Source organism: Pseudomyrmex gracilis, unplaced genomic scaffold (genome assembly GCF_002006095.1).
Source record: "Pseudomyrmex gracilis isolate BER0280 unplaced genomic scaffold, ASM200609v1 scaffold_155, whole genome shotgun sequence".
In the NCBI taxonomy this organism is placed as follows: domain Eukaryota; kingdom Metazoa; phylum Arthropoda; class Insecta; order Hymenoptera; family Formicidae; genus Pseudomyrmex; species Pseudomyrmex gracilis.
Window position 1 is genome coordinate 1 of NW_018020739.1, and position 54,753 is coordinate 54,753.

The following is a 54,753-nucleotide window of genomic DNA, read 5'->3' on the forward strand; positions in this document are numbered from 1 at the left end:
GTTGTTAAGAAATGACTGATTACAAATTTCCCCTCCACTGAATTGCCTGAATCTCGCGTATAAGAGGCACGGTGTGCTCGCGCAGTTCGAGCGCCACTTCGTTGCGCGTGAACTTGGCGCGAGGCACTACCGTGCCTCTTGATAGTCCACTAGCCAAACCAACTGCTACTACGTCGCGGCAATCATGGTTATATTTCGAAGCGTACAAATCAATGAATATCTTCGCAATAATTACAAACCGTTTAATCTGTTGTACGCGTTCCGTCAGACACCCTTTGGGAAATGTCTCATCGCTATAACCGACGTCGACGAGGATGTGGCATATCTAGCATTCGTCGACGAGAACGAAGAAGCTACGAAGAAGCAGAAAGCCTTGGAAATTCTGCGAACGAAATGGCGAATGACTGAGACAGTAGAAGATATCGAGAATAAAACGTTAAGAATTATTGAGAAAATCTTTTATTCCGACATGTCTCAGCTTGAGTCCGTTTCCGTCCTTGCGTTGGGCACGGAGTTTCAAATCAAGGTATGGAAATCTCTTCTAGATGTATCTCCTGGAACATTCGCCACGTATGAAGATATCGCGCGAATGATAGATCATCCGAAAGCTGTGCGTGCGGTAGGAAATGCAGTTGCTGGAAACAATATCGGGTATCTGGTGCCGTGCCATCGTGTGAGACATAAATGTGGCATCGACAAGTATGGTTGGGGTGAGCAACGAAAGAAAGCCATCCAACAATACGAAATCGACATGCTTGATGCAAAAGACTATAAAAATTAAATTGCTCTCTGTATATATGTTTCTACGATATATGTTTTGTTTCTGTTTAGCTAAAATATTTACGTGTGTATGTGTGATTAATCAGCATTATTTATTTTTAATTATTTTTTTTTTTAACAACTTGAGAATAAGTTGTAAAAGATAAGTTCTTATTATTTAGGTTTATTTTCACATATACACTTAGTCATGTAAAAGTACAAAATCGTTTTTTTTTTTAAATCAGTAAGATAAAATACAGAGAGATTTTCTACATCTTAAAATTTACTACGTTCCAAAAGTACAAAATCGTTTTTTTGTTTTTTCAATGAGTAAGATAAAATACAGAGAGATTTACTACATCTTAAAACTTACTACATTCCAAATGCTTATTCGAGAGAAGATAAATGATTGTTGTCACATATGTACAATTTTTACAACATATTTTTATACGCTAATCAACTATGTAATCTTAGTAAGTTACGTTACCTTAAGATAATCAGATTAAAAAATAAATTTATAAAATAAGAGTAAAATCTAAGTAAGTATTGATTTTCTCCTTAGAGAGTTACACAATTCTCACAATATCCTTGCGCAAAGTTGCATTCTCTATATTTTGCTAACGTTACTTCATACTGGTACCCAATTGCTTCCCATAAATAAGAATAGTATAAATATAACTAATAATAACGAGAGAGAAACTAAGCTTTTTTGTTGTTAAACATGTAAGTTTACATACTTTTTTAAATGAAAACTAGGTAATAACTATTTCCATTAAAAATGAAATAGTTTTGCATATGGCTTTTGAAAGTTGTGCCTCAAAATCGTAATTTTGAAACAATTTGTATCGGCACAAATACGTTGTAACTTTGTTACAACTTTTGTTTCAACTTTGTTTTTAATTTTTAACTGTATTTCAAATAATTTGTAATACATATATATACTACATATTTTATTATTGCTTATTAGTTTTTATACAATTATTCGTCTTTACTTGTAGGACTGAATACGACTTATATAAATATAAAAAAAATTATATATAGATGTAAAATCATGTGCTTTTAATGCAAGTGTATATATAGGTAATTATAAAGTTTTTCTGTACAAGTTTTTCACACATAGTTAAGAAAACGTAGTAAATATGTTATTCCATTATTAATATTAAATAATCAACAAGTTTACATGTACATTTCCATTGTTTGTAAATGGCTTTATATTACATTTCTCACTCTCTCTCTCTTTCTCTCTCCATTTTGCACATTAATCTATTAAACACAGTAAAAATCACACGTACACAACACGTTACAATTCTAAAATGACAAAAAATGAGACTGTTTTTACATATTTGTTACAAATGTGTTTTCTTAGCTCGCTTGTATACATCAAAACTTTTATTTCCTTATTGATGAAGTTCATCACTAATTTTTTTATATTGATATGTACGTATTTTTCGCAAAGAAATACGTTTTTTTTATATTAAAAAAGACCTTTTGTTCTTAATGAAAAATAAAAGAAATTAGAAATCAGATCATACAGAAATCATATTACAAAAATTAATGTTATGTCAGTCTTACATATGTAAATATGTAATTTATAATATTCGTCTAATCAGATTGTATGTACTCACAGCTGTTTTTCGGTTCTACAAGTATTAAAAAAAAAAAAGAATATCTTGCTGCTGTTGTGTACTATCATAAGAAATATTATCATCTTATAAACAGAGAGGCACTTGAGTCCTATTTTGAATTAAAAAAAAAACGCATGTACGTACACATACGTATTAGTGATTAAAAATTAAAATCTTTGTGGAGATAAAGAGTCCGTTTAGAATAAGATCAAAACAATTTATCAAAAATTTTATTTTATTAAATAAAATGTATTAAACAAACTTTATTTTATTTTTTATTAAATAAAATAAAACTTTGTACACAATTTTATTTATAAAATAACATTGCGGTCAGTTTCTTCGAGATTTTTTATCAGCAAATAACTCGTTGCTGAGCAATAAGAAAAAGTATACAGACACACTTATTTAACGCGACAGTTAAATAAGTTTACATAACTGTCGTTATATAATAAGCGTTCTATATATCTTTATGTCGTGTCTCTCTGTGTGATGTGTTCGTTGTGTATAAAAGTCACTAGAAGAATCGGTATGTAAAAGTAGCGGTTCTTTGGATTTCCGTAGTAATGTATATAAACAGTCTTGTGTGTCAATATCTGTATCCCACAAGGCAGTGTGTAAACATGACTGTGTGAGTTTTATACAACGCGTTTATAAAAACTAAATATCTCTCTATTTTATCATACGAAGCAATCACAACTTTATCTCGTCAGCCAAGTGTTTATAATATACAGCTCCATAGTAGTTTTTGTAAATACGTATTTGTTTGCTTGTTTTCCTTTTTCTTCTGGAAGATTCGTTTTGTACAACGCGGCGTGGGCGGAGTAGCATACGAGTTGAAAAAATACAGTATAGTTTTCTATAAATTTCTACAATATTTTTCTAAAACGCGCGATTTCGCAATAAATATTCGTACGTCTTCGTCATCTGTCGGATGTAAATAACAAAAATACAGCAAACTATACGCACCAAAAAGTGGCAGTATTGTTCATTAACTATATAGTTACTAGACTATAATCGAGCGCAATTGACGGTATCATTATTCGAGCGCGTACGATAAAAATGTTACGCGCAACGTGACGAACGCAATGACGGAAAGCACAAGATCGATCGATCTGCAACGTGTTGACGAGGAAACCGCACTTCCTGACCCTCGAGTGTTATCTGTCGAGAGATTATAAAATTGTTAAACAACTAATTACATTATATACGTATCTTTAATGTAAAAAAAAAATATATATATATAAAGTCTCTCTTTACCTGTCTTTGGTCGCGGAGTGGTCGAGATCCTCATTATTGGATTGTGAGGAATCGGTTTCATTGGAATTGGCGCGGGACTTGCCGAGCAGCCGTAACATTGTCCTGAAATCAGACAATATGTATCGCAATATAAAAATCGTGCGCTATTTGTTGCTGTCGCGATAATTGGAAAAATCTACCTACTTCCTATGTTGGCAACGCGTATTTTCACAAATATAGAGAAATAAAAACATATATCAAGTAAAAGTTTATAAAAAAATCAACCTACTTACCTTTTTTGTAGAGACGCATGCCCTGCGTTTTAGGATCTATGTTACGTATGCAATGATCGCCAGCTTCTTTGATGTATATCTCCTCGTCGTTAACGATCAAACCTACGAAGCACTCGTTCGTACCGGTGTCGTTTCTCATGGTGTACGTATACATCACGCCTTTTTCTTCCCACTGTCCCAGGCAAAGATACGTGCGTTCTGAAAAAACAACGAACAAACGCTCAAAAAAGTTATGTGTACAAAGACAGAAATGCTCTCTTTTATCTGTAAATTGTCAATCACAAATGTTACGTTTGTATTTTATAATTTTATTACGCGTGTGTATATTACCTTCATAGAGCTCGCCGGACTCGCAATCGCTGACTTTGAAATACATTATTTCGCGAGTGTTGCAGTTGCTGCTCAATTCCGCGCACATTCCCGACAGATCTGTTATCATTCCCATGTACTGACCCGTGATTGGACAGGGCGACTCCACCAGGCGTTCGATACCTGATTAAAAAAAAAAAGATTTTTTGCTCTGTGTAAACACATTAAATAGAAACATGTGCATCTTACAAATAATTGTAAGTGTTAGTATATATATATATATATTATTTTAGAATTATGATAATGAAGTGACTGTATTAAATATGTACGTGTCTGTTTTAACTCACGTGATTGGGTCATCCACACCGGTTCGTCCAGATTGCGATCGTCGCACAACAAGGGTTGATATATTGGACTCAAGACCATTCCTATCGAGCGAAATTATTTTTTGCGTAATAACAATGATGACATCTGATGTAAGTAAATTAATAAGTAGACAAAAAAAAAAAAAAAAAATTCACCTATCGCCTAATAAGTTTACCTATTGTAAATTCCAATACATTTTCGCTACGTTGCCTCATCAGTAAGCACACAAAAGCGGACTGCTCGCTGTAATTCAAAAATTAAACGTTCTTTTTACTTATTTCAATTTTGCAACCCAGAAAAATAGGAATAATTTTTAAAACTCAGAAGAATGTTGTGACAATGTTTAATAGATTTTCAGTTTTTTCGTATTTTAATTTTTCACTTTCTTTTCTCTCTCGATATAGAATGTATTTAATAAAAATCACAAATTGCACCTACTTACCATTGATCTCTGGAGTACACTATGTATCGGCCAGTCTCGAAGTTTGATTCCACCGTGATGAAGGTGTAACTATTGTAACCGTTGAGATCGGTAAAAGTCATGGTTCCATTAACTATAAGAGATTCCTCCCACAATCCTTGGGCCCATTTCGGGAATCTGTTATTTCATTTATTTAATGGAGATTTGATTATTACAAGTGTTTTACAGTTTTTAAAAAAAAACGCGCTTTTAATATTGATAAAAAATTGTGTCTGACTTATAATTCAGTTATATCGTATAAAAACTAATGTACTCACGTCGCGACGTGAGTCTGCACGTAATCTGGCACGCTCTTCTGATTTGGGGTTTTGCTCAGAATAAAAGTCTCGTATCCGCTGGACGAATTATCTAAATTCTGCGTACAACTCGAGTCACTGCTGAGCGCCATGTAAGTTTTTCCCGTTTTATTATCAACGTGGAATAGCTGGAAAATTTATCACTCATTCGTTTAATGCTCGTTATTAGGATATATTTTGTATAGAAAAAAAATACGTTAAACTTTTTTTAATATCGAATGACATATATATAGATTTCATTGCACACATATTAAAAAAATGGATTGAAAAATTAATTTTTATATTGTTCGTTTTTGTGTATGCATTAGACGCGAGCTGACACGTCTTTATCTCATCTTATTAATTTAAGTCAAAAACTTATGAATTATTGTGTAACGTACTCCGCATCTGTATTGAGGTCTGCTATCGTCAGCGTCTTTGTCCCAAAGAACAATATAATTAGAACCGTTCGGACCCGGCCAGCTGCCCAAACAATTGTATGTGAGATCTGCACGAGAAAAAAATTGGAAGTACATACATTTCAACAATTTTGACGATAATTCAAATTAACAAGCACATATTCCAACGAAACTAATTTTTCCAACTCCTTTCTCACACACACACACGCGCGCATTTACTTTTACGTAAATTTAAATCTTCAAAAATATAAAAATACATATGTTTTTCAATATATGAACTTACTGCTCGCTTCGAAGTTGCATCGTTTAAAATTGAAATTTAAAATTGAACCATCTGGACAATTGTGGTACTCGGAGGAGAACGTGTTGCATTCGACTGACGTGTCGGTTCCATTTTTAATGTCGTATTTGAAATGATACAGACCGGCGATAGGACAGTACTCGTTCCGGATCGCCGTACCGCCAATTTCTTTCGTTCCTGTTAAAGAAACAATAGAATGCAAGTTAATTCTTTTCGGTTACAAGGTTTACCATCAGCACTTTGTGTAAAGCTTTGTGCGACGTTTGATTTTTACGGCAACACAAAGTGAAACGAGGAGCTTTCGAAAGCTGTCACTTTTACGCTTCCGAAGAATAGCTGACGATAAATTGCGTGGACCATAAACTAGGAAAACAAAGAAAACGGGAATGGAAACACGGCAAGAAAGAACGAATGGGAATGTGGTAGGTCGCGCGCGTTCTGACGAAACTCGGTCTTTTTTTTCTTTTGAGAAACACACTTCTCTTTTTAAACCGGTCCCTTGTTTACCGAACAAAAAACAGAAAAGAAAGAAAAATGTCAAACAATAAATAGCATCAATTATCATTTCTCTCTATCTTTCTCTTAAATATCTTCTTTTCTTCAGATAGTAATGAGAGAAAACTTTTTATTAGTAAAAATTTAAACAAAACAATTCGAACAAATTATTTACAAAATAATTGTTGCAGTCTTTTTTTTCTGTATAATATGTTCGCTCGATCAATCTCAACTGCTCTTTTTCGGAACTCAAAAAGAGATCGAAACTGCCGTATTTGCAACAAATTTCGCCGGATGCGAGCTGTTCACACGTCGACGTTGATCGCTCGCCGTCAATTTGGCCTTTTTTTTTTTTTTTTTGCACGCGACGAATTGTCTCTGATTTCTCTCCCTTTCTTTCTCAGAACCCCGAGATGATTCGCTGAAACAGTTTACGCACGGACGTTCTATTACGTTCTTCCGCCGGACCACCGATCCGCGTTTTCGGTTCCCGTGAAGATCATCGCGTGCAGCGACACGGATCAAAGCGTGAAACCGGGATTACCCGAGTGGAATTGAGACTGAGAATCGGCGCGCCGTCGCGCCGGTCGTCTCGATTGTGGGGTGCGACGACAGGTGCAGATTCCTCTGGGAGCTGCCACAGGTGAATCCGCGTGATAATACACCGGAAGCATACGAAGGAATCGATGCTCATCAGCGTGTGATCTTCATTAAGGAAACTAATAAATACGACACAGGCGCGAATGTATGAGCGCTACAATGCCAATTAATACACAGTTGTTTATTTGACATAGAAGTAATGGTTTTAGATTATTTTTTTTAACAGAATTCATATTTTTAACTTTCTCCGTTTGCAATGTGGTTTTTTTTTTTTTTACTAACGTCGTCTGCATAACCGGGTCTGAGAAACTCTATTTTCTTACTGTTGCAGGCTTTAAAAAAAATCTTAGAAAATTCTGAAATACTTTATAAGGTCTCCACTTTACTGTGGAAGCGACACTTGAACGAAATATTCAAATTCTTTTGCAACAAAAAAAAATAAATAAATAAAAAATAAAAATCGAAAGAAAGAACTCGAACAAAGAAATTGTTCTCGGGGAACTGAAATCCCCAGACGGAGAGTTAAATATTGTCAATATAAACGATTTCTCAAGCACCTTTTTATCTGCTCGCTCCGCATTGATTTTACGTCTTCGGCGAGATAAATATCAATCGCTCTGAAACCGCAGTTTGCTCAATAGATGCAAAAAAAAAAAAAAAAAAAAAAAATGCGCTCGCGCGCGTTAGTTCGCATGAAGAATGATTTAAGTAGTTTAGAACCGTGAGAAAACGCGATTATCGAGAGAGATCAAACCTGCGCGCACATTTTCCGTGTAAGGTCGGTGTTCATTATCATAAGTATGTCTCGCATTAAAGCTCCGCGCGTCACAGGTTGCGGTCTCCGCGATTATCGAGAGAAATCCGGCTTTTCTACTTACGGTACAGCATCGAGGTGGAGTTCAGTGTGTCGCAGGAGGCCAAGGCAGCCGACTCGAATAGGTAACACTTGTTGAGAGCTTCCGAGAACACCTCGATAACGTTCCGCGTCCTTCGCATCAGCCGGAAACACCTGATGCAGTCTTTGTCGCCGTTTCTGAAACAAGCGCGCATTTAAATTACGTTTTTTTTTAAAAAAAAAAAAAAAAATCACGTAAAGCAAATCAATCGCATATGTTAAAATTTTTTTACTATGTGTGTTTTTGCGCTCATTCTCTCTGAGCTCTGTTTGTAGTTCTCTCGCGAGCGCTGGCTGTATCGCACAATAGCGGTGGGATAGAACGCGTTTTTTTTTTTTTTTTTTTTTTTTTTTTTTTAACGTCCTCGTGTGACGAGCATCTCGCGAATTAACACGCTGCTTGCCCAGGCGCAGGAAGTGCAGCAATGACAATTGCAAGAGAAGAAGCAAGAAGAAGCATCGTGAATTCTTGTTCTCTTTCCTCGAGCGACGTCAACGACTCGCCGTGTAGCAACACACACACGCGATGTATTTCTCGAGTCAGAAGAAATTTCGCCGCGGTATACGAAGTGATATGTTTAAAATATATTATAGAGTTAAGACTCGCCCGGCCGTGTATAGTTGGTCGAAGTTGTTTGAGAGATATAAATCACTCTGAAATCACATCGTCAACGTTTTATCTTTGACCGCGGATATTGGCTCTAAAGAGATAATGTTTAAACCTAGATTTATAAGACAAAGAAAAGAAAAGCCGGAATAAAGCCGGAGAAAACGACTGAGTGAGTAATGCGTTATGGCTCGCGCCGCGAGCATCTGGGAAAATTTCGTGTTGCGTGAAAACAACTTTTGTGCAAGATCATGGGAATACCGTGCACACGCGCTTTGTGCGCTATCACGGCCGTTATCTATATTCGGTTTTCACACACAATTACGAAAATGGCAGTGAATGATTGCGAGAGAAGTTTTCATTTGTGTCTAACAGTACATCCGCCGTGTGTGTGTGTGTGTGTGTGTGCCGTACATATTCGCTCAACAAAATCACCGTCGTGGTAAATGCGTTATTTAAATAATTGCGAGCCATTAGGCCATTAGGTTAACTACATAGATGTTGCGTTCGAGGATATACGCGTTCTAAAGGGTTTAAGCGTCGGAATGTTGCACGCGCCTCAATATTACATAAAAAAAAAAATAAAAATTAATAATTAAAAAGAATTATCAATAAAAAAAGACCAATTAGAGCCAACGCTCTTCAGTTGTTGCGTCAAGTTGATTGAAAGTAGTTGAGGAAAAAAATGTTTATATATAAAAATACAAATGTTTATATGTTTGTTATAACAAATATCAATTTGTGATGAGAAATTTCCTCCACTTTTATGTAGAACACATTTCTTCTTGCACCGCTTACTTGTTGCTGATAATTTTATCGATTTTTTGAAACAGCACGCAAGAGCGCAGCGATGTGATATTGGAATGTGAATCAACTCGACGATATCTCTCAACGACACGAGGTGGTTTATATACGCGTCATATATATACCAGCGCAGATAATTTCTAACTGCAATATCCATCGGTATTGCCTCTATAATCAAATTTCTGAAGAACGCCCTTTGTATCATAAAAAGTATGCACACATGTCGCGCCGATATTATGCAACTCGCGCGGACAAGCGACGTGTGTGGGTTCCTCCTCCATTTACCGTAGTCGCGTGTGGTCACCGGTCACCTGCCATATATAGGATCCCAGTACTCGGCCGTGTAAACGGCTTTAACAGAGCAACTCGGTTTGAAAACCGTCTGCGCAGGTATATACGTGGTTCGCCTCGGCGCCAAATGTTACACGATTGGTTTTTGTTCCACGCGCGCAATTAATTTGGATTCGGGATAATAAGTTACGCTTTGAATAGTTCGCTCGAAACGAGCTCGAGTTACGTGGCAACGCTCGATGGGGGGATTCGCGCGGGTCGTTCGTTATTTACTTCGTTAGACGTTTGTACACTTTACAACTTTGCTCGTTCCGCAATTTTTTTTCTTCGTCCGATCTCCATACCACGCCACCTATCAAATTACGGATCGGAATTCCATTCGCTCTCTGCCGAAGCTCTGTCATCATCATCCGATATCCCACTGATCCGAAATGTAAATTGCAAACTGAAATCATGAATTTGCATAACGACATTGCGCGCAATTGTCTAAAGCTTGTCTCGCACGAGAGCGACAAAAATCGCGTCGAGGTGAACGAACGAATGAGAATATAAGCGATATATGCGATCGCGAAAATCGCAATCGTGATGTGTGAGATTCAACGTGCGAAGAAGAACTCGCTTACTTACTTAACATCCTCTCGTCGACAACTGCCGACAAAGTGTGCGGAAAAAAATTTTTACTAACGACCGATTCAATTGCCAACGGTTGTCGGAATTCGGACCGACTTGTCTCTCGCAATTAGAGTGACAAATGATGAATGCGGAGTGTGTGTGTGAAACCGGCTTAAGAGGAATTACGCGCGTTGCGTTCTCGTCGCGATGATCGCGCGACGAGGAGAGGAGTGGCGTCGACTCTCAACGTGCGCGTCGTCGACGGGACTCGCGAAGGTGGTGTGGTACATGGAAACTGGAGGAGAGAAGACCCCGCAACCACCTTCGGCTAGTCACTCCTCCGTCTTCACGGAGATTAATGGCGAAAGATGCGGTATGCACAACGCGCGCGCAGAAGAGAACGCAGAAAAGACCCTCTTGTTCTATCCGATCGTCTCTCGAAGAGGTGGGGCCCCGCGTGGCAAAGAGCGCGCGCGAGAGAGCTTTTGCAGCTCGGCGACGATATATATCCTCTTCCGATGTCGTTTTTTCAACGGGAGGGTTTAAACGACTGTTACGCGGCTGCCACGCCAAACGTTTTATACCGGACGCTTCACGAGCGAACGTTCGGCAAAAAGTCGTCGCTTAATCGCGACGGGCTATTATCAGCGCGAGATGTGCGCAAGAAAACGCAATTATTTTCTTCAAAACGACGAAGGAAATGAGAGCGCAACTTTTTTTTTTTTCAATTGTTCGAAATAACCAAATGAATTTAAAATAAATATTTTTACGATCTCCGCTCGAAAAAGGAATGTTTTTCTTCGTAACGAAGAAGAGAGGGAAACTCTCTTCTCGCAATTTGAATTATTTTTTTAATCAAACATTTATCTCTTTTCACATAGAATTTTTAACGTACACGCAAAATATATATTCCCTCTTGTATTCGCACCGCGACGGACTTGGTTCGTACAGATGTTCGCAACGATAAAATAACATTTTACACACAGTCTCCTCTATTTTAAATATCTCACTGGTAGTTCTGCGTATATATTTTATTTCAGATGTTGGGGGGGGGAGGGAGGAGGGAGGAAGGTGCATGACAGTGTAAATTATAGACGTGCGGTCGCGCGTACCATTACCCTTGCAAATGCGGATTAACCAACAACCGCGGCGATATTGCGTCGGCTATATGCTTCTCTGTCTTTCTCTCTCTCTCTCTCTCTCTCTCTCTCTCTCTCTCTTTCTCCTGAGAGAGGAAGTTCCCGTAACAAACGGCGGCGGGAACATAGCGATTCTACTCTACGTAATGCGAAATCTCGTAGCAAGCGTGCGAGAACGGGACAGCCATTTAAACGCGAATTCTACACACGTGGCTTTTACGAGTATTGCTTGTCGTCCTTTTTCCCTCTCTCTTTCTCTCGAGAGTAAATTATTAGTACGCACTTCGAATATCGTTAATAGCCGTGGGGCGATTCTCGCGCGCTGGATGCAAAATGTCCTGTCGTTGGAAGGGAATAGCGCGTAACTGCGGCGATTTGACGTAAAAAAAAAAAAAAAAAACTCGAGAGAGGGATAGTCATCGATCGATTTAAACGCGCGCGCGACGTTTTATACGAGGACGGAAAAATAGCCGGCAATTAAGCTGCGCGCGATCAAATCTCGAGCAATCAACCGACGGAATCGCTCCGGGTGAGATGCGCATGTTACACGCTATAATCGCGCCCATTTACATATCATTCGAAGCAAGAGAGAGAGAGTTGATTGGGATTTATCTTTCGTAATAAATCTTTACGGAAAAATTGCACGTCGCCGTGTTAATGAATTAGTTGTTTGATCGGTTGTTTAAGAATATAAACGAGAATAAAAAACGCAACGCAAAACGCAACAATAATACGCGTCTCTCGAAAACTAAATAAAAAAACGAGAGAAGAGGAATTTCTTGTAATATTCATACAGCGCGCGCGCGCGCGCACGCACGCGCACGCGGTAGCTCGTTAACGATTCAACGCGAATCGCGAAGTATATGTGTGCCACATCGTGTTTCTTAGAGAAGAAAAACAAGAAGACGAGAGAATGAAGAAAAAGGGACGGGCTCTCTAACGTGTATGCCAATTTATGCATACTTGGCCGGACAACACCCACGTGACTTCGTGAACGTCGTCCAGATGCGTCTCGGGGAGAGACTATCGATGTATCGGCGCGACGCGAGGGATCTCGAAAACTTTGGATCGTCTGTAGAGACGCGAAAAAACCTGATGAAATCGATTCTCTCGAACAGCGAGACGATTTTTTATTCGTTTTTATTTGTGAATAATTTGTTTAAAAAATTTAAGAAAAAAAATTGCTTTTATGTACACAATTGTTTGAGCAAAACTTGAGTTTTTTCCAAGTCGTCGTGTCCCGCAGCTATCTAGAGAGATCCTTTCTTCGAAAGGATGACGCTGAAGCTACATAACGATTTGGGACGCGAGAAGGATCTTGGCGTTTCGCCATTTCCGTTTTACGGCTCTTCTCGTCCTCTTTCCGGAATTAGCCGGGGTACGCGACACGGCGCGAATATCTGTGTGTCCGCCTGTTTACAAGGATTTCTCTCTTTCTTTCTCTCTCTCTCTCTCTCTCTCTCTCTCTCTCTCTCTCTCTCTCTCTCTCGGTTTATTTTCGTGCCAGACGAGTCGCAGACGTGTCGCGGTACCCCCCCGAAAGAGGAGTCGCATCGGCAGACTAATTTAACCTTAACCCCTTCACACCCTTTTCATTTTCCGCGGCGACAATGTCCCCCCTTTCCTCCGTCGTCGCTGTCGTCGTCTTCGTCGTCGTCGTCGTCGTCGTCGTCGTCAGCGAATTCTGCTCTCTTCGGCGGAAAGAACCCTCTTTCTACTCGTTGAACGATCCGCCGACATTCTCCCGTGTCTAGACTCACGTAAAAAGCAGCAAAAGTCGCGCGCGCGCGCAATTTAGATACCATGCGGGACGAGCGTCGCGGATACGTGATATCTCAGTTTGCAAGTGTGCGATGTGTGTTGTACCGTTATTTCTAAGTATTCTGAAAGTTTTTTTGCTTATCGTCCTTCGCGGACGGTAGTTCCGGCCGTCTCCGGTTCTTCCCGCGGTATAAATCAGAAACTTCGATATTTATAGCGTCGCGAGAGAGAGAGAGAGAGAAAGAGAGAGACACTTTTACGCGTCCGTAAACTCTTTCGCAACACGACCGTTTCGACTTTTTGCGCGAGGACTTTTCTTAAACTTAAACGCGCCTCGCGTCTTGAAGATCTCAAAGTTGATGAAACAGAGCGACTCAACGCGACGTCTCTCTTTTTCTCTCTCAGTCTCTCAATTATTATTAAAAATAGAAGAGGAGTGTAGCAAGCTTCAAAAAATTCTCATAAAAACAAGAAATGTATAATGGCCATTTGAAGCAAAAAACACTGGTGATAATGTGTGTATGAAAGAGACATTACTTTATTCAAGCAGGCAACACATAGAACGTTTTTGGCCTTAGATTAGGCCTTTATCAATATATATATATAAATATGATGTTCTTGAATAAATAGAAATATCAAAGATATTTAAAAATATCTTTGATATTTAGAAATATCAAAGTAATTCAGTTACTTTGATATTTCTAAATTGTAATCATGTGACTCGATAAAGTATTTATTCAAGAACATCATATTTATATATATATTGATAAAGGCCTAATCTAAGACCGAAAACGTTCTATGTTGCCTGCTTGAATAAAGTAATGTCTCTTTCATACAGACATTATCACCAGTGTTTTTTGCTTCAAATGGCCATTATACATTTCTTGTTTTTATGATTATTAAAAATATTACTTAAATACAATATAAAGCAGAATCAGCGATTATATTTCTTCGATGTGTAAGGAAATGTTAACGTCGAGTTAACTGACCTGTCTATCAGCAGCACGTTATCGCCGACCCTCTTGTGGCAGTAGCCCCACACCGGTATCGCGTTGAAGGTGATGTTGATGGTGGAATACTGAATGGGCTCGTTCGCCATGTCGCCGACGCCCTTTCCGCTCACCTGCGTCACGAATTCGCCCTGGAATTCCGCGGAGAAGTAACAACCCACCATGAACCGCGGGTCGTAACCTTGAAGAACCTCGCTTGTGGAATCAGCTGGAAAAGAAAGAAGAGTCTCCATTATGGCTGCAATTGGCTGCCGTTTGCGAACGCTGCATTTTGCGAGAGAAACAAAAAAAAAACGCTTGTCTCGATTCGCAATGAGAGCAAATAAATTTCTCTATCACGTTCATTTGGCGTTCCTCTTTCCGCTAAAATATTATTTTGTCGGTAAAGATTGACGTGGAACTTAATTGTTTAATTATTCTCACGAATTAAGTTGACGATGTCTGCATTTAATTCAGAAAATAATTAAAAAAACGTATAGCGAGTGTCTGCCCCATGTTGTGGGTCTCGACTACGGCGGCGAGAGTGTGTTTGGCATGCAAAACGGTAACTATACTCTTGTTCCGCCACCCACATGTCACGCAATCAACAGCCCGTGTAAGGTCATTAACGTTGGCACTAATTATAAGTGTTCCCGAAAGACAGGTGACGGTCGCGGGATCACCAGTCGTGGCAAAGAAGAATCGCATCGCTTCTATTTCCATGTACACACATATGTAAAATACTATATATATATCATAACATATAAATAACTACATCACGTAAAATATAAAATACTATATCGTAAAATAATTTCGCTCGACTGAAAATACGAACAAAGTGACAGTTTTTTCTGACAGTTTGCTTTGAAACCATCACAAACTGTCAGAAAAGCTCTCATTTTTTTTTTTCTAAATAAAAAAAGTTGTTTTACCGATCAAACAAATGTCTCGTGTTTTACGGCGAGAAAGCTCCGGAGAGAAATGTCCGACGTACATAAACGCATAAGTTTCTCAAACGTGTTCGAGAGCGTGTCTGGAGAACATTTCAGAACGCGGAGAGCGCGCTGATGATTGAAAAACGCAGACGCTACAGGGAGGTGGAGAAGTCGAGCAAACTGTATTGCGGTCTGTCTGCGGCGATCTCTTTTTTTCTCCGTCTTTTCTCAGTCTCTCTGTCTCATTCTCTCGTTATAATCAATGTTCGCGGCAAAAAGCACCGTCGTAAATTACTTCACGCACGATTCGCGGCATAATGGAAATCGAGAACCGCGCGCGAGTTCTCAAAGTCCTCGCGCGGTCTCTCTTCGCGCGAGTTGGTGATCCTTACTTAACGAGGAGCATTTTGTACACACATATACGTGTTGTGTATATTCTTTGTGCCGAACCGCGAACATATCCGATAGACCTTGAGCAACATTGTATGTGCCGGGTAGCGGCAATAAAAACCTGGTCAAAAGATTTTCTGGCAGGCGTATATACGACGAATAAAACGCATCCTGCCTGGTTTTTATATTGTCCTGCGGATTATAATTAACTCTCTCTCTCTCTTGCGCGCGCGCGAGCTGAAGACGAGACGGCGAGAGATATTGCGCGCCTGAGGAAATGCATCGCGTAATCACGCGCGCAAAAGAAGGATTGCTGCTTAAAAAAAAAAAACAAAACACAAACCGATCGTGAATAAGATTTAATTTGAAGCGTGTCACACAAACACGTAATCATATAGCGAGTCACGACGTTGATAGAACATAAGAAAACGGAAAGAATCGTTGATTACACGATCGCAATGATGTGAGAGATGTGAGTTGCAGAAATAAATAAAAAAACTTTGCGACGCAAATTGATTTGCGATGCAAATTGATTATATATATATATATATATATATATCAAAACAAATCTCTTTATATATATATATTTCTTAAATATATAAATATATATACACATATATGTGATAATTTTAAAATATTATTATTCAAAGTATTATTATTCAAAGTATTATTATTCAAAGTATTATTATTCAAAGTATTATTATTCAATTTGTGTTATTCGAAATTGTCACAACTTGACGAAAAAAACTAATTCGTCGACGAAGGCGACGTGTTTTTGTTTCCTTCGACGAACACGTGTATTTTCCGGAGATACGCCGTTAATTGACCGATAGATAATCAAAGATGACGTGACGGCGCGAAAGGCCATCACGACGCAGGATACATCGCGCGCGTAACAAAAAGAAATAAATGACAGAACGAATAAGAAGTGACGGGGCTTGAGCGCCTCTACATACGTTCATTTTATTAAAGGGCCATGAACGACGGAAGTGGGATCAAGTTTTTCCCACAGCGCGCTTCTTCGCGGCATGCCTTTGTAAATAACGCGCGTTTTTTTTTATCCTTCGATCTGCGCGATTGTAACGCGCTAGGCCGCGATCGCAAGTAAATCCGATCGTTGTTTTATTATATCGTTGGTTCTCGTGATATTAAATCTCTTGAGAAAATAAACAAACGAAACGTTTTTATGAGCTTTACGGTTCTAATGAAAAATTTGACAAATGTCCTCGGCTACACATTCTTGAGAATATATTGCATATTTTTGCAAAAATGCATTTTTGTTACATCACACATATTTTTGTATTTATATTAACTTATTATCCAAAACATGATAAAAATTGTTATTTAATTACTAAAAACTATCAGCGCGTTAAAATTAAAAGTTGATGCGAGTCGAGCATATTTTTTTTTCGTGCCTGAAAAAATTGTCGCGTTCCGAAAAATGTCCGAGAAGTATATACCAGACACATCCAACGATTGATACGCGCCGGCGGCGGCGGCGGCGCGCGTATGTAACGTTAATTCATTTCGAAGCGTAATTCCGCTTTAATGGGCGTCATCAATATGACAGAAAGGCGCGAGAGAATCGGTGCGCGCAATCTCGATCGTATTCGCTTGTCTTCGCATGTTCCAAGATACGTGCATTACACACGTATATATTTGTATGTATTCGTCGGACGACGAGAGTTCCACGGAGTTGCATTCCTCGCGCGCAACCGCCGATGGGCGCAACGACGTAAGTACGTACGTACGTATGTACCATGTGACGGCGCAATTACTCCGGAGAACTTTTTGGTTCCGGTAGGAGGAGCGCGTTTCTCTCATTCTTTCTCGTACGCGCGCGTTCGCGTATATCCTTATATATTATCTTATCGTTCTCCTTCATCTACATAAAAGGACGATCAACTGCTCCTCTTTACGTAACCTTCACGTTCTACCTTCCACTTCGTCTCTCGCGAACGCGTCGTTTGTTTTCTTCCCTCGTATCTTACCCAAGTTTCTTCGATCCATCGGAATTATCGACAGATAGTGGTGATTCACGACATCCTATATATACTATTTTCTTTACGGAGATACACTTAATCTTACCGTCAAATCCGCGCGCACATCGTAATTAGCGTGCGTCACGCATTGGTCGTTCTCTAACTATAACGACGCTTGATAAACGTGTGTGCTTTAATAAAATATATAGTTAAAAGGAAACCAACGCTACTATATATGTGCGCACATCTCCATATAATTACGGATAATGAAAATCCACTTTCCCGCGCGATCGTTGATCAGCGAGGGTCGGTAACAAATTATATATTGAATTTAATTGCAATTTTCTTAAGAGAAATTGAAATCGCGAAGATAAGATAAGATCGAAGTGCAAATGCGATTTCACGGGGATTTTCTTTTCGACTCGGATGTTCGTCGATCGACGTTTGGCGTGTTTAACGCGCGGACACGAGTTTTTAATAGTTTTCTACTATTCGCAATTACTCACCGAGTACGTTTCGTTTTTTTTTTTTTTTTTTTTTTTCAATCTGCAAAAGCGAGCGAGTCAAACAAATGTTCATCATCGCGGTGTGGCCAGAAACTTTTTTTTTGTTTTGTTTTCAATTACAAGTGAGATCGTTTCGATCGCGAAGAAAACGAAACGAATCCCCCTCCACCCCACCCCCCGCATTGCTCCCTTCAATTCCATTCCCTTTTTCTTGCGCCCTTCATCACTACACTCCGTGATTACTCGAGATTTCCTCCGATCATTCCCCGCGCCTGTTTCTTCTCTTCGCCGGACGATTTGAATTCCATCTTGCGAGGAGATACCAGGTGTTCGCGCGTCCAGGAGGGTCCGTACCTCCTGGTGAATCCTTAATGAATGCAAGAGGCTCGATACGTACGCCGAATGATCGCTCTGGAAATTAGAGGCTTGTGTCTAGAGAGAGAGAGAGAGGGGAGGGGGGAGAAGACGCAACCATGCATTTTATTTCAAGAACGGTCTCTCGCGTCTTCGTCCTTTTCACCCTTCAAGACGATTCTCTCGATTCTTCTAAAAAGAAGAAAAAGTGGATTTTCTGCGTAATTTGAGTTTTTAAAAATATGCGCACAAACAATTATATTTATACTTTTCAAAAAAGAGAGACTTTATAAAAAAGAAGTCACTCGTGAAACTGCCAATTTTCACGGCTTTTTCTATGGTGAGGATTTTAAGGAGAGAGCCAATATTCTATTTATTCTCGTTACATCTTTGCAGAGATATTATGTAATGCACATTCGAGAGTTAAAGATCGACAGAATTGAAGAATAATTATCAGCCCCCCCAGGGAAATTATCGTAACGTAAGATTCTTCCCGGTGTTTCGAAATCGGTCGCGATCAAGATCGATTCCGCGCGAAGATTGACGCGGAGTCGATCGTTCGTCATGAATCAAACGATAATATCGACGACCTTAAACCTCTCGCGTAATGGAAATCTATACGGGGCCGCGAGCGGCGGTATCGGTTGTGAAACATCGTCGGCGATCGTTGAATCTCACCTTTGCGCGCGAATCGACAGTATGATGTTTTCTCTCGTTTAACTCGACGTCCAGGCTCCTATCTCGATCTTAGAGACTCGCGAGAAAGAGAGAGAGAGAGAGAGAAGTCTCGCCAAATTGCCCGCAAGATCTGACAGAAGATCGCTTGCACTTTCCATTTAGATCGAGAGGTCAGACTTCAAAACCGTGCGAAAGGTGTGGCTCGGTATAAATCGAGTGCACCGTTGCGCGGTTCTAATATTGTTCAATAACGGTTCGCGCAAAACGCCAGGTGTGTGCGGTACGGTATTACTATGTATGTGCATGTTGGTCTCGCCGCTATCACACAACCTCACAATAATTTATCGCCGACCGACCGGTCTATCATTTCAAACACGCGTAATCATCGAAAGCCTCAGAACGATAATACGCTAACAGTCACGTTGGAGAAAGTTGCGCGCGGGGAAAACACTTGCACGTATATTTACTCATAATCCTAATCGTCTCAATCATCACGTAAATCTCTCAATTTCATTAACTACTCAATTTAATTACTTTCTTTTTTTTTTTTGTTTTTTTTTCGGTTTTTGTAGTAAAATTTGCGATAAAAAAAAACATTTAATATTTGCACCAAGGAACTGAAATGAATTATTCGCAATCGAGAGGATCGAGCAAAGATCGCGGTCTCCTCTCCCGCATATCGCGCCGTTATCTAAACGAGCGAAAGAAAAAGCGAAAAGGAAAAACAGCGCAACAGGGCGACGTGTACAAAGCTCCGATAAATCCTTAGCGCCGGTTACGCGACGTAATTGCACTCTCCGTTCTTCCGGAGACGAGAAGAAGGCGCGCGGACTCTCGGTCTTTCTTCGGGGCCGCAGACACCGGGGACTCCGCGCGCGCTGGCTTGGGGACTTCAAAGCCGTGCGAAAGGTGTGGCACGCGGTGCGGCACCGAGTTCCGGAGTTATGAGACCTCTCTCTCTCGTGGGTTCGGTTCTCAGGAACCCGAGACCACCGAGTTAAGTCGTATATAATGCGCGCGCGACGAGCAGAGCGAGCGAGCCAGGTCGAGCGTTATGCTCCTCCTCCTCGTCTTTCTCTTCTTCTTCTTCTTCTTCTTTTTCGTCTTCTTCCTGTTTCGGCTCTCACCCCCAAAGCATCTCCTCCCACATACCTGTTTCTGTTTGTCTAACCAACGACCGCGCTCGTTGATCAGCTATATTTCGAGAACACGAGAGCTCTTCTCTCGTCGCGAAGAGGACCAGCCGTAATTTCGTTTGCACACTCCCGGCACCGATTCGCGAGAAACGTGTTCATCTTTTGTGCAACACACACACACACACACACACAACGAGATGATCGTAATGGATCTTACGATTTTTATTTTTATAACAAGTATTGTTTTTTTTTTTTTGAACTGGATTATCATTCGTTAAATCCCCCCCCCCCCCACGAGATTAAATATCCATCCGACAATACAATCCTGGATAAATTTTCCATGCGATGCATACAATGTGTATACACATAATAACGAGGGGAGAGAAAGGGAGGAAGATTAAACTATCGAGAGAGTTTGCTCTTGAACGAAACAACAATCGTGTTGATCTTGTACTTCTCATACGTCTTGCAACAACAAGCTGAATAAGCAATTAAAATTCTCAATCTCCCGTATCACGTGTGTAATTAGTAAATAAATAAATTCTGAATAAAATTCTTTTCTCAAGAACGCGCAATTACGGAACGCGCAGTCATTCTTTTGTTACGTGCTATTGCACGACGAGTATGACTCGTCGTTTCGAGCCGAACACAAGAGCGAACGAGAATTACACGTACGCACAATAAAAACATAATTTGCCGGAATAATGGCCGCGCGCGCGCGCTTGTATTAAGAACAATAAATAAAAACGCGCGATTCGACAAGTGCGAGTGCTACAGGTTTTTTGTTATGTCTCGCGAGATCTCTTATCAGAGCGGATTGTCTCGCGAGAGGAAGGAAAAGTCGGCCGGCAATTCTCTTCGGGTGACATCAGTACTCCGGGAGCGGTGTTATCGCGGTATCTGTGTATATATAAGAATGCGTCGAGTCTCGTGTTTGTGTTGGTCATCCGAGACCACTACACTATTCTCCTCCGGGCTGCGCCTAGATGCCACGGGATAAGCGAGCGAGGTATGTATACGAGGTTACGTACCGCGCAGCAAGATCACTACCGGTGATTCGCGGCTTGTTTAAATGGCGGGTCCTGCACGCCTCGTTTACTTAAGAAAATACGCGAGTCCAGTTACTAATCACCGGCGACGACGAGCCAGCGCGCGCCGAGTGTGTGTCTTGCCGAGACACCTGAAAATTCCTGGGAAACGTTCGCGCGACGAGCGAACGTCTTGATTGGTTATCAAACCCGCCGTATTATTATTTTTTTTTTTTTATGCAAAGTGTAACACATCAGAAAAAGGATCACGCAAGTTTTTTGTTTTTGCCATTTTTGATCTGATCACACGACGATGTACGTGACTGACAATGAGAGAACTTTTTACAAACCTCTGTGTGGTAGCGTGTGCATGTGTGTGTGTGTGTGTGTGTGGAATATTTGCCCGATCGCGTAAAAAATCGTAAACTCGCTTGTAACTGGTTTTCGCGCGAGCAGTCCTTTTTGAGAAGGATCAAAGGATCTGCAGCGTGAGTTGGAAGATAATTCACGCGTGCGTATGTAATTCAAGCACGCCCGTGTGCGTTCGAAATATAATTCGTAGGAAAACACGGAGTGCGAGAGAAAAAGAGGAGAAAGAGAGAAGAAGAAGAAGAAGAAGAAGAAGAAGAAGAAAAAGATGGTATGAATAATCGGAGTCGCCCAGAGGGGAGGATCCCCTCGCGTTTGCGTGTGTCATCTCGACTTGCGGTTATCGTCGAGAAGGAATGCTAAAGAGATCTACCAGCCTCTCGTGTTGGTCACCTGAGCCGCTGATGAGACCGGAATATCGCAGAGCCTCGCGAGATAAAGTAGTTATGTAGGTGCGTGTGGTACAGAGATATAAAATATCTCGAAATTCGATTTCTTCGATAAAAAATACAATTTTTGACAATTAACAATTTCATTTGATATTTTTTGCGGATTGTATAATTAATTTTTTTTTTTCCGCGTTTTATCTTGACTCTGTCGAGGAAATTTTCGAAACATTCTGTACGCTTGTGATCCGCGCTTTAGTTATACAAAAGGATTCTTTTCTGCGTCGCCTGTCTGGTTTACATGGAAAGCCGGCCCGAGTAAACCGATACCGGGCTGATAGAGAGGCATAACCCTCCGAACATAAACTGCAATATGCGAGCAAAACTAAATCGAGAGTTGGAGCGAACGAGAGAGGAACCGAGAGATTCGTCGCTCGAAAGGGGGATCTTGATCGCATGCACGGATTGCGTATCGAAATCCAATGAATTGTGTGACAACAACAAGCTCAATCCGTGTGTCAACACGCATTCGCGTGGACGCACAGCGTTCGCATCTCCGAACAATGTTTCGTGCGATAAAAAACCATATTTATGATGTTTTTTGAAAGCATTTTTATTTTTTTCACACTCGGGAATTTTTCGCAACAAACAGGTACGTCTGTGTGGATTTTTTCACATTAAAGAGCGACGTTTTTTTTTTTTTTGACATTTTCGCTAAATATTTATTTTTTAAATTTTGTCCAAAATTGTTCCCATGTAAAACTTTTTTCTAAATATTTTATCGATGACTTTGGAAATTTTTTCTTGATATCGACTTGTGCGATTCTGAGCGGTTCTGAGCAATCTGAATTATAAATCTCTTCTTCTGCGCTCGCGAGTCGTCCAAGGCTCATCCACGCGACGTCTTTGTCGTCGTTGTCGTCGTATCGTTTCGCCTTGCGTGACCAGAACGGCACGCAGAAGTTGCTACCTCTTCTGCGATGTATAAACGAGTCCTTGGATACGATAATGGCTGCGCAGCTGGATGCGCTGCGCGTGGCTCGTAGTTGTTAAATAAATTATTTCTTATTCATCGCGTTCGATTCTCGTCGATAAATGGCAGATGAATGCACTGACGATATGAATGCACCGACGATATGAATGCACTGACGCGCGTATGCCACAGACGTTCGTCCGTCTGTCGATGCTCAGCGCGGCAAAAATCTTCCTTTCAATCGCGCGTTTTTATATTCGATTTTCTCCAGTTGCGCTAACAATCTTTACGTCAATGTGTAATTATTGTTTCTCAAGAGACAGCTAATCGGCAAATGTTTAATTGTACAATTCAGATTTTTAGATTTCAATTTGCGTAACTTGTAAAATTTTTAAATATCAAATATATATATATATATATATATATGTAACTTTATTACATATAAATTTAATTTGACGTAATATAAAAATCAATTATGTAATTATAAAAAATATATTATATATATTATATATATTACGTATAAATATATATACAGGGTGTCCCAGAATAGCCGTACAATCTCTCGTAGGCAGATAGAAGGAATAAAACTGAGTCGAAAAGTCCTGAACCATTTTTTTCTATTATTTATAATAAAGGAGTAATTATTGAGTAAATCAGGCCAATCAGCGCCGATCTTTAGCCAGGCGCACGTCAGTGAGCGCTCACAAACACCAGGCGCGCGGCTCACTGACGTGCGCGTGACTAAAGGTCTGCGCTGATTGGCCCGCTTTACTCAATAATTACTCCTTTATTATAAATAATAGAAAAAAATGGTTCAAGACTTTTCGACTCAGTTTTATTCCTTCTATCTGCCTACGAGAGATTGTACGGCTATTCTGGGACACCCTGTATATACAATATATATACGTATAAATATATTAAAATCTAAATTATAATATATAATATAATTGTAATACATATATATATACATATATATATATATATATAAATTTTACAATATATTACAATTATTTAAATGACAATATATTTCATCTGTCAAAATTACTTTCTTCTCTGCCGAGAATTACATAGGAAGTCCCGCGAGACACACACGTGACACGCGACTTGAGACCGGTACCGGTGCACAGACTGTAGTACGGCAACACACAGTTGAACAGACACGGTGGAGTAGTAACAGGAAGAATTACGGTGAGAATTCTCACGAGAGATTCGCGCACGCCCCTCCTCTCACCAACCCTCTTTCTTCGCCGCTCTCTTGAGGTGAGCGCAAATGCGTAAACAGTGTAACAAACTCGTAATGGCGCTATTATCTGCTTAAAACCACACACGGGTCGATTACGTACCGAAGCGCCTTCGTCACGCTATATCTCAGCGCCCTTACTTAAGGGAGCGCCGACCTGACGCGGGCCCCCCGAGAGAACGCGCCGACACTCTTGTGTGTATACATCCACGCGGATCGCGCGCGCGCGACTCGCGCTCAGATATTTGCTAGCTTCGCTGGAAAACGAGCGTTTCCGGTGGCGGCCGGCGACGGCGATGCCTCGCCTTTCTCGTTCTCTATTTATCGAGCCATGAGAAACGTAATCTCGCTCTTATCTCGCTTTCTTTCCTCACTCAGAAAAGACGGACGCGTCGCGTCGCCGAGTTTAAAGACCTTTTAATTGTGCGCACGAGTTCTTTCTTCTTTCGTTTTTAGAAAAAAAAAAACAACGAAAAAAAAAATTTATTTTCCTAAGAAGAGAGATTTTTTTCTGTTCGCAAATTCGAAGCTAAAAATGTTTCGCTTGAAAAGAAAACGACATTTCCTTTAAATCCCGAGATTTGATGGATTTCGCGTTGCGAAAAACATCAACGGTACAATGTGAAAATTGCATGGCCAAGAGCGCGATGCTAGATAGGGCCGCGATTGCAAACACCGAGACGGGAGTTCAGACAAGCCGCGCAATCGTTTTTACACCGTGTTTCCGCGAAAGCGAGTCTCGGTCGTCATCTTATCCGGACATCAGATCGAAGAGCTCTTTTAAAGAGCGAAGCTAAGCTCCCGTGTGGTATTGTAGAAAAAAAAAAACAGTCGGAAGACGAAAGAGCGAAAGAGAGAAAAAGGTCTCTTCCACGCGCGCCGCGAGCGAACTTCAGTTTCTGCCTCGCGCGCTCGCCGCCATTCCTCACCTACTCGCGCGAGCCTTCGGGAGGCGGAAGAGAGCCATTAACAATCCGAGATCTTGTTCCGGCCGCGATCACGCTGTTTTCTTTGTAATTGCTTCCCCTTCCCCTCTGCCCCCCTTCCGTCCTCCTCCCCTCATCAAGTTTTTTACACGCTCATCGACAATCAACGCCGACCGGGGAGGGAAGGGGGAGACGTATGATAACGCACCGGGAATTCCTCGAGGAGGAGATTGCGCGCAATTGCGCCGTTTAATTGTACCGATTTCGTTCTGGTCTTTTTCCTCGATCGTTTCTCGTTTCCTGTTACCCAATGCGAATTCCGAGCGGTCGACGACCTTCGGATGACGAAATGACACGGGGTATATTTTATTAATTTATTAAAAATTATTTTAATTACACATCCTATGATTGTGAATTTCTCGAATGTAAATCTTATCTCTTGCACGAGCTTGTAGATTTTTGTTTCCTTTTGCGAGATAGGTGTGTATCTTAATTTCTCTCTCACAGTTTCTTCTCGCATTCTCAGTCGCTATTTCTTCGAGAGAGACGACAATTATTTATATAATTTGCTACAACGCGCGATTGTTTCAAAGTGATAATAATATGTTAATCGAGTTAATAAGATACGCACACACTTTGAAAAAGCAAACAAATCCGTTGTGATGAAGAAGTTGATTAATCTCCCACGAATAGTTCTTTCCGCCACGTCATTATATCAGTCAGCTTGATGCGTGACGATTTGTTTCGTCATCGACGCGACGTGCGCGAAGAATCGAACGACTCCCTCGGCGTTTCCGGCCAGTGAGAAACATAATATTCTCTTGTTGTAAAACCAAAAAAAAAAAAAGAAAAGAAAACCGCGGGAGAGCGAGCGATACTTGACTCGATTTCATAATTATCGCGATACCGTAAATTCGAGATTTATTAGCGTAGCAATATTTGCATAATTGCTCGCATAATTTGCAAGTACGGAGCTCGCTTTATGAGACTTAAATGAGCGTTTTAAATGAAACAAGCGGCTCGAATTAAAGAGAAACAATATTCTTATCTGCTATTATTATTTTATTTGTTAAAACATTTATTTTATTTATTCTTTATTTGCATATATTGAATTAAAATGCGTACGATTTCACCGAACAATATCGACAATGAAAACAATTAATAAAAAACTATAGTCCATTAATTGAAAAAAGCAATTGTTCTTGTTTATTGAGTAACTATTACAGAAAATTCAAACGGCAGCGAGGCATGGCGAGCGCGGCTCTACGCTTTCTGAAGACGATCTACGAGGTGAAAACTGAGGCAACGCGCGGAAAAGAATGAACCTATTGTTTCGTCCTGATCAATGACTGAGTATCCGCTGTGCGCGAAAGAAATCCTGTTACGCGCGAGATGTGCAATTCGTCGTTGCGAATCTGACGGAATAACTTGTTAATTATATCAGCCGAACGTAAAAATTCATGTAAAAACCTGACGGTAATTTCCTTTTCAACGATTGTGATTTTGCGAGTGATAATTAGAAAAATTAATCACTTCGAAAACAATATCGAAATAATGTATCTACTTTTATCGTTGCAGAGACATTGAAAAAGTTTAAAAAAAAATTAAATTAAGATTCATTTCGTTATATAAAGTTTTTATTACAAATCAAATATAATTTACCGCATAAATAATTTATCCAATGTAATTTGCAATTTTGAAATCAAATCCGCAGTACAATCAAATGCTATCTCCGACACGCTAAAAAAACGTAATTGAGAAAAATTCCCATTACAGTGGCGAATAAACGTGTTTCTTTGCCGCGTTGCTGCCTTTAACCACGTTGTTCCTATTTGAAGACTCACTGAACTGTATCGCAAAACATCGCCCGGCCGTTAAAAATTTTTTGAGACGTGCGATAAGTCGTCCTCTCTCTCTCTTTCTCTCTTTCTCTCTCTTTCTCTCTCTTGTGTATCAAGGGAATCGCGCCGCGATTCACATCCGGTGGTCCACCAACGTCCCCATTCATCGCCGTTTGCGAAGCCGCGTTTTTCGAGGTCGGCGAGCTTGCAAAAAGTGACCTTTCCCGATCTCTCTCGGCGGCAACCTCATCAGGTTTCGTTCTCTAGGATCGAGTCGGGCTTTGCACGCCATATGGCTCGAAGAAACCAACATGCTTCTCGGCGTCCACCGAAAGAAGCTCGTTTATCATTCTTTTTTCGATAATTATCTCCTTAAATAAGCCATAATATATACGTAGAAAAAAAGTAAATGATTTTTTTTAACAATAAATTTTATCTACTCGTAAATTTTGCTTCATTACTTAGTAATAAAGTTTCGAGTTCTCGAAATAATTACTTCATTAAATAAAGAAAATTGTAGATAGGATACTATATACATATATATATATATATATATATATAATATATAATATATATATATAAACGTTTGTCATTTGTTAAATGTTAAATTTTATTTAATTTTATTTGCATTTTGTCTCTAAATAAATTTTAAGATCCATTAAAAGCTCGAAACAGACTTTGTTATATATTTTTCTATTTCTATACTTATTGTTATATACATATCTTCTAATTTGTATTTGTGTAAAATGCGATTCTCGATACAACATTAAAAAACATTTTTCTATAGTCAACGGTAACACTCTTAAACAAATGTAACTCAGAAAAAGAAACAATGAGAGAGAAGCTGTATAGAATAGAATTTAAAGGACAATTTTTGTGTCACTATGTTAATGAATGCAAATAAAATCTGCATCGCTCTAATTGCACGTCACGACGTAACTAATTGTTGTAAGCGTGCTTGAGGTTTTGCAAAAGCCTCCTCGGAGAAAGGTTAAAAATTCTCGTGTTATGCCTGGATGGCCTGCCGGCTCTTCTCTCTGGATGGCTCATCATCGTTAATACGAGGCAACCGTTGGCAGATGCCTGATTCCCTCTTTACACAACTTTTTCCCCATCTCCACCTACCCCGGTTCCTTCCTTGTAATTACCGATCGCCTCTGACGGGATCCAGAATTAAGAGCTTCCGCGGGACAAAGCACAGGTATTAAGACGGTTTGCGTTTCCACGAACCGATCGGGGGCTGCTGATCGTATCCCCTCCTGAGACGATTATCCGGCCCTGGGGGAAAATCGAAGCCGATTTTTGTTGCATTCCGAATCGTGATTTGTGTATCGGCGAGTCGTGCAAATACGTGGAATCGGAGCGGAATTTTTCTTGCTTGTTCCAATATCGTCGGATGAAAAAGTTAAGTTTTTCAAACGCGTTGCAAACATCGTCGATGATTGTAGAGAAATCTTATCGCGAAACATTATCGACACACGCATTAAAGATAAAAGCCGTACTCTTGCGCAATAAAGTAAAAACAAAAAAGAAAAAACGGAAACGCGACAGGAAGAATCGATTTCTCACAATTGCTTCGGCCGCTACAAAGCAGAAAGACGAGGATGAGACGCTTCCGACGTCGGACAATAAAGTTTAAATTTCAGATGACACTGTGGGACATCGCGGACGTACCGTCAAAGGGAAAGATAGAGAGAGAGAGAGAGAGAGAGAGAGAGAAAGAACGAGAGCCGCACCACAAAAATCTTCCCGCGAGCCTTTCAGCCGGACGAAGAAGCCTCTCGCCGGAAGTCGGTCAACCTAAAAGACCATGATCAACTTGGGAAGCGAAATGGGAAGAAAAAGGAATACGCGAGAAAACGACTCATCGACGACGATCTTACACAGAATCCGTGACGGAGGTAAAACAAAAGTATATAGTTGCACGGGATATTTCGCGATATTTTTTCTCTCGTCCACAAATTTCCTTCAGATTTTTTTTTTTTTTTTTTTTCGCATCGATCGTATAATTCAATCTCTGTGTTGTAAAATAAAACACAAAAAACTCGCTGTTGGTGTTTCTTTACGATCAAAAAACTGCCAAAGGTGGAATCGTTCACGCGAATTTCTTTTCGAACTCGTTTTCCTTCGCAGCTTCTCGTGTCGGAGCAGAAATCGGCGCATCATCTCATCCGGAGTTAAGAAACTTGAGACAACAGAGAGAAAGAGAAAGAAAGAGAAAGAGAGAGAGAGAGAGAGAGAAGGTGGAGGGGGAGGGGAAGAAGGGAGAGAAGGGTGGAAGACGTGCGATCGTTTCGCGTGAGCGATTCTCTCGGATGCAACTCCCGATATCGGCGCTGCAACGAGTCCGCAAAAACGCATTATGCATCGGCTTATGCGAGATCTCTTCGCGCCGCTATCATCGGGGAAGAAGGCACGTACAGAAGGCGCGATACAGTTCCCAGTGGAGAGAAACAGTCATGCGCGAAGGCCTTGAGAGCAGCTGGAGGCCTCACCTTGGCATTCTTCAGCGCGATTAGGGTCGTTTAGAAGCTCCGGATGCATTATGGATGGGGTGCATATCTCTGAGTCAATTAAAGAGCGTGCGCGCGCGCGTACACGCGTGCACGTCTCTTCCTTCCTTTTCCTGCTTTTCTCTCCCTCCTTTTTTTCTCTCTCTCTTTCTCTCTCTCTCTCTCTCTCCGCGTGCCTTCTCCTTCCCTTTATCCGATTCTTCTTCTATTTTCCCCGCTCGTCATGCTGCGTCGTATACATATACCTGCGCTCATTACGGGGCGCCCGACTGATGAGAAGGTGCATTGACTGCGGTTGGACGTGATTTTACGAGCTAAGGTAACGAGAAATCATCTCGGCGGACGATATTGCGTAAAAACGATCTGGTTAACTGCCGGCTTTGCGCGCACAGATGTACACTCGCCGATTGCAATTTGTCTGTCAACTATTATTCGATAGCTGCAAAACGCGCTTCTCGCTTTTTCCAACGCGTCTTCTTTACAAGCGAAGTTGTTGCTTGTTTAAGTTTTTTTTAAAAAAAATTTAATTCCGCGAGTTAGAACGTCGATGGAGAATATTTCACGAGCTGAAAAAAATTACGCGCGCGAGATCCTTTTTCCAAATGATTGTATATACTTATATACATTGATGTAATCATCATATTAATGCGTCCGTCAGTGGCACGTGTCGTGAATGAGGGGGATCTCGCTTGAGAGAAAGAGAATCGCATTCATTTCGCAATCGGACGGCGGCTCAACAACATACAAGCGAAATTATTATTCCACGATCGGTCTTTCTCTAAATATAATCGACCGGTTTCCGGTCTTCGCGCACACAGGCGGCAGAAGCCGCCGCCGCCGCCGCCGCCGCCACTATAAATACCTGACTTCGAGCATGCGTAACCACAGGAAGTTATACACGCACGTAGAAATGTAGACGCTTGTAATACACGTTGTGTACAACGTTTCTCGACGAACGCGAGCGTACGAATGTCAAAATTCGAACATTGGAAGAATATAAAAAAGAGTCGAAACAGAGTTCGCAACCAAGAAGAAAGATACGCGTCGCTGACGCGATTATAAAACACACGCGGATTAAAAAAACAGAAGATTGTTCTAATTAACTTAAATTTAATTGGAAAATTATTTCTTTTAAATGTTAACTCTTCCGAACACTCTTTAACTTCTTCCTCTTCTCCGTTCTTTTATCTTGCTTACATTTATATAAAGGGATTGTCGCGAATGCGGAGACGCGCAAGATATCTCGAGATACGATTTGGTCCCGTGATGTTGGTCCGCGCGTTACAACAACAAGCGGCGGTAAATCGCGAACTCTCTTCCGAGAGCGGATTTCTCGGAGTGCGACACAGGTGCGACCGTCCCGACAAGAGAGCAGCAGAGATATTCCGGCTGCTGTGTGCGCGCAGCGAGACGAGATGCGCGAGGCGCTTCCAACAAGGTTGGAAATCTACTCTCTAGATAAGGAATCTACTCGGCGCGGCGTGGCGCTTCTTTCACGTCGGAATAAATTTGCGCGCGCGAAACACGCGTTCGCTTTCCTTTCCTCGTTAGTATATCGCGCCGGGCGTGCGAGTTCTCGTTAGCGAGTCTCCCGCGGTTGCAGAAAAAAAAAAAATTACGTATCGATATTATCGCGCGCACCGGACGTCCTGCGCGTTCGTGACTATCGATTTCTCTCCGCACATACATATCCCGCCGCCACTCCCCCGTGTTCCCCGTCGCGGGAACGCGCGTTTTCAAGACTTCACCAACAAGTCTCCAGTTGTTTCGAGACGCGCGTTGTTGGTGACTCGTCTATTTTTTTCTCACGGCGCCTTTATCAAAATGTTCGCGTTGACATTTCATTTCGCGGACGCTCGAGATGAAATTCAGATCGCCGCGTGATATACGAGAATCGCACAACTTTTCGCGTTACTTACTTGCAAACGCAACGTATATAACGTCCGAAAGGATGTTGATTCGCGCGCGATTGTCGTGTGACACGTACCTACAACGAAGTTCAAAGTCGCGGTGTGCGTTTCCACGTTTTATACCTCTTTAGTTTAGGATCAAGATCCTAACTTCTGATCGAGATTCAGAAATATCTGGAGCAAGCGCGTGGAAACAATTGCGAACGCGGCGGGCGATGTTCGCTCGCCGCGCGTTTTTCGCAAAGCAAACCAATTTTCCATTATTAAGGTCTCGGGCGTGCGAACGATTTCTGCGCGTGAAATCCACGCGAGTAGGCAACAATGATCGCGGTCGAACGTTTCCATAAATATTGCCACGATTTCTTACGAGTGACGAGATACTAATTGCCAATTAGATGAGAGAGCTGTATATGTTTTCGGGCGCCAATTTGTTTTAAGAATCTTCCGCCTACGTTTGTAACGAGTATCTTGCGAATTAACTTCTTAGATGAATTAATCTCACAAAGAACAGTTTTATAATAAAAACATTTTGCTTAATAAGCTACTGCTAACTAGTTTTTGCCAATTAATAAAAAGAGCCATGAACTTCGCGAGCAAACATGAGATTATCCTCATTCTTTTAATTAATGTTAACAAAGAACAACCGCGCGAACAACCTACCGACTTCTATTTTTTGTTTTTTTTTTTTGTTTTTATCAGTCACATTTATCTTCACGCTCCCATAAAGGATCCCAAAAATACGCGCGACCGGGATAAGAGAGAGAGAGATACGGTCTAAATATAAAACGCGGGAGACGTGATGAAGGGTTCGCCGAAACAGGCGAAAAGGTTGAGAAAAGCCAGCGTCCAGCTTTCTGCTTTCATGTCGAGAATTATTGCGACCGTTCGACCCTTTTTTTCGCGCACGTCGCGAGAACGGATCGTTTCGCTCTCGTGGCTCCTATAAAATTTGTCGAAATATCGCTCTGACGACAAGACGAAGTAGCCCTCGCGTCCTCCTTGTTTTCAAAGACACAAACTCGCTTCTGTCTTTTTCACATCTCGCGGAATTAAGATCGACACACTTGCGTGACTGTCTGTCGGATTTAATTCTGCGAGAGCGCTCGTTGAAACGTCAATTACAAAGCAGTCAAAAAGCAGAGCAGAGCCGGCAATCTAGAATTATACCCGTTCAGAGGTTGCGCGCGCGCGCCATATGCGTCTGGATGGGATTACTTACCGCGAGAGAATGCCTCGCGAAGCCGTTGCGGCCAGGAAGGAGGAAGCAACCGAAATACGCGATTCTCCTGCAAGAAAATATCCGTGTCGCATATGACGCTCTCGTCAGGAGGTGCGCGAGGAAATTCGTCAGCCAACTGGAACGTGGAAGAAGTCGAACGTGTGACACGAAATTGTCGCGCTGTGCAATTTACGCCTCGCGCGTAACAATGCCCGCGGAAGAGGGTGAGAAATTATTAATAAAAACAAAACCGACGCAAAGTATTGTTTTCATTTTAGAAAAAAAAAAGAAACAAAATAAAATATAAAATACTTTACGTTGTTACTTAATTGCGGTTTCTTTGATATTGAAAACTTGTCGCGCGCGCTTCGATTTACTAGAGACTTCAAACCTATTTTCTTACTGTTGTAGGCTAAGAAAAACATTTTGAAAAATTTTTAAATATTTTTTTGCGAGAAAAATAAAAATTTCAAAATAAAAGTGCAAAATATTGGACTTTTCTCTCTGGGGACTGAAATTCTCATTATGCGGAAGGTTAATATGCTCTAATGTGAAAACACGATCTTTTCGCAAGACAAATCGAATTCCACACACACACACAAACGCTACTTTTTCCAGAGAAACATTCATATTCCACCAAGTTTAGTGTAATTACGAGATGTTATGTTGCGCGCAATTATGCAATTACCGAGACTACTACTATAGTAGTCTACTACGTCAGCTAAGTATTAGTTAAAGTCACGTTTCTATTCTTACTCCGTTAGTGAATAACCTGTCGTTGAATTTTCCTCGCTATGAGTCATCGTTCGTGTATGAACGAATAGCGTTTCAATAGAGCACGTAACGAGAAAGTGGAAGAACGAACATTCGGAAGAGTCTTTTGTGCGTGTGTGTGTGTGCTTTGTGCGTGTCGTAAGAATTTTCGTCAAAAGAAAAAAACAAGAAAAAAAGCGACCTGACACGTAAGATGCTTCGCAGACGTTTGTCACATTAAAAAAAAAAAAAAAAACGATCCTTTCTTTACATTCCTATTGAAGACCACACACCGAAATGCTAACTGCGCAATCGTGAGATTGCAAAAGCGTGCGTTGATTTCTCATCGCGATTTCCTAAATGTCCGAATTGGCATTCGCACAATTCACAAAATATGTCTGACTGGAAACAACGCGTGCGAACTGGTTTTCTTTTCTAAGATGGTTGAAGAGAGAATGGAACGACGTGATGACGTTGAATATGTCGAAAGCGAGACGCGTCATTGTCTTTGATTGGCTTTTGCAAACGAGACTTTCTTCCTCGTTCTCTCGAGAATCTGCATCAGATCCAATCGGATCGGGAAAGTGAGAAACGCGCAAAATTCCACGACGGAAAATAAAAAAAAATACACTTCTTCTTCTTCTTCCTCCCCACTGCTGCGGAAGAAAATAATTGACAGATTTACGATTCTCTACCTGTGATCACCGCGTGTAAGCTTATTAGCTTGTCATAAATTTTCTCCGAAACAGTTGCTTAAAAAACGGGGAACTTGGCTCCTTACGAAACGAGTTATACGACCTCGATAAATAAGAAGGGAGAAAGAAATATATTGTCTTACATCGATATAAAAGTGCACTTTACAAAAGAGAGAGAAAGAGAGAGAGAGAGAGAGAGTATTAAAATATTCGCTTCACGCTTGAAATATATTCAGCTTTGATAATTCGCAGATAATTCTAATTACCGAACGCGCGGAGAGATAGGATTTGAGAAACGCTTTCTTACCACGTACGCGTTTAATGAGCGACACATAGGTAAGCGGCAAAAGAAATTGCATTCAAGATGGTTATCGGCAATAAAGAAAATTACAATAAAAAAAATTTCCGGCCTTCGCGTAATCTCAGTCTTTGCGCGATAACAAAAAAAAAATGAATGATCAAATCAAACGAGATAACGGTGACAAGTCGAGAGAGACTCGTCATTTTCCCGGAGAGAACTTGAAAACGCGATTTCTTCGATTAAAAGAGAAACATACGCGTGTCAGTATTAAAAAAAATTCAAAGTCAAAAGTCCGTAGAATCTCGATCGACACATGTCTTTTGCGCCGCGAAGATACGCAATCATTGTCGCGTTAATCGCGCGAGGTGGCGGCGGTGTAACGTGAGTCAATTTCCCTCCTCTCCCCCCCCCCCACCTCTCCGACAAACTCGTTACAAACACCTGATGCGCTCCTCGCTCCTCGTTCGCGCGATTAGTCATCTCATCAGCAGCCGAGGAAAGAAAAAAAAAAGGGGGAGAAGCATCGCGCGCGGGTTTTAACGTGACGCGTCGTCCTCCTACTCCGTCTTCTCGACGTGCAGCTTCACGTCCGACAACGTAATCGAGGCGCATGCTAAGCGGCCGGATCGAGGTTGTCAGGTCGTCACACTCGGCGTGGCAGTGCAACAATGAGCAACTGGAATGAGCGAGGCGAAGGAGAGAGAGTCCGGGCCGGAAGCTTCTCATAATCCCGCGAATGCCTGAGAGCGTTGCAGCCCCGTGCAGCAGCCCGGCGGCGCGGCCACGCTTCTTTTTACATTTAGAGAATGCTAGAGAGCGCGGCTTCACAAAAGTGAAGCCTTGAAATTCGGGGCGGGAATGATGACGATCGTCGCGTCGATGCGAAATACGGTACGGCGGCGGTTTTGTCCCGTCGCGTCGGGTAGGTAGGTAGGTACGCGCGCGCGCACCGGATGTCTTTTCAACTACGGAAATTTGTAAGAGAGAGAGATCGACCTAAGAGGAGAGCTAAGAATACCTACTACTACTGGCGGTTGCTTTAATGTCGTCGCCGACGAAATTGTTGTAATGTTGAAGGATTTAGTTTAAAAAAAAGTTTCGCAAAAATTCTGTGTTATATTTCGTTTGACAGTATCGCGATTTTTTTTGTTTTTTAAGACAAATCGGACGTACGATGTGTTATTAGCGCAATTATAGTTTCTTTTTCGGGGAAGACGCACTTCCGGCGGTAAAAAGAAAAGCTGTCGAAATTCCTTGCCGACGACGACGTGTCGGGGACCGGAATAACTCCGAATCCTCGTCAGACGCGTGAGTATATACGCGCGTTTTGTAGAAATGGATTTTCGGAAGACGCTCGCGGTTATTACCGAGGAAAGAGAGAGAGAGAGAGAGAAAGGAGAGGAGAGAGAAACTGCTTAGGTCGTCACAAGACGGATCGCAATTTGCTGTATATCCTTCGGGAACGCGACGACATCTGGAAACTTTGTTCTTGCGGTCGAAACCTCCTCCGTGATCGCGTGCGAGGCGCGTTATCTCGCGCGTATTTCGTCGGAATTCTCTCGAACAAAAAGTTCTAAGCCGAGCGTGTGTCATCTTCTCCCCCACGGGTCTCGAACAGGCACTTCGCGTAATTGCCGAGCGGATCTCTTTTTGGAGAATCCTCGATCCTCCAAACCGTGAGGACCCATTAAAGTTCCGGACAATTTGCCGCCGATTACCGACAATTTTTAAATTCGCTAGAGAACAATGACAATAGAAATTTTAGAGAACGTATAACAGGATTCTCTCTGTATTAATGCCAGATATTTTCGTGACGCTTCCCCTCGTCTCTCCCCGTCTTTATTCGTCGTCTTCGTCTTCTTCGACGATTTCGTCGAGAATGAATTCCGTTGCCGTCGACTATAGTGTTTAGAAGACCATTTACTGTCATTACCGACATCGTCGTCTGCAATAATGTCGGGTAACGGACACGTTCCGGAAACTTAATAAATCCCATAATTTATGCCTGCCATGACTCATAATGTCCACGTGCAAACGCGTGAAACGTAACAGCAACGGTTTTTTTTCTTGCCGATAATAATGTCTATTGATTTCGCGTCATCGAAGTGATGAAGGTACAAGGCGACGGTATTGTTATTTAATTCGCGATCGTCCGTAATATAGGATCGTAAAACAATACTGTTTTCTTATTTCAACATATGTATATGTTGTATATGTATATGTAGATAATTCTTTCTCTCTCTAATTAAGTAAAAAAAAAACGGCTATTTACAGAATAAACAATAAAACTAAACAAGAAGACTGTCGATTAAGCCGGTGGTGGCTGTAGTATTTTTTCAAATTAGAGAAGAGAACATTCACCATTTAAATGTAAATTTCTCTAATTTGAAAAAGAAAAGAAAAAAATACTACGGCCACCACCCAATGAATCGACGGCCTTCTGGTCTCGTTTAATTATATTTTTTACTCTCTAATTAAATATAGTAATGATAACACAACAATATAACATAATAATATAATAATAATAATTAATAATAGTTCGAAATACGATAAAATAACAATCAGATATACATATGATTGTCATTTCATTCGCACACATCGACACGAGACATAAACTATTTATACGTAAACCAAGAAATATTAATTAATAATAAAGATTATCGTGTTTTCTCTATACACATGTGTACAAATATTTGCGTAATGTCTCCCTTGCTTCTGGTAAACTACGTTCCGACGTTCTTTCTGTTCCGCAATCTGAGCGTGGAAAGGAAGACCTTTCGTGGTTCGAACCCTAGTTAAAGCTATCATTTATTATAATATCTATCCGGTTACGGGTCACGGTTTTGGTTTGTTGGGGGTCCCGCGTAGTTATTAAGGTTTCACCGTGGAATCACCTTACTCGCAAAGCCTATCGCGTGCTTCAAACGTAATCAACGTTGTACGTACGTAAGAACGTTCCGAGAAATACGCCGAGATAATGAAGGATTTACTTCCTTTCTCCCATATTGTCACACACGCTGCGTACACTTTTCATGTTTCCGCTTTGCGACATCTCGTGCATTCGATCGTTTTCGCGATAAAAAAAAAAAAAAAAAAAAAAGATATAACACGAAAGACCTAAGTAAATAAAATTACAATTAACGTTTTTCTCCGCTAATGACAACACGCGGCAATTGTCTTCAGTGCAAAACTGACAGTAAAATACAAAACTCGCGCAGCTATAGCGATGAAAAAATTTACACATGTCGCGATAAAAAAAAGTTTGTAACGACTATATTTTAAGTTTGCAACCAAACACTCTTTGAAGTGACATAAGGTGCGTTAGATGAAAAAAACAAAAAAGACTTTTGTGTGATTGTATTTTTTTCAAATTTTTGGAAAGGAAAGCTACTACTGCACATTTGCACGTCGCGATGACAATGCGGTGTACACGTGAAACGAATGACCAAAATGAATGAAACTCGCTGTATTCACGCGGAAGGACATTTATATCGCGAGGACGGCACGAGCTTTTAACGTTCACGACACATCATATCGCGCACGTACCACACTTGCATGCGAAATACTTGCGTATTGTCCAGAATCGCAAACCATGAAAAACCAGTCTCGCGATATAGCTCGTGCCGAACTTACAGAGAGAGACCCTAACGCTAAACTCCTGCGCGCATGCTTATTATTTTACGTACATATATATTTGTGTGCACATCAATCGCTAAAACTGGAAGAATAATACGTGCACGCTTTTTTTTTTGTCTTTGATATTGAAAACATCCGTCTTTTTGCAAGATCGCAAAATCACGTCGCTATCTTTTGTTTAGTATTTTTACAGTTTTGTTAGTTTTTCCGTGTCAAACAAATATTTCAATTCTCTCGCCGAGAGAAAATCGATCGAGAAATTTGTCGGAAAAAAAAAACAATTTTACGCAGAGAAAACGATATTCGCATGCAGGAAAATGATGATGGCGACCACAAGATCGCGCAAGAGCGAGCGACGTAATTTCCGTCGCAAGTGTGCGACGCGCAGGTATTATCGTACATACATATATGCATACATTAAACGACTTTCTTGTCGCGAACGAGGAATGCGAGAACCCCGAAAATCGGAAGTGCGCTCCCCGCACGCACGTGGCAGATGTTCGTTTCGCGAATGGCGTTCTTGATTTCCGTGCACGTCGGCACACGTTCATTGTCGCCGTGGAACAGGAGTGTCGGGGGCTTAGAGGAGGGAAGGACCGCCACTTCTCCTTTCTTGCTCCTTCATTTTGCATATATACGCCCGCGGGGTATCCCCCTCTTTCCTTTCTTCTCACGAGAAAACTGGCCCACGTCTGCGCGCACAACCCGGGAGAGTCTGCAGCGGATTTTTTATGCGCGGGGCTCGTTTCTTCCTCAGCTGACTCTCGCCGCGGGACTTTTGTGCACGCGCGTGCACAAAGTGGCCGAACGAATGTAACTGCGCGCAGGAGAGAGATTTCGGTACGTCCAAAACCGTCCTCGCCCGTCTCTCGTCGTCGGGACGAGATTAAACCGACGTCGAAAAAAACTGGAGGTTCGTAGAATTGTTACGTTGAGGAAACGGCCAGGCGGGAAGCGCAACGAACTCGCGTGAGGCGCACTTAGAACGCATTAGCGTTTGAGGAAGTTAACAGTTAAAACAAAATGCTCTCCTTTAGAGGTTCTGTTTTGCGAGTGAGGCTTATTTCGAAAAAAAAAAAAAAAAAAAAAAAAAAGACGACGAACGTGCAATTCGAAAGGATAATACGACATCTGTGTTCTTTAGTAATTCAAATTAGTTCTATTTCGAGAAACTCCTCGAGATACTCGCTCGCGGTCATCTTGCGAACGATGACGTCAGCAGCGAGAAGATAAACGCCTATTTTGCGCTCCTTCCCCTCGTCTACTCTTACGTTGAAACAAAAAACACACTTTCTTTTATTTCGCGCGTAATAAAAATTGCGCTCAATTAACTACTCGATTCCCTATCTTCGAATAAAATTTTGTCATTGCTTCGAAGTGTCCGAATATACAATTTCGACAATGAACACGTGCGAATATCGTAAACAGATCGCAAAAAGTAAAAAAAAGAAAATCACACATCTGCCGCGGGGCCATTCAATCCTTCTGGCTTCGCCGTGCCAGATGAGACATAATAAGACAATGTGCGTGTCACGCAAGGGAGTAAATATCGATACATAAAAAATAAAAAAAAAATATGTGTACAAGATGTGTGTCGCGGTTTTCAGCGCGTACTTAGTACAAGCGGTTCGATATTCCGGGCTTTTATAATTTGCGTGAACGGTGTAAAGAGATTATGGTGAATTTGCGGCTACACAGAAGTATGTAGCGTCCTCACGCGCGCATAACGTTCTGCTCGTTCTAGTCCGATAGAGGTAAAAAAGAAAAGAAACGAAAAAAAAAAAGAAAAAAAATTATTGGACACGCAGAAGGAAATAAATCGCGACTGATTGATCCCTCGAGAGATCGCGGTTGCGAAACCTTCACGCGTCAACGAGGAGTGACACACGTGAAGAGACGCAATTACGCGTGCGATACGACCCCAATCGACGACGGCTACCATAATGGGAGTGACTCTCCTGGCACACACGTGGCCATGAGCGCTCGAGCATAGAGACGCGTGCGTGGCCCACTTGCGAAACGCAAGTTCCGCAGAAACGCACATTACATTGCGTAAGATCCTCCACAAGGATCACAACTATGCGCAACCCAATTTCGTTAAGTGCACGTCCGCGCCGAGGTATTCGAAAACTATCAGAATGTCTCCCTCTCCTCGAGCGAAACAAAAAGTGCATCGAATGAAATAGATTTTAAAATCGAATACTCCTTCGAGATTTGAAGTATCTGAAATAAAATGACTTTCTAAAATATTTATAAAATCAAGAAATGTATAATGGCCATTTGAAGCAAAAAACACTGGTGATAATGTGTGTATGATAGAAACGTTACTTTATTCAAGCAGGTAACATAGAACGTTTTCGGCCTTAGATTAGGCCTTTATCAATATATATATAAATATGATGTTCTTGAATTGAAAACTTTATCGAGTCACATGATTACAAATTAGAAATATCAAAGGAACTGAGTCAGTGTTTTTTGCTTCAAATGGCCATTATACATTTCTTGTTTTTATAAAAATTTTTTGAAGCTTGCTGCACTCCTCTTCTATTTCTAAAATATTGTTTTCTCAAATATGTAATTTCAAAAATATTATGTGCACAGAGTAGCTCCTTGAAACAAAGATTTTGGGACGAAATTCTACTTGGAAAATTGTTCTCGATTCGCGTTGACGAAATTCGAGTTAAGTGTCATCGACTTACAACACAACGAACTTACAAGAAAAATAAACACAACAACACGTCACTAATGATATCCTAATATTTGTTTTTTGGTCTCCATTCGACCGCTCGAGCGCTCGAAACGAGTGGACAAACAGAAAGCAGATCGGTAGGTGTGGAAAAAAATAAATAAACGAAAATTTTTCTGGCGCCGCAAAGAGAGAGAAAGGAAAAAAAGGTGAAACCGCCGTCTGCGAGAGCTTACAACCGTCGAAATGTCACGTCATCCCCTGAACAAGCAGGTTTCTATCGATTGTCGCGCGCGAGGGTCCGAAGGGATCCGCTCCTCCTTCCCCTGATCAGGCTCCCGAAAATGCATTAAAGTTTGATGCTCTTTCGGGGTGTGTTTCGGGTGGGATCGGGTCCGAAACACACGGGTCGGAGCGTGCGTGCGTGCGTGCGTGAGCGCCGCACCGCTACATCGACGCATAAAGCTCTCGAAGATGAATGCGTCTGAGACTCACGCGCTCGCGTCCTCCCCACGTAGATCGTTTTCCCCTTCAAATCTCCCCCTAATGTTTGCTGAATTATTCAATTCTGTTTCACATTCCTCGAGGACGGCTATTCGTGTCTTGAGAGACGATACGCGATACTATGATGAGATAAGAGCCGAGAGTGTATTTAACTTAGGCTTTTCATAGTCTCTCGTTAACGTTTCGAGAATACATTACAACGCGCGAGAGCATATGACGTCATTCTGACCGTTTGGAATTACACGATTTGGATGAAATTATTTCCGGCAGAACGTACAAGTAACCCCCTCTCGGTGATATTCCGTTTCACAGAAATGTCGCGTTATATAAATCGCGTTATACGGGGCTCGCGTATTGAAAAAAAAAAAAAAAACGGGGTTAGACTCCGTTTTATTACAATTTGTAAACCGCGTTGTAGCGAAACACCGTGTTGTTCAAGTATCGCGTTATACGAGAGTTACCTGTGGTGGCAAGTGTTTTTTTTTTTTTTTTCCATCTCTCGAGTGGCATCAAAATTGATTCTTACAACTCGTGTTCAAAGTTGAACGTCGTAACGTCGCGGTTTTCCGCCTGCTGGAAAAAAAAAAAAAAAGTTCCGTTCGGGAAACGAACGACAACGTTGAAGTGTATAAGTGTCCGTTATTTTCCGAGCGATCGAACATTTGCTCGTCGCACGGAACGAACGGAGAAGAAGGCGGGAACGAGTTGCCGCGGCAACTGTGGGAAAGCTACGTCGTTGGCTTCGCTATCAGCTGCTCGGGATGCGAAATGGCGAAGCCATTGAATTCCCTGAGACAAAGGAGAGGCAAAGCAGGACGGGACGCGCGCAGCAAGGATTTGTTTCACGCTTCGAATTGCCTTTGAATCCCCTTTGCGAAGGCAAGAGAGAGAGAGAGATTTGGCGAAAGACAAAAAGAATCGAACAAGTTCAACTAAAATCGACGGTTAATCGACACGGCATTGTTAATTAAATGCGTGCACTTTCACATAATTTCAAAACCTAAAACAAACCTAGAACAAATTCGAGCTTGCATTTTTTCTGAACTTTTTTACATTTTTTGTCTTATGTTTTTCTAACAATTAACTATTTTTTTTTTTTTTTTTCGTAAATTTGATGCAGCAATTGGAAGTTCGATTGTGCGGTACGCGTGCACCCGTAATTCATTGTGATAATCTGTCGTTCGACGAAGACGACGTTTGCGTCGCGACGAAAATCAATCCTGCTTCTCGTCGTCCGCGTGTGTGATTCATACGAGAAATATGAGAAAGAGGGTGGGCGAGGATCGCGATATATGTATATATATGTATATATATATATATATATACGTGTATGATTCTATAATCTCGCCGGTGTTGCAAGCGAGTCGAGAGAGGAAATTAACGAGACCATTTCTGCTCGTAAATCGTGTCAATTAACGATCGATGAGCTGATGATAAAGAAACTGCTGCGCTTCTTCGTACGCGTATGTTATTTACATCACAAGATTTACATAATGAAGGATCAATACGCCGCACTTGAAAGTATAAAATGATAGAAACGTCCGATAGAAACTAAACCCACAACGGCATACCGATCTTTGCCGTGGAAAATAGCGCGCCGATCACTTTTTCCACCCACGATTTCCGCAACGTCCGCCTCTGTCCGCTCCTCTCTAAAGAAAAGTCCTCGTAGAGAAATATCTATTTATATACATATTTGCGAGTTAAAATTTTCTTAGTTTTTTTTTTATAAATATTGTTGCAAACATTTTAGAGAGTTTTGTCGCAAGCTTTTGTGTGAAATTTCGAAACCGACTTCGCAGTAAAAATTCGCGATCAGATTAACGCAATTGTTGTTCAATTCTCTTTGGCTTATTAAGCTCGAACGTGATTCATCAGTTGTAGTTTCCGTCGCAAACGCTTGCGCGGGTCGTACACACACACACAAGTCGCTCTCTCGGAAACTATTCTCGTACGGAAATCCACACTCACCAAACACATCGGATGTCAACATTAAGAAATCACCGCGCGGTGATTTCTTAAACAAATGTGGTGTGTTTCTAACAAAGCGATTAACCGAGAAACATATTTTGGCTTCTTTATCAATCAAATGAGTTTTAAAACAAAATGTGCGTGTGTGTGCGCGCGCGCGCGTTTAAAAGAATGCATAAAATTTACATTATTATAATATTATTTGTGAATTTACGAGTATTGTTTGTGTACCAACTATAATTTGTGAGAAAGAAGCCGGTATTTCACTTATTTTTTTGAACTTTTCAAAAACTCTTCAAACTGCCGAAGCACACATACGAGATGTGCACTTCAGAGATCTAACAAATGAAGGACCTCCCGTGCGAGGCATATTCTTTAGAGTTCTCAAGGGCTGACTCTCTCTCTCTCTCTCTTTCTCCGAGGAGGAGTCCTGATACGATCCGAGCTTCTTCAATAGAAGGGTGTAACTATAATACGCGGATCAGAATTCAGCCGCCCACGACGTCTTTTTATTCTAAGCTGTACATGAAAACAGATGGAAATTTATTCAACTGCCGTGCGTTAAACTCTTATTTTTACGAGTATAAACAATTTGCGTCAATTTGTATCAATTTATTATCAATCTGTACACAATTGTTATCTGTCTGTTATAAATTAAAAAAAAAAACAAACAAACAAACAAAAAAACTACAAAACTTCTGATTTTTTCAGTTCTGAAAAAGAAATCTGTGAATAGAAGTGTGATTTTCAACTTGACAAAGTGTCGCCTCTTAAGTTCAACAGCGATGCGCTTATCGACTGATCGGAGAAGAGGCTGCATGTTGCATCTGCTTTTTTCTGCGCGCGCCACCATGAAGTGCGCGGGGCACTAGATTAGTATCGATGGCCCTTTCGTCGTGCGAGAATGAAAGGGCATCGTGCGCGCTTACAGGACAGGAAATTGCCCTGGAAATGGTTCCTAATTTCCTGATCTCGTAAAGAGAGAAATACCGAGACCCGCGAACCGGCATTCCGATCTGTTTGATGTTCCGTAATCCGTCGTAACCGATCGACCGTGTTTTTGTTTTCCAAATTAAACCGCAAAAAAAAAAAAAAAAAGGAAGATCAACACGCGGATTTCGAAGAAGACCAATATTCTTGAGGAAAAAGTGTCGGAGAACACAATTTGGTTTTGACAAAAAATCTTATCCCGTCTAATTTGCAACGGTTGACCATCTTCTTCGCGAAAAACAACGACGTCGTGAAGTCGAGATTCATCATCTGATCAAAGGCGGTTTCCGCCGCGCTGAAATGATTCAGCTTCGCGCAAGAGGAAACTCAATTCGGATGGCTTGGGAGTTGGCCGAGAACTTGATCTATTTTCTTAATGGCCGTTCTGTTGGCCATACGTCCTTCCGCAGTGGTGCCCAAAGCCTGAGAGAGGAAATTCTTTCTTTCTCTCTTTCTTTTATTGTCAAACTGCGGAAACATTCGCAACTTACGACAATTTTTAACTCTCGTTGTTAAGAGAATTGACATGTAACACGATGCGAACATCATAACGCAATAAAAGTGCTTTGAAACATCATACAAAACTGATATAAAAAAAGTGAAAGAGATCGGTTCGCAAGCTGGTTAGAAAAAGAGATTTAGGATTTAATTTGAGAACCGCAGATCTAACGACGGGCGGCTCTCGTGTTTTGTCTTGAGTGACTTCGCGCGGACTTCGACACCGGCCGGGAGATAGAGAGACGACCGTTCTCTCTTCTCTTTTCTCCGCACGTTTATGCACGCGGAGTCGAAAACGGGGCGGCTTTTGATACGCGGCTGTCGCCAGAGCGATGATGGATGACGGTGAGACGCGCCGGCAAGAACGCCGGATAGTCGCCTCGTCAACGGCGAGAAACCACCACGGTTTGACGACGAGAGAAGACGGCGCGCGATGCATCCGACGATCGTGATTAATGGCAACAAGCCGTTATGGCCGCGAATCTCTCTCTCTCTTACTCCACGGCCCTCCCGGTCGTGGAGACGACAGGTGCCCGTGGAAGTAGCAGCGGGGCGAATTAAACGCGCGCGGCTTTCGACCTGTCCCGCGTGTGTGTTTGTCCCGCAGCAGCAGCAGCAGCAGCAGCAGCAGCCTGGCTGCTGCGTTGCGAAACCCGTTCGATCCCGACTTCACGGTGATTTTTATCTCACGTTACAGCCTGGAGAATATCGTGGAATTTTGCGGAATTTCTATATCTACACGTGTGCAAGTTGTTTATTGGATGAATCTATCAGTGCGGAATGTCTCTTTTCTTCGTGCCGCATTCTCGAATGTTTTTTAACCGATAAGATTATCTTATCGTCTATAAATAAATTGTCGCTTTAAATAAGTGAGAATTACGGACAATAAGATAATTCTTAACGATATATAATCTTCCAATTAAAAATAGTTTTGTCTTGCAAATGACCACGTCTGTGAGATCATCTCTTTTGTCTCTTTTTAAAATGTGTTTGTGTTAAACCGCACAATCGGTGTCGCGCAATTAGAGCGCGTTTTTCTTTTCCACGTGCTCTTATATGTACCAAAAAAAAAAATTGTGCGTGTAATATTATTATTACAAAAAAAAAAACACTGTATATCTTATCTTTCTCACATGTTTGTTCTCAAAATATACGCGCAGTATATTCTCTGCGTTCTCTTTCGTCGGTTCGGCGACAAGTCATCGGCTAACAATCGTCGGGAGAACGAATCGTTATCTCACGAACACGCTTCGAGAGACCGCCCTTCATATACTCTCTCTCGAACCGCAAGAAAAAGAGCGCACCGAAATAACCCGCGGACCCAAAGTTTCCGAGCGCGAAGAAGAGCAACATTTTCAGACCCGTCCTAATGGGCCTCTCGAGAGTCCTTTTTTTTTTTTTTTTTTGCCATGTGTAAACGCGCGAAGGTGTAAATTGGGTGACGGCGGTGTGTATCGAAACAAAAAATCGTCTCTGCCCAAGTCGCGTCGATGATAATCGCACTCGGACATCGCGAACGTTCTTCTTATCGAGAGTTCTCATTTTGGTCGGTGTAAAAAAAAATTAACAAAGAAAGTTGCGACTACATGTATTTTTAAATGCATATATAAATCAATCAAAAATTCATCGGGGTAAACACTTTGTTTACTCAAGTCCGTTCAAATATAGATTTATTTTTGTACAACCGCGCAACAAAACTAAATCTCTCTAAAGAGATATTACACAAGGTTGTACAAAAATATATCTTTTCTTGAAGGAGTTGAATAAACAAGGTAGTTTTTCCGATGGATTTTTGGTCGCTGAAAACGAACCCTATCATGTTAGGACACTGTTTCTGAGAAAAAGTGTCAGGATTGGCGTTTGTGGTGATATTTATTATTTTTTTCCGACAAAAAAAACTAGATTTTTTGTTTGCAATTTTATTTATGCCACGTAAAAGTGCTGTTTTTTATCTATAATATATTTATAATGATATTTATATGTATTGGAAATATAATCAATTTTACGTGATAGAATGCTAAAGCGCGCGACTACGTTTCTGTCTAGCAAAACTACTTGACAACACAATTACGTTTACGCTTTGTTTATTCAGATCTCTTAAAAGTGTTGAACTGTGTTATCGCCATCTTGTAGTTCTAGATATTTGGAACAAAGCGTACACTTTCGTGACGCAAACACTTGGGAAGGTTAAAATTGTGTCTCGACATCGCTCGTATTGAACTATGACTCGTCGATGGTGATCGACGCGACTCTCCACTCAAGCGTATAAATTTAGCATGAGAGCAAGCAGCCTGAATTAGAAAACACTGGCCACTGAAGTGGCAATAAAGAAATCTTATTGCGTGTAGAATCACCTGAAAGAGAGAAAGAGAGAGAGAGAAGAGATAGAGTTCTAAGAAGACAAGTTTTAAGCATGACTAATCTCGCAGGTGACAGAATTATTAATATTAGTGTAGGCGCACTCACGTTCGGTGTCGCAATATCTTTTAAACAAAACATTTTTATATTAATTAATAATTTGTATTTGAACTAATATCAAAAATATCATCAAATTATATACACTTTGTATGTAAATTAATATTTCTATAAGAAAAAAATTTTGAGAAACAAAAATAACAGCGTAAGAATAATTATTTTAACTACAGCTTTTACATCTAAAAATACTTATGTGCCTGAATCGTGTACTTTCTCTCGATTAGTTGGCGATCTCACAACTGCTATTGATTTTATCGCTTGGATTTCCGTGTTGCTTTATAAGAGAGGAACTAAAAAGAAGCGCTCCGTCTACCTGACGTGAACTCACGAAGGTGTAAGGGCGTGCGGTATTTCTTCAAAATGCGTCTCACTCTCTTCAAAAGAAAGAGTAAAAAACAAATACAAGCCAGATTTAACAAAGCTTTATTTTTTCTCAAACTGATGTGAAAATTTGTTTTTTTTTTTTTTTCAGAAAAATATGCTCGTCCCTCCTTTCTCGAGGATGTTGTACACACATTGTATAACTTCACAATGCTCCAGTGTGTATTGAAACAAATTCTCTCTCCGGAAGTCTGTACAATTGTCAGCGATGGTGCTTTCTTTGTGGGGAAAAAAAACGTTTCGGAGAAAAATGCGCTGTGCGGCACGTGGGATTTAAAACCTTAGAAAAAATTTCTATTTTTTTGTGCGTCGCATAAATCTCTTACGTGAGAAGAAAAGTGAAATAGCATGTGTGCAACCTGATGCGTGTTGCTCTTTTTCCAAACAATTTTCTGAAAACCATATATATTTGAACGTGGGTTGTTGAGATAACAATATTTTGAAATTTCTATCAGACATCACGACGACGAGATGTAACGACGATTTCGCGATTGTGGCGCGACTCGATCGATCGCCATTGTCGCAACAACGTAAAGCGCAAGTATCTATACGCGGTGACATTCCGATCGTGACTTGCAATCTGTATTATCTGCGTTAGTAGATTCCGTGCCTACACGAACGATAATGCTCCGATCTTTCACGTCTAGTCTCCTTTTAACGGCACACGCGGGACGCGCGAGAACTTGCGCTAAGCAGAGTCGCTCGTTGAAAGTGCGATAATTGCGGCACCGTTAGCTCATGTTTACATAATTACACACGTTTTTTTTTTAACTGTGTTACTACTGCGTCTTATGTGTGTGTTGCCGTTTGAAGGAAAAGAAATAAGATTTTTTTTTACGATCGTGTATTTCGCTTTAATCGTGACAAAAAAAATTGTACGTAGTCTCTGATTAAGTAAATTACGAAAAATTATTAATCTTTGAGTAAAAAAAACGAAACAAAAAATGCGAACTATCATGTTCTACAATATACACCTTTGTGCTTTTGTATTTTGATAGAAAGAGAAAAAGAGAGAGAGAGAGAGAGAGAGAGAGAAAGCTTTTTATATTCGACATATTATTTCTCTGCTCAAATTTTATTTCAAATAATTACACTTGACGAATATATTTGATAGAAACAAAGGGCGTATCAATCGCTCGCAATACAAAATTCGTCGCGAGTGCATTATTCGATCGTGTCCGGTGACGGTGCGCATTTCGTAATAAGGAAATAGGAAGAACTGAATGGCTTTTTCTGGGTAAGGAATGCGCGCGTTGTAGCGTTTCTATGAATAAAACTCTGTTTGGTCGATAGGAAGAGCCCCGGCGATATATCTTGAAACCGAAAGGATCTGTCTCGACGAGAGCGAATGCCGACGAGAACAGAATCGGAGAGGAGGAAGAATTTTCTTTCACCCTCCTGTCCTCCCGCACGATATTCCACACAAAAGGCTCACTGAACCGCGAAACACGAGCGAAAATGTGTCATTATCGCGCAAATTACGATGCCGCCGCTTCCGTACGCATCCTGCGCGTCCCTCGGGATAATTGCCGTGAATTAACGTCGATCGATCGGCAACGAAGAGACGTCGGCCGAACGACTAATCTCGTCGCGCTCTATTTTTTTTTTTTTTTTTCAGAGTGCAAATTACACAGAAATTTCAAAGAGTTGAGAGAAATATACAAATGTTTGTTTGTGTGTGTGTGTGTGTGCTATAACTTTTTTTGGCAAGTCAAAAAGATTGAAAATCTACGCGTACATTTTTTTCTAAATAATTATAATTATTACTTGGAAAGCTTTGTTGAAAACTTGAAAAAACTACAAAGACAATAAATTAGTCTTTTGGAGAGTGGACAACACACACACATGTGTTTTTATCTATTTATTTAAATCTCTTTTTTTTTAACATTCTAACAAATCTAAATCATTTATATGTACACAATTATTATCTTTATTTGAAAATGTTAAAATTGCGTAGATATTTTTTTGGCTACGTTAAAGAGACACTTTCATTAAATGCCGCGTAAAACTGACGCAACCACGCTCGGTTTGCTTCGTTAATCGACTAATTTATTGTACGATTAAAAGAGGGAAGCTTTTACGCATCGATCGCCCTCGATTCGTGGGGGAGCTTACAACACACGTGCGAATCGGTGTCGGCTTACAGATAGAGCAAGGTTCTTATCGAGGAAAAGAACACGATCTTCTCTCTCAGAGAGAAACGCGCGATTATAATTCTCGGCGAGATTCACGTGACAGCTGACTTATACATGAAAATCGAAAAAGTATATACTCACTTTGACAGCTGGCGATCCCCAGAAGGACGATCAGCGGCAGGATTCTCGTCGGGTTCATGTTTTCCGGGGAAGAAGAAGCGTTTCTATCTGCAGCTGTCAGCGCACTTTATTTAACCTTCACACAGTGTGTCTGTTCCGTTTCGCGGACGCCACACGCGCGATTCGAAGCGAGCGAAATAATCTCGCGATGCGAGATATCACGAGATGTCGCGCGTGGAGATTTACAAATCGCGAGAATGTGAGAAAACAAATTTGCTCAATCTTGCGAGAGAGGCCGTACTGAACATCGGTCAAATCACAGAAACTGTATACAAGAGGAACACGTTGGTGACAGTGTCGAGCAAAAAGACGCGGATCACTCTGAAGTACACACAACAGTGTTGGCACGTGCGGAGAAATGTTTCGTATTTACACTCAGCGATTAATGTTATCTGTAATGAAATTTTTGTTTTTTATTAAAAAAAAAACAAACAAACAAACAAATAAAAAGAACAATCAAAACGCGACGACAAAAAGTGTAATGTCTCCTGCGAGCTCCTCCTCGCAAATATATATACGCTTTCTGTTCCGTGTTTCTCTCTTACATCTCGCCGTCTCTCCCTTTCCGTCCAGGCGCTTTTGAGCGAGACGAAACGGAGCGTACAAGCGCACTTTCCACGCTAATTTCACGTAGTACCGTTTCGTGCTTCTTAGCCCAAGAAGACGCGAACGTCACGCTGGTTTCCCACAGTAACGGAACGGACTGTCGTATACTAAACTGTCGTCTCCCCTTTGCGGAGACACTCACCACCCTCTCGTTTTATTTTTTTTTTTTTTTTTTAACTCGCAAGACAGAAGAAATAGTCGCGTGGCGCGATCGCGCGCGTTCAATCGACTCATGCGCGAACAATCGCTAATTCCTTCAGCGGGAAGAGAGGAAAAGATGACACGCTCGAGAGAAGTCAGCTCGTGATCTGTCTCTTTGACACAAGATTCTTCTTACCGAAGTAAAGCGAGAGAGAGAGAGAGAGAGAGATAGATAGATAGAGATACGAACACGACCGTACAGCGCAACGGCTCGCAGGCGAATGCCACTGCACGCGCGCCGCTCTTCCGAGTTCCGTGTCGGCATAGGTGCGCGTCCGCTAATCCCTCCCTTCTCCGTCCTTCTTCCGCCGGCGCCGTCGCCGTCTCGCTTCGCTCGCGCGACCACTCTCGGGGCTCTGTTTTTCCCTCTTCCTCGTGTCCCTTCCCTTCCGTACCTTATCCACACCGGGCGCGCCGAGCACGTGTGCGGTCGACGCATCAATTACGTCTAAATCAGAACCGACGGACGCGCGGTTCGGTCTCGTTCGGGGGATAGGAAGAAAATTTTCTTCGTCCGAGACTCTCTGTCGATTTTCCAGCAATTTTGGGTTTTTTTTTTTTTTTTTAAGATACAATATTTCGCCACATCTTTTCTCTTCGTTCACAGATCGTTTGTTCGATCGATCGATCGAATTATTATCAAGCGCATTGATTCGCTTCCAGGTGATTTACAACGCGATGCTCTTTCGTAAATCCGAACTGTATTAATTAGTCTGAATTTGTATATATACTTCGCACGATCGTTAAAGTTGGTATGCGCGTGACAGGAAATCATATAATCATTCACACATACGTTCATACTAATTACTACGGGGTTTTTATATTGTCTATAAGAATTAATTATAACTCACATACACACACACACATATATATAATGTAATTAGCATTTTGTTGTTTCATTAATTAGCTGTTGATAACACTTAAGAAAATTAAAAATAAACTTCTGCAATTAAAATATTAAACAATTTTATACATGTGTATACACGCATTATATTTGCGTGTGTGTACAAATATATTAATATATAAAAATCCGAGTTTTATTTTTAAAAAGTGATTTTCTCTCTCTCTCTCTCTCCCCTTAAACAACAATTTATAACTTCCGTCTGAATAAAGTCTGTCTGGCGATATATTGATAGCTGCGTGAAATGGTTTGGAAAACAAGCTTGTTTTTCGTGTGAGTAACGTAGACCCACACACGAAACCGAGTTCACCGATGCGTGGTGCATGCTTCAAACACTTTTGAGGAAAATAAATTATTGGGGCGGCAGAGAAATATAAAACATTTTGATGAAAAAGATAACACAGGAAAGATAAGAGGTTAGTCTGTTTGGTTTGACTGTAGCTCTAATAATATATTGTTCTAATAACAATAGTATATTATTATATTTAATTATGTTATATATAAAATATATTTAGCAAAATTTCTTACTAAAAAAATAGTAGTGAGTTTTATATACGTGCAAAGATTTTATATATATATATATACGTATCGAATTGAATCGAGTGGATCAAGTTCATACGCAACAATGTCGACGAGCGCGTTGATCGCGAAGAATGAATGGACAGATCGGTGAATGAACGTATACCGGACGCATGCGTACAGAGGCAGAGAAAGAGAGAGAGAGAGAGAGAGAGAGAGAGAGGGCTTCGGATTCCATTCCAATTCCGGTTTCATTCTCATTCCTGCAACCCTCTTCGACATGCCATGAACGACGAACAACGAGATGGGAATCCATAAAGAGGATCTTCCCGCAACCCATTGGACGTTGTCAAACCGCGCACAGTTTATTCCTGATGTTATCCCGGACTCGGGATGTGGCAACGTGTGAGTCTTTCGAAAACAGGTTCCTCCCACTTTTGAACGCGGATAATTGAAATAAATTTTTTTACGGTCTCTGGTGGTGATTATCATGTCATTAAGATTGACACCAACACAAACGCGCAGAAGCTAATTATCAAAACAATCTTAATGTCGCATTTGTTTTCTAAAAAAAAAAAAAAGAAGGAAAATAACAAATTTATCAGATAAATAAATGTTATATATATATATATACGCACGGAGAAAAGTGGAATTTATAATTCGCAGATTAACATCTTCGCTCTCCGAAGCAGATTTTCAAGTCAGCTCTTTGAGAGAGAGAGAGAAGATTTTTTTTCGAGACAGAGATTTTAATAAACTCGTTGGTATTCCACGGGAAAATACACACGCCGCCGGTTTTTATTCAACATTTAAATTCAACTCTCGATATACATCGGAAAATAAACACTTGGTACATTCAACAAGGACAATAATGGACACAAAAATATATACGAAGGAAGCTCGTCGAAAAAATGTTGAAAAATGATGAAAAGCTTTTCATCGCGCGTTAGTAACAACCAACGCATCGTCGGTAGGTGGTCGCCCGGATCTTTTCAATCTTTTCGATGAGGCTGATCGATGAAACTTGACAATACCGCGCCAAACGGCTTTAAAGCCGAATTCGTAAAAAAAAAGCAAAAGACCAGAAACTCGCACAACGATCGCGGTAGCAGACCGTTTGTGACGTGAAACGAACAGTTTCGCCGGCTTTTCCGAAGCTCGAACAAGCAATGAATCTGTTGAGCACACAATACTCTTGAAATGCCATTCTTTGTGGTTGACCACCGCAGAGCAATTTTTTTTCTCTCATTGTGATCGGAGAACGTTTATATTTTGTCATCATCCTGTTTTGAATCTGACATCGCAATCACGTTTGGACTTGTTCGAGTCCATCAAACTTTTATGTCTCTCCGGTGAAGACAGATGTTTCACAATGCTCCTCGATCTAACGTGTTTATTTCTTTGTATATCACAAATTCCTTGTTACAGGCAGTTTTTCACCGACACCGTGTTATTTTAAACATGCGGATAGCAAAAGCAATATTTTTTTTTTCTGGCTTTTAATAAGGCAGCGTAAATACTCCGATGAAAAAATATATCTCCGACATTACATCTCTTGGCAGAGAGAGAACAGCGGAATTTTTACCTAAAGAAAGGATGTTTGCAAGGGTTGAGAGACGCAAAGGGATTAGTCGACGAAGCACCTGCCGTTTATTTCCTCTCGTTTCTACCTTTTTCTTTTTTTTTTTTGTTATTTTATCTTATCTCTCCTTTTTTCTCTCTTCTCTTCTTCAGTCAAAGCACCTTTGTATAAGAATGTTGCGGAGAAAGAAATGCAGCAGAAAATCAAGTTGCCACTTTGACTTTCGGCGTGTTATCGGAAACACACGCTTAATTACAAAGATCGGAACGATGTAAACAGAGGGAGAGAGAGAGAGAGAGAGAGTCAAGCCGCTGCTTCGGGGCCCGCACGGCATCTGTTGCGTCTTATCTAAATTGTTTTGGCGCCCTCTGGGCCCTATTACGCCCGTAAGATTGAAATAATCAGATCGGACGAGTTTGTGTCCAATTATACGCGTGCCGCAGATCCAGTCGTGGGACTTGCGGCCCCCCGAGAGTTAAAAGTAGTTGTGGGCGGATCCGGAGAGCCTAATTCGGAGGGCCCGCGGCTTCCACCTGGCTAACGTTTTCTCATTATTGCTGAGCCGGGGCCCGATGCGCATGTTTGTGTGGCTGTAAACCATAAAAGAAACATTATCCGGATGAGATTGCGCTTGGAATTTTCGCTCGGAGCTCGCGCATGCAACAAGAAAAAAGAAAGAGGGGAAACGCGAGCAGCATTTTGAAGTGTTCTTGTACGCATCACGTGGTGTTTTATTATATCAATATATCTACACATATATCAATATATATCTACACATTCGCGGAGAGAAAAAGATTCAAAATTATATATACTCCGAATTAATAAAAATCGAATATAAAATCTGGATGTGGAATATCATCAAAACTGTTTTTGAAACGAAGAATCGCGTGTTATTCTTATCGCCCGTGATTTGAGAACAAATGTTGTGAAAATCGCTTAAAAATTCTGCGCTATATTTTTCCAGAACAAATTAAAAGTTTTGGTCTTGTTGAATTGTCTCGACTCCGTCGTCGTGACTCATATATAGACGCTCGGGATCGAGGCCTTTTTCGCGACGACTCAGCGACGTCCTTGTGACTCGATCGAGATCTTGCGT

The 54,753-nt window shown here is 41.0% G+C and overlaps 2 protein-coding genes and 1 long non-coding RNA gene across 4 annotated transcripts; 2 read left to right on the forward strand and 1 right to left on the reverse strand.

The window, feature by feature from the left end:
• The first annotated feature begins 111 nt into the window (after nt 1-111).
• Nucleotides 112-845, forward strand: LOC109857317 (methylated-DNA--protein-cysteine methyltransferase). The gene has a single exon (XM_020433495.1). The coding sequence runs from the start codon at nt 185-187 to the stop codon at nt 779-781; it is 597 nt and encodes a 198-aa protein (XP_020289084.1). The 5' UTR covers nt 112-184; the 3' UTR covers nt 782-845.
• An 854-nt stretch (nt 846-1,699) lies between these two features.
• On the reverse strand, nt 1,700-50,871 carry LOC109857350. 2 transcript variants are annotated; one of them, XM_020433541.1, is made up of 14 exons: nt 50,846-50,871; nt 49,810-50,240; nt 14,258-14,486; nt 8,038-8,192; nt 6,047-6,241; nt 5,746-5,852; nt 5,327-5,493; nt 5,031-5,186; nt 4,764-4,831; nt 4,570-4,650; nt 4,244-4,405; nt 3,914-4,111; nt 3,642-3,743; nt 1,700-3,545 (listed from the first exon to the last, which is right to left on the reverse strand). In XM_020433541.1, exons 2-14 carry the CDS (start codon nt 49,865-49,867, stop codon nt 3,421-3,423), a joined length of 1,803 nt encoding a protein of 600 aa, XP_020289130.1. In that variant the 5' UTR covers nt 49,868-50,240; nt 50,846-50,871; the 3' UTR covers nt 1,700-3,420. The 2 variants fall into 2 exon arrangements, with proteins under 2 accessions (XP_020289130.1, XP_020289129.1); XM_020433540.1 differs by having other exon boundaries at nt 50,394-50,865.
• LOC109857353 lies at nt 21,185-30,256 on the forward strand. The gene is made up of 3 exons (XR_002250485.1): nt 21,185-21,247; nt 28,648-28,902; nt 29,135-30,256. It is a non-coding gene; the product is annotated as an uncharacterized LOC109857353 (long non-coding RNA).
• Nucleotides 50,872-54,753: the final 3,882 nt, after the last annotated feature.

Bases quoted from the DNA above. Each gene is read 5' to 3' on its own strand.
- LOC109857317 (XM_020433495.1), top strand. From the start codon at position 185: ATGGTTATATTTCGAAGCGTACAAATCAATGAATATCTTCGCAATAAT.
- LOC109857350 (XM_020433541.1), bottom strand. From the start codon at position 49,867: ATGAACCCGACGAGAATCCTGCCGCTGATCGTCCTTCTGGGGATCGCC. The intron at 5,853-6,046 runs GTAAGTTCATAT...TTTCTCGTGCAG, and splicing joins ATGCAACTTCGAAGCGAGCA to ATCTCACATACAATTGTTTG. The intron at 4,406-4,569 runs GTGAGTTAAAAC...TTTTTTAATCAG, and splicing joins GGTGTGGATGACCCAATCAC to GTATCGAACGCCTGGTGGAG.